Consider the following 72,089-nt stretch of genomic DNA (forward strand, 5'->3'; position numbering starts at 1 on the left):
CATATCTCAATATGCGTCTGACTGCATCCAAATGTGGTTTTCTAGGTACTTGCATAAACTGACTCACAAGACCAATAGCGTAGCTCAAGTCTGGCCTTGTAATGGTCATGTAGATCAAACTCCCCACTATCCTCCTGAACATAGTAGGGTCTTCTATCTCATCCCCAACATCAGCACTTAGCTTTACATTCTGCTCCAACGGGACTGAAAGTGGTTTGCATGCAGTCATACCATACTTAGACAACATATCCAAGCCATACTGTCTTTGGGACAGCCATATACCATCATCACATCCGATCACCTCAATGCCAAGGAAGTACCTTAGCGACCTGGAGTCCTCACTGAAGGAATGCTAAGCTCATCATCCAAGCTCTCTGAGCCACTGGAGTCTCCATCAAGAACTGCATCAATGCCTTCTGACACTTTATTCTTTCCTTTGTCTTTACCTGTAGTGCTACTAGATGCACCCGAAGATGTAGAGCTACTCCTTAGTCTCCCAGACCAAGGACTACCAGATGATGTCTCTGGTCCGCTAAGAGTTCGTGATTCTTGCTTTTCAGCCTGCACATGAGTGTCATGATCATCATCATCATCCAATGCATCACCACTAGATGCATACCAACTGCTCATTTCATCAAAGATGACATCCCTGCTCACTCTGAACTTACATGTGACAGGGTTGTAACAGCGATACCCTTTCTGCTCTAAAGAGTATCCAATAAAGACACACTTTTCAGCCTTTGGATCCAGTTTCTTCCGCAACTCATCTAGCACATAAACATACGCAATATAGCCAAATACTTTCAAGTGTGAAACATCAGGCTTCTTACATGTAAAACATTCTTCGGGGGTCATACCATGAACTACCGCTGTGGGAGTTCTGTTCATAATATAAGCAGCAGTATGAACAGCCTCAGACCAAAAATGCTTAGGCATATTCTTTTCAGCCATCAAGGCACGTGCAACTTCTGCAATATGCATGTTTTTCCTTTCTGCAACCCCATTTTGCTGTGGGGTATACCTGCATGTGAATTGTCTCTTTATCCCATTAGACCTCAAAAAATCACTGAACTCATTGGAGAGGTACTCTCCCCCTCCATCTGACCTCAAGCACTTTACTTTCAAGTCTATTTCTCTTTCAACTGTAGCCTTGAAAGTTCTAAAGTGCTCAAAAGCTTCACTCTTTTCCTTCATAAAATATACCCACAGCTTTCTAGAACAATCATCAATGAATGTGACAAAGTATGAACTGCCTCCAAGAGATACATTTTGTGTAGGCCCCCAAATGTCTGTATGCACAACATCAAGAATATTTCTGCTTACATCTCTGTCATGTGAAAAGGGTTGTCTTGCCTGCTTACCAAATTGACATGCTTCACATACCTTCTGAAATTCTGCAACTTTAAATGTAGGCAAACCTGTAACCAACCCTTTGGACTGCATTAATTTCAGCCTTTGTATATTTGCATGTCCAATGCATTTGTGCCAAATTTCAATGTCTGCAACAACACCTTTTCCTTTGGCATACATAGCAGCATTCATAGTAGGAATTCCAGCATCTAGAGTGAACATACGTCCAACTCTACTTCCCTTTGCTACCAACCTGCACTTGTCATTGAAGTCTTCCACAAAGCAGCCCTTTGCATTAAATCTGACTTGCAGCCCTTGCTCTACCATTTGATCGACTGACACCAAGTTCTTTGTATTAGATGGCACATGTAATACATCTGAAAAACTCTTTGTCTTACCATCATGCAAGGACAAGGGAACTTTTCCAATGTTTGAAATTGGGTGGCATGAGTCATCACCCATCTACACATAACCTGCATTCTGCAAATCCTGCATCTCTCCAAACCATTCTGCATGGCTGGTCATATGATTGGATGCACTTGAATCAACATACCAAACATCTTCATGTGTTCCCTTTCCTGTAACAGCATTCAGCATATGCTGCATAACGAACAAACGTTCATTTTTGTCTTCATTCTGTCGTGAAGACGATGCATAGTTTCCTTGCTGCAACTTACCACTGCGGATATCATCTCTCTTAGCATAACATTGGGCTGCAATATGACCTGTTTTGCCACAGTAGTGGCACACAATACCAGAGTTGTTAGAATCTCTATTCTGCCATCCACCTCTTCCTCTAAAGCTCCCCCTGCCTCTAAAGTTACCACGACCTCCTGAAACCTCCATATCGCCAAATTGCTGATTCAATCTGTTTTGCTGGTTGTCACTACCATGTCCTATACCACGGCCTCTTGAAGAGAACCTGCCACGTCCCCTTCCAGAACTGGAGTAGAAAGCTTGGACCTGTTCACCACTTCTTTCAGATGTCTCACTCTGCATGTTGATCTCTTCAGTGATCATAAGGGAGACCAATTCATCGAAATCTGGAAATGGCTTTCTGACATATACGGAAGTTACAAAAGACTTTCAAGCCTTTTCATTGTTAAGTCCACCCAAGCTAGACGACACCAAATCATCATCATCGGGCATTGCATCAATCGCTGCCAATGCATCTGCAATGCTTCTTACCTTCAGTGCATACTCATTGATAGACATCTTCCCTTTCTTTAATGTATTCAACTCTTGCTTGAGTTGAATCTTTCATGCCTTTGTATTTACAGAAAACATACTTTCAAGTATGGTCCAAGCTGTATATGAATTCTCTGCATTTCTAATGTGTCCCAGCATATTATTGTCAATTACTGCAGACAACCAATACATGACATTTTTATCCTTTGCATTCCATTCTTTCCGTGCCTTTGTCTCTTCTGCAGTTGGAGGATCACTCATCTCCGGTTCCTTTTCTTCACCTGAAACGAACTCGTAGAGGCCTTTTCCAATAAGGAAGTTCGTGACATGGAACTTCCATGAAGGGTAGTTGTTCTTGTCGAGCTTCTCAATGATGGGGCTTCCACTGTTCTCTGCCATTATCAAAAAATTAATACCAAACAGCAAACAAATCTTCTGCAACCCTTGACCTATAGTGCACAGCAATACACCAGACAGCCTTTTTCACTGTCTGCTCAACAATACATGCAATCTGCAACCAGTTTGCAGATAAACCTTGTGTTTACTCACTGTAAACACCTTTGAACTTACAGATCTGAAATATGTAACCTGCACACCCACGTTCGGTCAATACAGTCGAAGTCACAGCGTACCCTGAAACTGCTGTCTGCAACCTTGCGACTCTAAAACGGGCCCTGAAACGACCTCAGATGCCCAAAATAACTGCAGGATACCCCTAAAGGGCTGATCTACAGAATACACAGCGCTCTTCGCGCACATCAAATCTCACTGCAATCTGAGATTTTTGCTCTGCCCTGCTTCCGGTGCCTCCACAGGCACTATCCAAGAGAAAGAGTTGAAGGATGGGAGAGCTTCTTACCCGTGGCTTGCTTGCTCGAACCTTGCTTCTTCTCCTTTGCTTCAACCTTCAAAATCAGCCTCTCTTAATGGCGCGGCTCTGATACCATGTCAAGAATCGCGTGGTGGAGGGGGTTGCTCAAGATGCTGCGCCGAACACACACAGAATGCACAAGGAGAAGCTCACTCAAGAGACAAGAAGAGAGATGGAGGCCAAAACGTTTTCTTGCTAATTTGTTCTTCTTCTTCCACACACTTTTCAATGTACATAAAGTATAGATAAGATACAACATAAAAGGAAAGTGGCCTACTAAGTCAAACAATGCATAACCGACTACACTAGTCGACTGGCGCTATAACTATGCCAGCTGTAAATAGGTGTAACAACCTGAATATAATAAGTAATGAGTCAGTGGCCATCTGAGATTCATAATGACCACCAACGTGCTAAGTGTAGACATGTGGACCCATCTAACCAGGCGGTCCATCATCTATGTCCACATGTGTTGAGCTTGCTATCTCAACATCTTCCTCCTCTTCTAGCATTTGCTTGCACTCTTCTTCTAATCGCTTCAATTCCTCCTCCACCCTTTGCAACTCTCTATTTTCTTTGGAGATGGATCAAGTTCTTTTTATGGGGATTTTGAGAGTGTGATATTTTCTTTCCACTTGACTTGACAATTTTTTAGCCTTGCTGCTCATGGATTGTCCTCTTGCTCTCTTACTATTGAGATGGTTGGTCATTCTCCTTTTTATTAGTAACTCTCTCCATGTTGTACTATTGTTCCTTGTAGACTTTGTCTCCCTCTTGTTCTTGGATTGGTGATGGCTCACCTCCAGCAGCATATTATACACATCCCTCCTTAGGCGTTTCTCAGTCCTGCTATTGGTTAATAAACCCAGGTCCTTCTTCACCATCGTAGGGCTCAACTCCACCTCTACTTGATGAGCTTCTTCTCGTATTCTTATTGTCACCATGCCACGGTTTCTTTCGGAATCAAAGCTCCTCGGAAATTCTGTGCACTTGTTGAAATTGATAGCATGTCCGACCTTCTCTAGATACTTCTGTAGACTGCACTAGTCCAAGAGTGGTTTTACAGTTGGCTCCTCTATGATGGTGTCTTTTAGGTTTAGGGTAAGCTTGAATGTAACTAGTTGAAACCCCTCATTTCCACCATTAAGCCATACTTTTCTTGCTCTTCCACTGTGAATGGGAGCTTGCCACCTTAATCTTGCCCCGGATGTAGAGTCTGGCCAAGAAAGAGAGAGTAGCAAATGACTATGCTTTGGGCCATGCTCAAATGCAATGTGTGCTTTTTGCAAGGGTGATTTTCTCTTCCAGTAGGGATTCCGTCATCATTGACTCTTTGTTCTTGGTATTTCTGTCGCTTTCTCCATAATGGTTCTTTGTGGGGTTGATGGTCTTGTGGTGACTTGGACATTGAACGCTTTCGTGTAGAGACTTGTGTCATCCTGCATTCACTTGGCAACTCGTGAGAGTACATGCAAGTCCTATGCTTCAACCATAATGAACAACTGCGACTCAAAGAGACATCACTTATCTGAATCTCGTGGCATTGACTTCAATGCATATCACCTGCGCTTGATTATCATTGCTTGTGTGTGTGCTGACTTTGTTTTTCTTTTTTGGTATTATCTATACACAGTTACAAAACACATTATTTATTTATATACACATTTATAAATCCATGTCACTTCATGAGGATAAAAACCAAATGTAGAACTCATGATTGTATTAGAGTGTGGCACACGCATCTAGTACTCATGGCAGCCTACTCAATAACAACAGATATTTTGCAACATCAAGTAGCATGGTACACATGTAGCTCCTCCTCAATGAGAATTTTATCAATCAGAGAGTTCTCTTAGCTAGCTTTGGCTAAGTCCATACCGGAAACGGTAGTTTAGTACTCAAAAGGAAGTTGGTGCCACATAGGTTGAGTCTCCTTGAGACTCCCATTTGGCCAATCGCTCCTCTGAGGCTGGCATAATATGGGATCCAAGTTTGGCCATTGTACGTGGTTTTCAAACCCACATTTTTCGAATTGATTTGACTCTCTGATTGTCGCTTTAGCTACCCTATATCAAAGAGATTTGGTTGGCAAAGCACTTCGTTGAATGTCATAGTCAAGCGTAGTTTGTTGGCTTCCTTGTCATGATGAGTTGCATTCATTCATATAGGAGCTTATCATAGTGCTTGTTAAGATATTCTTGCTCTTCCCAGGATAGCGAATATGGCAAATATTCCTCAAGCTGCTCCCTAGGAAATTTTCCATGTCCGCAAGGATGTAAGCACGTGCGAATAATTTGAGTTTAGCCTCCAACTTGGTCAAGCACTCTATGATACTTCTATGTTCTATGAAGGCTTTCTCGGTTTCTATGCAAGGTTCTGGGAGTTTCCCCAGGCTTTAGCATAGCTGGGGGCTCAAGCCTAGATGAGCAAGATTGGTCAATGCTAGGATTTCTTATGTCCTCGGGATTTTCATGTTTCTCTTGAGGCCTTGCTGCTATTGTGTCACAGTTCTCCTCGGATTGACTGGTACAATATTGTCAACTTGTTGTGACCATGTTATATCCACTCTTGATTGGTCAATGTAAGTTCTACTATCGGTGGATTGAGCATTGCAAGCAACCGTTGATGGTAATGGTTGCTTTGACTTATCAAAACACACGGATGTGTTTGAGGTTTCACTGCTATTAGGAGAGATGGAAATGGGTTCATTTGTGGATGGACTCGATGCTTTATTCCTCATCTCTTCGGCACTCTTGGTCTTAATCTTCTTGGCATCTACTGCCACTTGCAACTGCCGTTGTTTTTTTTGTTTTCTCCTCTTTTTCTTTGGAAATTGAGGTGTATCCCTTGAAAATTCGTTACCCTGAACTAGGTCAACTATTGATGTGCTTGGTTGGGCCTCAGCATTCTCTTTCTCTATTGTGTCCTCATGGAACATAGTTGGGCTTGTTGAATAGCCTCGCTAGGTTATGAGGGTACAATTACCTCTCTTTTTGGAATCGTCTAATAGCCACCACGAGCAAATCTTCCAGCCAATGCCAAGTCCACGTAGGGGTCCCAAATCTCCTATACCCTCTTTCCCTAAATGGACACAGGAAGCACAATAGCAGTCGTCAAGTGCAACTGCTCAATCCGAATCTCTATCTGCATCTGAACTTCCAAATGTCCAAGATGTAGGACATGGCATCACCCTTAGCTCTCAGCCTAAGGATATGCTTGTCCAATCCACCGTGACTAGCTCAACTGATGCTCCATATGCACAAGTGAATGTGCAAAGGGAAACAAAAGACATGACCACTTTTGATCTACTTAAGGACGTGACATCATAGTCTACCAATAGTGGCCAGTCCACTAAACTAGCCGCTACTACTTCCAATTAGGAATCACAGTAGTCACAACCTTTGGCCGTGATGATGCCCCTTGTGGAATGTGCCCTTAGCAATTCACTTGTGGAAGAGGTGTCGCAGCCAACATCCTTGACACCTCTAGCACTTTCGAAGCGCCTAAATACTAGGCTTGAGGAGAAATCTCTCAAATATTTGGCTAAGGAGAAGTCGCATCTGACCAATGAGCCAAAGATGAAGTGCCTAATGAAGCTTGATCACAAGCTGACAGCCATCACACATGTGTACATCCATGTGGACATTGGAAGGCCAACACGAGAGCACACAAACCTCATAGATGAAACCCTAACTTCGGACGAGCAACAACATGTTTGCTTCTGCTATGTAGCTGTTGCTAAGGAAGTCAAAAAGGACATCCCAAAAGCCACAAGTAGAAAATTGTGCTTGATACCCTCACTCTATACTACTCAATGTGTGACAAAAAGGAAAAGCTTGAAGCAATCAAACAAAAAGGGAAAGGACAAGGTGACTTTGTGCAAAAATGGTACTCCAACCAAAGTTTGGTAGCCAAAATTGGCCACTGACTATTAACACTCGCTGAGCAAAGGAAAGCCCTATTGACATTGCCCCAACCTCATTATGAGTGTTGGCAGTGGTCCATGAGATCCAACTTTCTATCACTATCTAAAAACATCCCTTGTATGATTAACTGCTTCTAGAAGAAGATCTACATGTGGCTAGTAGGCTAGGAGTAGGGAGCATGGTACTTGATGTTAGCGCATATGTCTTCTGCATCACTCAAGACCCTACAATCCTAAATCTCTATGCTTCCCATCAATACAACCCTGACTTCTTCGACTGGTTTCATCCAAGCCTACATGACATAAACCCTAAACCATCTATTGGTTCTACACTAGAGTCACCTGAACCTCTTGAGCAAGAGAAAAACTGCTCTAAACACAACACCCGCTCTGATAAGAAGCAATGGAGGCATGTTCCAATGGGTATGGACAAGATTCTAGAGCAAACACCTAACCTAGAGCAACTATCAATGCAATCGGATGAGGGACTAAACGGAGGGGAATTAGTTGAAGAGCTAGTACAACACATAGAGGTGGTTTAGCAGGGGGATTTGGCACCCAAATCCATTGGTTACTTGTGTAATACCCTTGAGCATGTAGCAACGTTTTGGATATCCATCGCGACATTGTGCTCGCTCTCCATCGATACCTTCGTCTATAAGGCTTGGGCTTCTTTTGTAGTCTTCTACGATATTTGTAAGTCCAAAACCTATCCTTGGCATTGTCTCCTAACCTTCTTGTTTCAAGCATGGCCTCACTCACTGGTTCTCTCTGTTCAACATGCACTTGTATCAACTCTTTGAACAAGTCCTTATTCTCGTTACTAGGCTTGCTTGATATGTTAGAATGTTCTTTATCTTTCCCTCGAGGTTTGATGAGGCCACCCTTACTAAAGATTATGATTATCCTCACACCCGGTAGTGTCAAGTGTATCCTCTGTGTTACATAATCAGCCTCACACTTTATCGCCCTTTTGAAGGGTCTTTCTAGGAGGGTTTCCTTTCCACAGTTGGTACTATTTAGAAGAACATGGAATAGGATCGGCAAGCTTTCCATTTCAATAGTTACAAGGATTTTTCACTTCCCTATAAGTGTTTGTGGGTGTCCCTCGTAAGGACTAAGAGTTGCATTAGTCAATGTGAGCTCTGGTTGGCCTAGTAGGGTCCATGCTTTATAGGTCAAGATATTAAAATTAGCTCCTTTATCGATGAGAGCATTGATATTATGCTCTGTTTTTGCTGTGTGTTTGACCCTAAGATAGGCAAGCAGTAGTATGTCTTCATATTTTGGGTCTTGGCTTATTAATTCAAGCATTTTGATACATGCCCTTGAGTCCCCACAACCAGATGTGGATTCTCTACTAATGTATTGGGTTATCTGTGTAGTGCTATTCAAGGTGTATCTATCATCAAGACTATCATGTTTAGTCATCCTTGTAGTTGTAGCTTGATGTTGTTCCGTTTTGCTTTGATTAGATGCAGTCCGAATGTAACATATACATGCTTTTGTGGTGTGGCCTTTTTTCCCTTGTTGGCTAGATTGGCCCATTGAGGTTCTAAGGTCTCTGTTTGTCTTTGTTTGGGTATGGGCTTTTGGTTATTGTTTTGCAAGTGAGAATCTATGCTTCTATAAAGCCATTACTACAGTGGGATCTAATTTGGAGGACCTATCACGGTGCGTGTTTTCACTCTAGCCTACTTGGGGGAGGTCCGGAGGGGGAAAGCCCCGTCTGTGGGGGTCTGGCGGGGCAGTCCCCCCAACCTATAGGGCCGTTATGCTAAATACCATGTGTGATTTAAAGGATTGTTTGTAGCCAAATTTTGAACTACTTGCTCTAGATTTCAGCTCAGTGATAGATCTATGATGTACTTTTGACTCTATATGGTCTTTGGGTCGGTTTTAGGACTTAGATGTGTTAAATCTGTATTCTATTCACCTATCCGATTTTGATAGTTTGTGTCTCATTCTCAGAGGTTTGATTCTCAGGAGTTCGATTATTAGAATCAGACGTTTGATTTTGGGTTGGTCCTATTGATCGATTGAATGGGGAGTGGTCTGATTATTGGTTTGGTCCTGTTCCGATTTTTGTGCGCTTTTATGCATCCAATTTGATAGGTTTTTAATTTTGGAGTGTCCGATTCTAGGCTGGTCCGATTTTCGTGTGTTCAATTTTTGTACGTTTGATTCTAGGATTTTGATTCTGGGAATTGGATGTTCGATTATGGGGTGACCGATTTTCAAAATTGGATAGGTTATGTCCAATCGGATAGAATGGGTTGGTCCAAGTCTGAAATCAGACCGTCCGATTCTGGGAATTGGACTTTGGTGACACTGTTCGATTCCTGTAGATGATTTTCCAACGATGACAAAAATCAACTTCAAAATGATTTTGGTTATGAGGGGTTACACAAACTTCCCAAATGTAAGAATAGACCCTACTAAAGGATTTTATATACCTAGAATAGCAAATAAACTCCAAAATAAAAATCGGCAAACAAATCAAAACCCTCTTGCCCTGTTATGAAAATAGAAACCCTAATGTGTGTTTTCCTTTTTTTTTCTTTGTTTTTTTCTATCCTAATACATCCAAATCACAAAGCAAATACCTAGACTACTCCAACCTACCTTTCCAAATCCAAAAAACCAAAAGCTTACTTAGTAAGGAGATCGAATACCTCTTCAAAATCCCTTGCTTCCTACCTATCTAGCTCAAGCACTGGTTCGGGGATAATCCTACTTCAATACTCGATTCGAAGCATGCAAGCACTTCAAGGCTTGAATCTATTGGTCCTGGCAATGGAACCAAAATTTAGAGGCAAGCTCAAGCTCAACCGCCAAGACCCACGGAGGACTGCTTATTCCTTCAAGTTTTTAAGCCAAGTACTAATGGCTACCTTTCACATAGCCGATGCGCTATAGCAGACGTGCTATCTCTCTCTACGAGTGTAGTGAGCTTACCTCCATGCCTGATTGAGTTGCCTCTTCTCTCGAGCACTTCAGTTGCTCCACGATCCAAGCGCAAACTTCAAGTAAGCTCGATCCTCAAGCTCCACGCTCCAAGCTCCATTTCTGTCGCAAGCAAGACAAGAGAAGAGAAGAAGAGAGGAGAAGATGGAGAGCTTCTCCACCATAGTCCCTCACCCTCGCACACTCACTCCTGAACACTCTCACACTCCCTCTCTCAAGCACAAGCTCAAGCAAGCAAGAAGAATAATAAGAAGAATAAGAAGAAGAGGAGAGCTACTTTTGGACACACACAAGAATGAGCTTCTCATTCACTTTTCAACTTTATATACAAAACCCTAAATCCCTTTTGGGTGGTCATCTCCTTATCCCCTTTTTTGCATGGCCCAGGTCCTTTTTCCCATTGTCCTCCTATCTTCCTAGCTTCCTTCCTATCACCCATCTACCATTACAATTTGCAAGGCTGGCGCTCTTAAAATAAATCATGGTGCGCCTTGTGCTCTTTTACAAAAGTATTGACTTATGCTTTTTCTTGTGCGCCTTTCTCCTTGATTTAGGAATTTTTTGCACTTCTTGTGTTTCCATATTTCTCTTGGTGCACCTTCATCTTCCGTTTCACTTTTGTCTTGGCCTTGTCTTTTGCTTTAGATTTTTTGGATTTCCCACCTTGTTCATCTGAGGGTTAGCATAGTGTCTTATCAGATTGGCAAACCAAAGCACAATCAAACCGTTGGGCATTCTCACGTACATAAAGACAACCCTCGCAAGAAGAGATTATTAGTTGACATATTTGGTAGTCAAACCACATTCCTATAGAACCTCATATCCTCTATTGGATGGGAAGGCCTTGGCTTTTTGAAGCAAGAGCAAGGATGGATTAGTTTAAAGGAACCCTAACCCTAGGCAGAGGACCCAACAAAGCGATGTTGAAGTTGTATGGATCACAAAAGGGCAATGGATCCACCTCCATTGAAGTCATAACTAACTCTTCCAATGAAGTAACAGATGGTACATCATGAGACAAAGAGGCCATTAAACAAATCTTTCCCAAGAAAATAGAGGCATAGTCCCTAACAGTGGGCACTGTAAGCCAACTAACGAAGGAAGAAAAGTCTTTGTCCATGGGAGAATACCTCCTACCTAAGCCCAAATTGACTTCTGAAATCACCTCTAACAGCAAGATAGAAGCATGGATGTATTGTTCTCCCTGTTACATGGCAGTCACAAAGATAGAGCTAGAGACAAAGACAAGAGGAGAGACAGAGACAGAGACAGATACAGGAGTAGAGACTGAGATAGAGACAAGAGCAAAAGCAAAAGCAGAATATATAACAGAGAGATTATTCTTCTTTTATAGAGCCCCCACAAAGGCAGAAGTAGATTTTGAAGAGGATGAAAGTGATAATGCAGAAGAAGATTTTAAAAGTGAGCTAGAAGAGTCTATCCTACTCTCATAGAAGGCAAAGATGAGGAAGAAGTTCCTGAAGTTCCACAAGACTTAGAAGTAAAGGATCTATTTTTACTCTTTGGACCGATTAATAAATCACATCATGAGTAAATCCTTTATAAGAAATGGATTAAAAATAATAGGATTTCCTTTACTAGTGGCTCTTATCACTCAAAGTTACACTTCCTCATAGAAGATGATGACCATGCACCTTGCCAACAACCCCCAATTTGACAGTTTAAACGGAACGCAGAAGGTTCCTGTTATGTGATGCTCTTGGATGCATTCTCAGAAGACAAATCCTCGAGCCAAGAAGTAACTCATCCCCAACCCAAACCCAAGACCTCAATGATACCCTTTCATCCTTCCAAAGAGTGAGCTAAGACTCCATAAAAGAGGACATCAATTCTAGTGAATTATCAGAAGAGGGGACCACTTCCTTGAAGGAGTCGGCCAAAAGCAGTACTTGGGACATTCATCCGCAAAGTAGAAGGTGAAAAGTAATTGACGTTCGTGGATGCAAAAGGAATTGAACGTCACTTGAAGGTGGGTCCAAATCTTCCAAACGAAGAGCTACTGGTCATGTGAGACCTATTAAAGGAGAACTTAGATGTGTCTGCATGGTGGTATAAAGATTTAAAGGGGATTGATCTCACAGTATGTCAACATCACATTAACTTGGAGTCTAATGCCAATTCTGTGAGGCAGAGACATACACGCATGAATCCAAATTATTTAGCCCTAGCGAAGGCTGAATTACTAAAGCTCCTTTAAGCTGAGTTTATCTATCTAGTGGCAAACAGTGAATGGGTTTCACCCATTGCGGTAGTACCTAAGAAGAACGAAAAGTTGCAAATATGTGTGGACTTTCGAAAGGTGAATTCCAAGATGAAGAAGGTTCATTTTCCTAATATCCCTTTCACACACCAACTGTTGGACACAGTGGTAGGCCATGAGCTCTATTCCCTCTTGGACGGATTCAACGGATACAATCAAGTTCAAATTGCAAAAGAAGATCAATCCAAATTAACCTTCACAACAAAATGGGGAACCTATGCTTACAGAGTGATGCCGTTTGAGCTCTATAATGCTCTTGCTACTTTCCAAATGAGTAATAATGGCTTTCTTCTAGAACCATCTACATGATTTCATTGAGGTGTACCTCGATGACTTTTGTTTTTATAGCTTAATCCGTGAGCATTGGGGACACCTAGAGTAGTGCTTGATAGATGTCAAGAGTATGGGATGATGAACAAGGTAGTGATGGAGCTTGAGTGTCTAGCAATGGTACTTCTTGATGAACAAGGCCGATGTGAAGGGAAGAATGATGAGATGTCTCCTTTTATTTCAGGAGTTTGATTTTGAAGTAGTTACCAAACCCGGTCGCTCTCATGTCCTGGCTGATCATCTATTGCAAATCCCTCAAAGTGATGATGAAAAAGAGCAAGATGGTCTAGACCTTCTTGATGCTTCCTTGTTTCTGGTCAAAATAGTTACCCCATGGTACACAACATAGCCAACCTCCTGGCAACCCAACAATATCCCCTTAGTATCTTGAGTCATGAGGAGAAGAAGCTTCTGTTAGAATCAGCCCCCTATACCATGTTAGGTGGTGCTCTGTACAAGAAAAGCAAGGATGAAGTCTTGTGAAGATATGTTGCAAGAGAAGAGACTGGTATAGTATTGAAAGCATGCCATGATAAGCCATGTGGTGGACACTTCACTAGAGAAGCGACTCCCGAAAGGCCTTACTTGCAAGATATTGGTGGCCAATCCTCCACAGGGATGCCTATGATTACTACAAACGATGTGATACTTTTCAATGAATGGGAAAGCCTACCAAATCTAGTTCCATGCCCCTACAACCTATTTTTTCCCTAAAGCCGTTTGAGATGTAGGGAATTGATTTCATGGGCCCCATTGATCTGGCAACTAGAGAAAATAGAATAAATACATCTTGGTTTGTATAGACTACATAACCAAGTGGTGTGAAGCTAAAGCTCTAAAGCGAGACGATGGTAATAGCGTGGCCTTATTATTGTACAAGAATATCATCACCCATTTTGGCAGTCCCCTCGAGCTCATCAGTGAGACAGAGGTACTCACTTCCTTAACAAGATCATGGAAGAGTTGACAGAACTGTACAAGATCAGTCATCTCGTAAGTCCACACCATATTATCCCATAGCCAATGGCCAAGTTGAAGTTACCAATTGTATCCTCTGCTCAATTATGACAAGAACGATAGCTGCACATCGTCATGATTGGGATGATCAACTTACATGGACCCTCTGGGCATACAAAACATCCCATAAGGCAGCTAACCCCTTTCCAGCTGGTGTATGGAATAGAAGCAGTTTTTTCTATTGAACTCGAGCTACCCTCTCTATGTGTGACAATCAAAAAGATGCTTAGGAGATGACGAGTCCATGCAATTCCATCTCTTGCAATTGGAGTGTCTCGATGAGACTCGCAGGATGGCCCTACAGTGCATGAAAGCCATGCAAGCTCACAGAAATGCCTATCATGACAGCGTCATCGAGCAGAAGGAGTTCACGGGAGGCAACTTAGTCCTAGCTTATGATTTCTGATTTAGCAAGTTTCCATGCAAGCTTCAACAATGTTGGATGGGCACTTATAAGGTACTTGCCATCAATCCTAATGGCTCCAGTCCAAGTCCAGACAATCGATGCTTCAAATGATCCCTTCCTGATTAGTGGTTATTATCTCAAGAAGTATTACCCTCCCTCGGGATCATGACAATCATCATCGATAGCTTCCTCATTTCCTGTGTGACAGTTGATACGCCTTTATCTAATGCTCATGATAATCCTCTTGTTGATCTTGATGATGTGGTTCCATTCTGATAGCCCCTCGTAGCCACCTTCCCCTTCCCCTTGGCTTTCTTTCCATCTAATGTAGCAGAGGTGGCAAGGATGGTTGTGATACATGGCATTCCTTCCATTCTACTATTCAAAAACAATCTAAAAGAAAAAAAATAAAATAAAAATATATCAATCTTGGGAGAAAATGACTTCGGTCCTTGTCATGCTGACCTATTCTTCGAGAAATGGTGGAAACACCCTCGGAAATAGGGCAAAAGAAAAGAAAAGAAACGAAAAAAACAACTATTATTGGAGAAAAGAAAGCGATTTCTTGTCATAACTGGCCTCGTTCCAAGAAAAGGTGGCACACACCCTTGGACGAGAAGCTGGCTATGGAAAAGGTGGTAACACCCCGCAGTCCAAGATCGCTAAATCTCTACTCGACCTCTTACAGAAGAATTTTCGAGCCACCTTCCTTGTTGCACTGAATCTTGTAACCTCATCAACACTTCTAATTCCTACAACAAACTAAGTTTCCAATATGCAATCCAAGCACCGAAAATGTTGGCTACCTCCTTGGATATGCCTCTTGAAAAGGTGAGAATGATCGAAGCTTGCACGCGAGAGCAATGGTGGGAGAGCAAGAGCAAGAAAGAGAGAGATAAGAAATGGGAACTTCAACAACCACAATGTGTGGCAAGCCTTCCTTTATTCAAACTGTCACTAAAAGAATAAAGAATAAGTGACTCTGATGGGCGCCCGCCACCTGCAGTGTGCAGTGGCGGGTACTGTTAGTGTAGTAATACACGGGCGGCTAGGCGGAGGCGCCTTTACCCCCAACGACCTTCCACTTAAAGGTGAATTTTCCCTAATGAGAGAGAGAAAAAAGAAAAGACAGTACAATAGGATGAGGAAAAAGACATCATCTCATCCAATGCCCATCAATCTCTTGAGGAAGGCAAAGCACTCAGTAGTGAGGCTTTTCATGAGCAAGTCTGCAAGATTCTGCTCAGTCAAAATCTTGACAAGGTCAACAGACTTGTCTTCAATGACCTCGTGAATGAAGTGATACCTCAACTCAATATGTTTTGTCTTTGCATGGAAGACCGGATTCTTGGCCAATTGAATGGCACTCATAAAATTCGAATGCAATGTAGGCATAGCATCTGTCATACCAAGGCCTGCAATCAAATGGCCTAACCAGATAGCCTCCTTGCACTCGACCTCTATAGTAGAAAAGGCCATACACTTCTGTGCCCTGGACATCCAAGAGATAGCCCCTCTAGCATAAGTGAACACATAGCCAGAAGTAGACTTCCTACTATCTGCATGTCCTGCATAATTAGAGTCAGTGTATCCCATGACTCGTGTATCTTGACTGCCATAACAAAGGCACATATCTACTATGCCTTTGAGGTACTTCATGATACCCTTCATGGCATCCCAATGTTTCTTGCCAAGTGTATCCATATAACGTGCCACAACCCCAACTACAAAAGCAATATCTAGACGGGTGGCTATCATGGCATACATAAGATTGCCCACGGCTAATGCATAGGGAATCTTGGCCATCTCGACCCTCTGTTCATTTGTTTGCGGAAAATCGGTCTGTGAAACCTTCAAATGAGAAAGTAATGGACAGCCAATAGGCTTAACATCCTACATGCAGAAGCACTCAAGGACTTTATGTACGTACTCCCTCTGTGTGACAGATAGAGGAGTCCCTGAGATCTATTACGTGTGATGTGCATACCAAGTATATAAGAGACATGTCCCAGATTTTTCATCTCAAAGCTCTTCTTGAGCTAAGCCTTAAGAGCATCAAGCTCCTCATGAGTTGTCCTTGCTAAAAGCATGTCATCCACATAGAGTGCCAAAATCAGTAAAGAACCATCATGGGCTTTCTTCGTGTACAAGCACGGATCCATAGCATTGCGGCTGTAGCCCTGTGACTGCATGAATGCATCAAACTTGTGGTACCATTTCCTAGGTGCCTACTTTAAGCCATATAGACTCTTCTTTAGCTTGCACACTAGATGTTCCCTACCAGGGTCTGTAATGCCCTTAGGCTGCTCCATGTAAATCTCATCATGCAAGTCCCCATGTAGGAAAGCCATCTTGACATCCATCTGGTACAAGTCCAAGTCAAGCTATGCAACCAATGCCAAGACTAAGAGTAGGGTAGTCATCTTAACCACACGAGAAAAGACTTCATCAAAGTCAACACCATGCTCCTGCTTAAAACCCTTAGCAACAGTGTCCAGGGGTACTTTTCAGCTTGTACACCCACTTGCATAGCAAAGCCTTCTTACCTTGAGGCAAGGAAACCAAATTCCAAGTCTGATTCTTATGCAATGAGCAAAGCTCAGATTGCATAGCCCTCTCCCAAGAGTGACAATCACCTCGGCGCATAGCCTCATCATAAGTGAGAGACTCTCCTGCATCTATAAATAGTACATAATACATAGAGGGCACAAAACGGTTAGGAGGTCATCTATCTCTAGTAGAACGCCTCAATCGAGGCTCTACTACCTGACAGGCATCATGTCTAACATCAGCATGTCTAGCATCTAGGCCATGAGCATCAGGTGATGCTACACGCTATCTAGCTGGCCGTGGAGTGAGCTGAACAGGAGCAAGTGGCTCCTCTTGAAAGATAACTCTGCGTACCTCAACCACTTTCTTAGGCTGCAAATGCATTTTGTCCTCATGAAAGATGACATCATGGCTATGGATCATTTTCCACGCCTGTAGATCCCGTAGATGGTAACCCTTCTCTCCTGTGTCTCCATAGCCAATGAAAATGCATTTGTTACTCTTAGGATCCACCTTATTGCGTTTGTCCTTGGGCACATGGTAGAATGCCTCATAGCCAAAGACATGCAAATGATCATAAGAGGGGGGCTTGTTTACCCATACCTCCTCTGCAACATGAAAGTCAATGCCACTACTAGGTGACATGTTAATGAGATGCACTGTAGTATTAACTACCTCAGCCCAAAAGTGTTGCGATAAGCCATCCTGGCTAAGCATGCTACAGACCCTTTCCTGAATGGTCCTATTCATGCGTTCAGCCATACCATTCTGGGGTGGGGTGTAACGGGCGGTTAGCTGATGCTTAATACCCCGCTCATCACAAAACTGCTCAAAAGCACGTGATATATACTCACCCCCATTATCTGACCTTAGGCATTTGAGCCTTTTTCCAGATTTGTTCTTTGCCAATGCAAGCCAACGCTGAAATGTGTCTAAGACATCAGATTTTCTCTTTATGGGATAAGCCCAAACCTTACCTAAGTAATCATCTAGTTTGCCCCACCAAGTGACTGACAGGGCATGGGCCCACATACATCTAAGTGCACAAGAGCCAAGGGTCCACCCATGCATTTCTTACCAGACTTTTTATGCGTATTTCTAGTCTGCCTACCATACAAACAATGATCAAAAGAATCAAAATGTGAAGAGTCAAAAGGTAGAAGATACTGCAAAGTACGTAGCATTTTCATTCCTTTAAGAGGCATATGCCCCAAATGAGCATGCCAAAGGGATACATGGGGAATAGAACCCACAGACAAAACATGATCCAATGTAGCTCCTGATACAAGTAAGGGATAGAGACTGCCAAACTTGGCACATCGTACAAGTACAAGCTTGCCACGAGTAATCTTCCATGCAGAGTCTCCAAAAGACACAAAATACCTTGCATCATCAAGTTGTCTAGCTAACATGAGGTTGTGAGTCAATGCAGGTACATGGTGTACATCATGCAAAACAAAAGATCTACCAGAAGGAAACTGCAACCTAACATCTCCAATGCCCACAATATCAAGAGACCTGTCATCACCAAGGCGCACAGAACCAGATGTAGTACAATAGGTATGAAACCAATCTCTACAGGGTGTCACATGAAATGACGCACCTGAATCCAAGAGCTAGCACTGCGCATACATAGAGTGTATCTCAGAAGTCTGTAAGACATTGCATGCAGAAGCTACAAGTATGTAATCATCATCTGAATCAGTGGCCTATATGACATTAACCTCTTTTATCTTTACATTGGATTTTGCAGGTACAATACTGTGCTCAGAAGACTTTTCTTGCACTTTTTCTTTTCCCTTTTCCTTGTGCTTATCATCGTGCATTTTATGGCACTGTGGCCTAATATGTCCTGCTTTCCCACAATAATGACAGGTAAGATCAGACTTCCATCCACGGGACTTACTGCGACCACACGACTTGGACCTGGACTTCTGAGAGTCCCTACCCTTATGATCATTATCATGCCTACCATGTCTGCCACCTCTAACGGTCAATGCATGTGAAGAGCGAGAAGCATCATTATTTCTCATATTGATTTCCTCAGCCAATAAAGCACTCTCAACATCTTTGATTTTCAGCCCATCAAGCTTGTTCATGCATATGGCAGTACAGAATACATCCCATGATTCAAGAAGGGTGCCAAGCAAAAATAACGAGTGCAAGTTATCATTGAACAACAGATTCTTCATGATAGCATGACACTAATTGAAATGAGATGATAGGGATGACCCCTCCTTCATGCGAAGGTCCATTAACTGCTTCAGCCAATACATATGTGATGCAGGACTCTGCTGTGCATAGAGCTCTTGAATATTCTCCCATAAATCCCATGCACACTGATTCTCATCTTCAACAACATTATGATGGACCTCTTTTGAGAGTGGCAAAATAATGGTACACTTGCATAGCTCATCAACTTCCATCCAAACATCATCATCCATATCCTCACGTTTGACACCTTTGAAATGCAAGGGTTTAATCTGCAACTTCTGCACCAAAACTTTCCATATTTGGGACTTTCAATACCCATAGTTGGTACCATCCAACTTGGCAATGTTAAAGAGAGATGTGTCTTTCATATGACCAGCCATAGTGTTCCAAATCAATGCAAAAAGGAAAAATTACAGGTTATTGTAATTAGCAGAAAATGCACTAAAACCACTACTAAAACTGACTGAAACAGTGGATTTTACCAAGAGAAACACTTGTCCACCAAATATGACCAAGATAACATCAAATAGTAAGCATTATCCTCAGAGAAGTGCTTAAAATCTGCAGATTTTAGCTTGTTGTAATAAATGACAGATTTCAGTAAATGAGAGCTAACTGTGCCAGAAGTGGATCCCAAGTCAATTATATACTGCCAAGACCACAACCAGCATCATGCGGGCATAACATAGGCATATGGCAGTCGATAAAGTATGAATCCAACACCCGAACATGTCATGAAATATCTGCCAGTGAGTAGGCACACCCCCAGTCAACGGAGCAAAGTGTGTCTGCCACTACCAAGACTTGACACAAGTAGGTGTCAGCTCACAAGGAAAGGGACCCAAGTCAAAGAGTCAGCTCATAAGCATCGGAAGGAACCAAGACATATGAACTATGCATCATCCCAAAGGGTAATAAATCCCAAATAGTCTCAAAAGCTCAAATAGCATAGACCGCTTACTCAATGTCTATCAAGCATCCAAAGATGCTCCCAGTGGCACAAAGGGCGTAAATATCAAGCAACAAAGCTCGAACAAAGCATGTACAAGCACTAGTGACAAGTGTCCAAGATCAAGCATCAATGAGATATCCCGGACATGGAGGCGGTGTGACATCCATATGTAGCATCCACAAACATCAAATATATCCCAAAATAAACTTTGATAAGCCAATTAATCTCCAAAATATGCTCCAGACAATCGAGTGTCAAGCCCAAGTAAAGCCCCAACAGCATCCAAGCTCAAACAATGTAATTAACATAGGTAGGTGACATGAGCATAAGTGCATGTCCAAAGTGGTCAAGCATAGACCGATAAGTGCCAAGATACATCCAAGATAAATATCCAAATGCTATGGAAACTTGAGCTCAAGCTCAACCAATGATTAAGAAGCAATGTCAAACCCTTTTCCAATCCCCAATGGTCAATACATCAATGTACATCTCCAAGACATGACACGAATATCATAGGCATAAGCATACATGAGTAGAATAGCATACATCAATGTACATCTCCAAGACATGACACGAATACCATAGGCATAAGCATACATGAATAGAATAACTTCAACCCAACTATTTACAGCAGACATTCACTGCTCCAGACTGAGTATTTCAGGCCTCAAATCAATACCAAAATGATGGCAATCCATTAACATAGCATCTCCATACATGTAGACATCATTCGGGTATCAATATGCATCAAGTGATCAATCCCGGTAAGCATAGACTTCAAGAGATAAGTGATGTCATGTTTTGGCTAGATCTAGGACTATTCAAAATAGTCAATGGCTGAGCTAAATCAGCTCCAAATGTGTCTCACGTAAGAGGTATAACATCCACAAGTGATCCGGTATCAATAGACATTAGTAGAAGCATCACATAAGCCAAAGACATACAAATACATGCTATCTTAGACCTGAAATCTGTTGCAAAATATATTGTCATCAAAATTTGGAAAATTTGACATCACCATCGTGTATGGAGCATGCCAAAACCCCAACTTAGACTCTTACCTTGCCTAGATCAGGTTCCGAATGCCTGAGATATGACAAAAAGAGTGATTTTTGAGCCATTTTTGCAAACAGGCACAAATAAAACGTGAGTATGTTGCTGTACTTGAGGGGCCAAATCAGGGTGGGTAGGGGATAAGCAAGAGCCCAATGAAGGCTTACAATAGGCCTACACAAGTCTAGGACAAGTCCAAGCAAGAGGCGAAGAGAACAAGCTTCAATGATGGAAGCTATGGGGCTGCCTCTTCATGAAACCCTACTATTCATGTCAAAGAATGACTGAGAACTGAGTGAGAAGCAAGCTCTCGTACCTCATGTAGATGCAGGGGAAGGCCGGGAAGCACTCACGAAGGACCTACTCTGATACCAGTTGAAAGGTGAGAAGGATCGAAGCTTGCACGCGAGAGCTATGGCGGAAGAGCAAGAGCAAGAAAGAGAGAGACAAGAAATGGAAACTCCAACAACCACAATGCGTGGCCGGGCCTTCCTTTATTCAAACTGTCACTAAAAGAATAAAGAATAAGTGATTGTGACGGCGGGCGCTCTCCACCTGTAGTATGCAGTGGCGGGTACTGTTAGTGTAGTAATACATGGGCGGCTAGGCGAAGGCACCTTTACCCCCAACATCTCTTCATCAACCAATCCACGTTGACACTATCAACCAGACAAAGCTGATCCTCATCAACAAACCTAGAGCATTGTGCACTTTTATCCTAACCAGATGGGGATGTGAGTATGGACTACCCTCTGTATTCATCGATTGAGTGTGAGAGAGAGGGTGGGGTGAGTGACCCCAGTCCTTGCCCTTTATATCCAATTGAGAGGTGAGATGTGTGAATGGAGCGTTACACACACGGGATGGGCCTCCCAATGCACAAAACACCAAATTGTTCATGCGCACGGCACTAAAAGGCTCCATGGCCTTCCTTTTTGCACTGTATGCCAACACATGGTGGGATGCATAGTTGCACCATCAATTGCGCACAAGGCATACACCCTCTATACAAGTAATAGTGAGGATTACATCAATGGGTTTCAACAATCACTGCCCTCCTGTATCTATCAACAAAGAGTGAGACAGAGGGGGGAGCTGAGTGTGGTTGATGTTTCCTCATACAATTATTGAGAGGTGTAGATTGAGGGACCTTACGACACTTGGCTTTAGGTATGTTCTTGTTTCCCTATGCACATATGGGATGGGTTCCTGCCATCACCATAGGACATGTCACCCTGTTTGGTACACTACACTACAAGGCTTCTTGGCCTTTCTACTGGCACCTATGCCAAACGAGGTTGGACACACTAATGCACCATCAATTGTGCATACTGGGATACTCCCTCTGAACCATCTCCCTTGTTGATTTCTAAATCGAGTGTGAGATTGGATTTCCATCATTATTCAAATTGAGCGATGTCTGTTGTGGGGGGTGAGTGACAGTTCTTTAATTCAATTTGAGTGACCATGAGCTGAGTGCAATATCCTTCACCATCGCCAATTTTCCACGATTCCCTCAGCCATCTTGCCTTCCTAGGTACTCCTGTGTGGTCCCTGCCATGCCGAACGTGTGCTATGAAAACACTTTGGTACCTCTTGCAGCCAATTGTGACACATCATGTGACATTGACAACCACCTTCAATTCTCGGCAACACGGGCCAAGTTTTTATAACCCTACACCTTTTATTTTTCAGTGATAGTCATGTTTTAAGTGTGGGGATGTCTGCGGTTGGTGGTCTAATGTGTGGTCTTAGGTCCTTGTTGCTCAATTCACCCTTCCCACTAAGGTCTTATGTGTGTGAATGTGTCCCTGTGCGTCTATGTTGCATACCCTTTTGCATCTATCATGATTTGCTCATGCATGTCCACCATGTCTTGATTTTACTATGATGGGGTCCCTTCCCCACCCACCCGTCCTTCTTTACCCCCTTCCTATAGTCGTTTCATTTTTGGTTCTCGTTATTCCTTATTTTGAGGTTCTTCCATGTGAACACATCCTCTATTTACCGGAATGTTCATCCAACTTGATAGCCCTTCTCATCCCTTTGATTTGGCCACTTTTCCTTTTTACAGCCCCTTATTTCGAGCCATAGATCTTGAGTTATTAATTGTTGAAGAATTTTCTATCCATTTCACGTGTTTCCATACAAATGCACCATTTTCACATCACAATTGCAATCAAATGCACCAGCCCTTCCCTACACTTTCCCTTGGACATTTTCCTTTTTATTGCCTATTATTCTAGTTTACGGTTTGTCCATTATAAAATTTTCTGTAAATTCGGGTCTTTTATGTGTGTTTTTTACTATTTCTCCATGAGAATCTTCCTTAATTACCTCCGAATTGAATGCATAGCCTTGTTTGACTTGGTCTCCTACCTTCTTTCCCTTTTTCGCCCCTCTTGTTCCGACCTACTAATTTTATTTTATTAATTTTATGTGAGTTTTTATAATCTTTTTTCTTCTTTTTCCATATGAACGCCTCCTAGTGCCCTGGGAACGGCATTTTGACTAGAAGAACCCGTTTCCCTCCCTTCCCTTGACATTTTTTCTTTTTGTTTCCCTCCGTTCTGATGCACGGATTTCTCTATATTAATTTTTGACTCCATTGTTATTTTTATTTTACCGTTTTTCCCATGCGAACGCGCCTTCCCATCCTTGGAATCACGTTCAAACTTTCCCATCCTGTCCGCCCTATTTCCACTGGCATTTTCCGTGTTCACTTTCTCGCATTTCGACTATCTAATCTTTTCATATTAATTTTTCTTCCTCATTTCAGATACGTTTTTCTGGTTTTTTCCACATGAATGGGTTCTATCTCTATTGAAATGGCATTTCAATGTGATCGACCTGTTCACATGTCGTTCTTGATATTTTTTCTTTTTGTTGCAATTCATTTCGATGGACGGATTTTTTGCAATTAATTTTTGCCTATTTTTGCGTCCCGAAGTCGCGTGGGTTTGCGTGCGAACGCCCTCGCGTCTATCTTTCGACATGCATGTCGTGTTTGTTCCATCGTCCGCCATGCATTCGCTCCCTGTTCCCGACATTGCAAAAAAATTTAGCATGGGCGAGGGGGCCATTTCTCTTCTCTTCTTATTTTGATTTTTTTATTTTGATTTTTTTAATTCTCTATTTTTTAAAAATCATTTCCCCCCTAACCACCCTCCCACGTCCCCTCACCCCCCTCTCCTTCCTCTCTCTCTCTCTCTCTCTCTCTCAGACCCCCTCTCTCTCTCTCTCCCCTCCTCCTTCCCCACCTATTGCTCTCCCAGTTCTTCTTCCTCCTCTCTCCTCCTCCCCAACCTCCTCTTCCTCCCTTCTCCCCACTATCCTCCTTCTTCTCCTCCCTTTTCTCCACCCTCCCCCTCTCCTCTCCCTCACTGCCCCACCATCGCCACTCGATGCCTGCGCCCTTGCCGTTGGACCACCCTGTGCCACGTAGGGGCCGCCCCGTTGGCCCTCACGGGCCCGCCTGCTAAATCCCCACCATTGCTGCTCATGCCAGGTTGACCCGCCCCGCTGCTGAATCCCCGTCGTCACCGCCCTTCAACCCTATTACCCCCCACCACCCCCATTGCCTTTGCGCACCCCCCCCAACCCGTTCACCCCTTCCCCCCGCCACCCCTTCACACCCCCCCCCCCCCCCCCCCCCAACACCCACACACACACACACAGAAACCTCCCCTTCCACCCCCCCCTAAGCCCCCTATCCCACCACCTTAACCCCCCCTTCCCTCCACTCCCTCCTAAGCCCCTCTTCCCCTACCCACCCACGAACCCCATAAACCCCCCCCCCCCCCCCCCCCCCCAACCCTTAAACCCCCTTTCCCTCCCGCAAGTCCCCATTTCTCCTTCTGCTTCCACACCTGCCCGGGCCTCCTTGCTGGCCCTTGATCACACGCTTTGTGTATTCGTTTTTTGTGTTGGTTCACATATTGGAGTGCTGGAATTTTCTGTGTGTGGGTTGGTGTTGTTCACGTGCTGTGCGTGTGTGTGGTCGCGTACGTGTGCTATTTAAGTCCCCATTCACACGTGAGGACGCACATCTTGTTTCATCCGTGCCGCGGAGTTGCTGTTCGCGCCCAACTGTCTGCTGACGAGTACCTTGTTGTCTCAACTTTGATTATTTTATTCTCATAAATTCGAAAACCTGTAAAATTCATTTAAAAAATGGTAAAATGTGTAAAAATTAATTAAAAATTCATTAAAATTCTAAAAATCAAAATAAACATTAGAAAAAAACTGTGATATTAAAAAAAATTCTTTCATGTTTCTAAATATTCTAAATATATAGAAAATTAAAAAATTAATTTAAAAACAAAAAATAATTGTGAGAAATTCTCAAAAAATAGCTTAAAAATCTCAAAATTGTTTTGAAAAATTGATATAGTTTCTAACAGCATCTGATAAGGCTATTTAAAAAATCAAAAAACGTAAAAAAATCTTCTTAAACATAAAATCTCATAAAAATTCCATAAAATCCCTAAAAGTTTACTAATAATTAGCTATAACTCCCACGAAATTTCCATAATTTCCAAAAAAAATTCCTCTTTCATTATGGTTAGTTGAGATAAGCCAAAAACCTTCAAAACACATTGTTAACTGATTATTTTCATAAGAAATTAAGTCCTAAATAAGTGCACTTATCATAAAACTCTTTTAACAATTCGAAAAATAGTTGGAAAATTACTAGAAATTATGAAAAATCAAGTGGCTCTTTCTATTTCATCTTAACCACACTTTTGTTGATTCAAACAAATGAACAATTTCCAACTTTCATAAAAATAGGCCGACATTAACCACATTATTTAACAAATTAAAAATTTAATTATACAAATTTCAAATCTTCCAGACAATAATAAATCAACAAAACAGACAACCAAACCCAATTTAAGCCTATCATAAATCCGTCGTTGAAAATCTAATTACCACATTAAACATGTTAAAAATTTCTATATGATGTTTCTTTTTTACCTCGTGTGCTCAACTTTCCAGTCAATTGGTTTCATTGTGATTGCATCAGTCAGTGTTTGCATCACATCATTGGGGATGAGTGCGTCAAAGTGTTAGCTACATACACACCCCTGCAAGGTATTTCTTTTTCTATTTCTTTTATTTTTGGTTCCCTCAAAACCATGATTAATTACTTAAATGAACTTTAATCCACACGCATTTTCACGCACATCCGCCCTAAACACAAAAATTTCTAAATTAAAAATCAACCCGTCGTTCACTTAGCATGCGCTTTGTGCACTACAAGCACATCTAAGTTTATTTAAAAAATGAACCTGTTGTCACAAGTGCATGCACTAAATAAAAAGTGCTAAACAGACACTTAATTTTTAATCAATAAATTTTGCATTTAGAGACCACAATTGAGGTTTGAAGTTTGAATTATGATAAAAAGCATCATTTTACACTTAATAATTTTTAATTAAAGGATAAGAAAGAACCGTCGTTTTCTCTTAAAGGTTTATAACCTAATAAAATATCACCCATTATTAATAACATTATTAAAATGAACCCTTCATTATATTTAATTCCCCTACACTACATGTTCCCTTTTTAATAAACGCGAATCATGGGGATGGGTCCTTATAGAGTCTTGTTTAGAGTCTGCTTTCGTTAAAGGTGGATAATATGGACATGTCAGGGATACAACATGTCTTGTTATTTTTCATTTCTGCATGCTACGGGGGATCTAGGGTGTCTAATTCTATTCCATTGCATGAAGCTTTCAGCCACACGTGTGTAGAGGTCATGCCGAATTTTTTCTAGGATGTAGATTACATGAGGTGGTTAGTTAGTCATTGAGTTTGTGTCAATTCCTTCAAATTGATGTCTCATTCCTATCATGTTGTTTTGTAGGCATTCGTTGTGATTGTCGATGTGTGGTGTGTGTGTAATCCATCTGAATGGCACCTTGTACTTCTCCTCCACTTCAGTGTATATACCATTGGTGTCTCATGACTATTCTTTATTATTGGATTCAGATCTTATCAGCAAAGCGAGCTTAGCCAAGTTCGTAGCACTCTCATTGCCACTTATCTCGAAGGATATTGATACTTGTGATCAATTTCTAGCCTCTTATAATAAGAGGTCTGGCCCTATAAGAGGAACAATTATCCAACTGATGCCTAAAAGCTTGGGCAAGGCTTTGCTATCTTTACCCTATTGAGGTGACTCTTTCCCTATTGCTAGACAATTATTCTCGAACGAGGATATCCTTAAGTTGTTGCAGAAGCAAACACAAGATGTGTTGGATCCCAAGAAGATTCTTACTACTTTTGGCATCAATGTCTCCATGATCTCTAATCCTGTGTGGTAGTAGCTATGTCAATTTCTTCAGGACAGGTTTATGCTTGCCAAGACACCCTCTAATTACCTTTCAAAGGAGTTGTTTACAACTTCCCAAATGGTGTTGAAAGGCATAACTATTGATGGAGTTTCTACCTTTTGTCAAAGATGGTCAACACTTTTTCAAAGCCACAAGAGGTAATATAACTAATGTTACCTTTGGTTCCTACCTTTTTGTCTTCTTGCCATATGCCACCCCTTTGAAGAAAGTTCCTACCTTGATAGTTGATCCACCAGAAGCTTCTTCTTCTATTGAACACACTGATGTTATCATTGAGGATCTTGATCCTATCCCTCATGTGGTAGCTCAGAGGAAATGCCTTAAACGAGTGGTTGAATCAGCTCCAATTCCTCCAGTCTCCATTCATGTTCAATCTAGTAGTCAACTACCAGCTTTCCTCACAATGTCGAATCTTTTAAGGACACATCGTGAGATGGTACTCTTGAGATTTCCATTCCTTCTGTACAACGATTGGTAGCTGGAGATGCAATTCCCTTTCTATTTTAAGACATCCAGTGTTCTATTGAGCTCTCAATGAGACTACCTGTATCCAGCAGCTCTATTCCTCTTGCTATGACTAAGTTCAATAGACCAAAGAAGAGCTGACAAAAGAAAATGAGGAGCTAGCTTCTGCTCATGAATGCTTTTCTGATCTTTTTACTCAAATGTAGTGGCAGACTAAGAACATTGATGCTCAAAAAATGGAAATTTCTAGTTTACACCACTGAGTTGTGGCTGACACTAAAACCCCAAGTGGTTAATGTGATTGAGGAGAGGGATAGATTGATGAAGGAATCTCAAGAGCTTCAAGCTTTGATAGCTACCTAGACATAGAAGCTTAAATTAGCAAATACCACCCTAGAATAGAACAGCATCCAAATTCAGCAACGTAATGATCAGTTGGTTCAATCACGTTCTTCTTCACAAAGCCCTATTGTACATCCAGTTCCTTCTTTGTCCCTTGCTGCAGACTTGGCAGTTCTTCAACGACAAGCCACATTATGCCCTTTGGTCCAGGCTAAAGTGGAAAGGCTTCAGTCCAGAATGGACTTATTATGGTATTCATTTGAGGAGTTCCATGACTATGTTCCTCCAGATCATGCATTTTTTGTGCACTATCAGCTACAAAAGTTGGCCTTCTATATTAAGCTCTCAATGATGGACCTACCTCTTCCAGAGGATGGATGGAGTGGAGCCTGGTCTTTTGATTTATTGATTGAAGTAGTCCAAATGGTCTTTGAAGACTTTGTGACTTCGGATATAATGATGATGCCTTATATGTATTTGAGAGGTGATCTGTTGATTCCAGACGATGAAGATTTAGCTTGGTATGTTGGGGATGTGTCTTACAAGTTGTCTTGTACGTCAAACATTTGGAGTTGCTAATAGATGAAATGCTCTAGTGTTATTCTTCTAAAGTGGCTACTTGCCCTGACACTTCGTGGCATATAATGATTGATTCTGTAGTTCTGAACCAAAGATAGAACAAAGCCTCTAATCATGTGCAGAACATTAACCAACTGAGGGTGAATATTTTAGCCTATCTTTCCAAACAACATCCATTTGATTCATCTTTCTTTTATTCTTACCATCAACGATTTTTTTTAGGTCCATCTGTTCCTAGCTTATCTTATTATCAACAATAGATGGCCCATAGATATGATGCTTATTTTCCCTTTATAAATCCAACTCAACAATCATTTTACCTCTCCTTTTTCAACCTCAAGGTGCCCCTCAAATTCCAATCTTTACTTATTATTCATTCATTGAAGATCGAGTATTTTTCCCTTCTCTGTCTTGTCCTTCTCCATCCATACATGTTCTTCCACTTTTCCTCCTTATCAATTAACACCTTTCTTAACCGATTCATCTAAATTCTCAACTAATCCTTCTTTAGCTCATTCCTCATTTTATGATTTTGCCTACCCATCTCTTCATCCTCTCTTACCCGTTCCTCTTCCATCTCTCCTACCACTTCTATTTCTCAACCCTCTCAGCTGGTTAGTGGATATGGAGGGTTTGATTAGAAGATTCCAAGAAGAAGAGGATGGAGCCTAGCTGATTCTCTTACTGGACCGCACATTAATTGGCCATTAATTCTAGGGGAGTGGATGACTGCCAGTCAAGCATATCGAAATTATCTCCATTTTGCTCAATAATATTCACAATCTACAGATCCTTCAGTGAGATTGACAGTTCACTTTGCTTGGTACCTAGCATATATGCATAGGCATTCACACAATGATCTAAATTCCAAAGTTATGCATGAATGTCAATGTGAATATTGATTCCCAACAACTGGACGTACTGTATTTTCATGCCCTTTGTTTTCCTAGCAGATACCTTGTTTTGCTAGAAAGGATGTCCTGCCTTCAAATTTTTTAGAATCCTCCAAAAACTTTTGTAGATGAATCCTTATCCATGGATCATTTTTGCAATCATCAAGCCTTTAAGAGGGATCATATTCATTGATACCTCTGGATGTATCTTTTATGATTCATAATGATTTATCTCTCTTTTGGAGGTGCCATTCAGATGGTTGTTTTGTGTTTGTGTTGTGTTAATTTATATGTGATGAGCACCTGGTAGTTGAATATTGGATTTTTTTGAGAGCTATATTTTTGGAGATTTGAAGTGATGGTGATGGTGATGGTGGATGGAATGCTTAAGAAGCAAAGATGCATAACCTCTTATATCCTTTACGACTTTGTCATGTTTGTTGTTGTTTATAAGAGATGTTAACGAATAAATGGTTTTCATTTCGTTGTATTCTTTATTAGAAATAGGTTATAAAGTCGAGCAGACCTAAGGGAATGCATCATACCCATCGGGGTGTGGATAGACCTAATAAGTTTCTTCACAATACACTCTTCTTTAGTGGTGGATAGGACCCAAGGAGCATGAGATAGTTGCAAGTAAGTAGCAATACTCAATTATGGCCAAAGCGCCTCCATTTGGCTCGCCTCCTTCAAATCCATTCATGCTCCTACAGTGTCTCTCTTTCTAGTGATGTGATCCCATAATAAGCTACCCACATTCTTGAAAATATGCATGGGATCAAACAAATGGTTAATCTGTAAGTTAGTCTAATATGGCATCTCATAGAAAACTGAAAACCATCACATTCCACTTGGATGTGACTCCTAGGGGACCATTTTTCAACTCGTACCAGCTTTGGGCATTCATTCGTGATGAAGGTTATGTAAGAAAACCTTCCCTTAGTTCATGACCATCCGCCAAGAAAGTGGTTGTCCTTGATGTACCATCTTCTTCATGGCCCTTGACCTTTGAGAGTCTAACTATGACCCACACAATGGGCATGCACGATAACATGAGGTAACTAGACTTGTCACAATACCCCTATCCCCAGTTAACACAAACTTGAATATGCCATGTTAGATATCACTAATGAGAATGGAAACCCACTTACCTGAGCACTCCTGGAATCCCAAAAAGTCATGCATGGTCCACATAAGAATGGCTTGTATATTAGCAAACCGTCAACCATCATGCTTGCTCATGTCTTCCACAATGATCCCCTCCTTCCACAAAATCTTGAGCTCATTAGCTAATGGATGGAGGTAGACATCCATGTTCTTGACTTTGTAGTACATAGGGACAAGCAAGCTAAGGATCAGGTGTCCTTTCTTTGTAGAAAGCCACAGCATATGTTGTAGTTAATAAGGAGTACATACCACACACTATAAGAAGTTGAGCGAAGACCAAATGGATTCATGTCATCCATAGCAAGACCAAGCCAAATATTCCTTGGCTCTCATGCAAAGCATGGAAAGGTGGAGTCAATGTGGCTCCATGCACATGAATCTATTGACATTCGTTGGACTTCATCTTTGGATCTATTTTGTGTATACCACATTGTCAAGCTCACCATACCCAATTTATAAAACATGTGATGTATATGCAGTATAAGTAAAAAGTTTCCGAGAACCTTTTGAGGGATAGTTTGTCCTTGCAAGTCTTGTTGATACCTATAAACCACCACACTTCTAACATGTCTCCATAGTCCAATAGTCTTGTCGAAACAACACACAATTGTTGACACATGCATGGATGCTATTGTAGTCTATGTCAAAGTATCATCACATGAGACTCAGGCATCGTGTTTCGAGGTGGTAATATGATACTTTAGCAACTTGAAAACAAATTAAAATTAGCCTTGAAGAGCAAAAGAAGTATTTTTTATAATAGAGTCAAAAAAATCAATTGAGCATAGAATAAACCTGAATAACTCGGTCACACTTGCATCGCTCTACCTATACTTTGCATGCACACTTAGGAGCACAAGTAGCATCTTCATGCGTGATAGGCACCCATCATATAATGGTATTAACACTTCCTCTCTTAGTGGATCAAATGACTTGGCATCCATAGGAATTAATGCATCGATCATTGATTCCGTCTCAGACTCTAAGATTGGAGGAAGGTTCGAAAGGCCCACAATCTCCTCTGGTATCGAGGGTGTAGCCTACAGTGTGCCTTGCAATCAATGTATTATCTCGGGCACTCCATCCATCAGACACCCATGAACTCTTCTAATGGGCCACAATAGGTGCATTCCTTGGGAAGAAGCATCACCTCTCTATGCAAATTTCAAAGGCATGTTTGATATTTTTGTATATGATATTTGATTACTTTGTGAATATAAAGCATGATTAATACACACTTTTCTTATTGTTCACTCAAAGTCTGAGATCACCTAGTCTAATGATCTCCAATTGAAACTCACCGAAGATTTGTATGTGTTCTATGGATAAGCAATGCTTTTGTCTAATTGCCACCTTGCATTGAGTGCAAGGATATGGGACACACTCATTAAGATACACTTCACAATCTTAGACATTCATACCATCATCATTCTCCATTTGGTCTATGTTACAACAACTTTCTCTTTCCCTTTTTTTTATTTGCCTCCCTTCATCCTTTTTTGTTTCTCTCTCCCCCTCTCTTTCTCACATTATCTCTTTCTCTCCCCTATCTTAGACATTCATACCATCATCATTCTCCATTTGGTCTATGTTACAACAACTTTCTCTTTCCCTTTTTTTTATTTGCCTCCCTTCATCCTTCTTTGTTTCTCTCTCCCCCTCTGTTCCTCACATTTGATCTATGTTACAACAACTTTCTCTTTCCCTTTTTTTTATTTGCCTCCCTTCATCATTCTTTGTTTCTCTTTTCCCCTCTCTTTCTCATATTATCTTTTTCTCTCCCCTATCTTCTCTCCACACTTTCACTTCTTTCCCTTCTTCTCTCTATTTCTTTCTTTCTTTTCCTCTCCACTCTCACTCAATGCATCTCATTACAATCAAAATCAAAGATTGAAAATAAAGAACTTATAAAACAAGGACGCGTCTTCTCTCTTTTCCTTTCCCTCCTTTCTTCTTTCTATTTCTTTCTCTCTTTTCCTCTCCACTCTCACTCAATGCACCTCGTTACAATCAAAATCAAAGATACAAAATAAAGAATTTATAAAATAAGGACATTAAAAGATCCTCTCTCCCCATGGCCTCTCTTTGTGTCTCTCTTCCCTCTCCCCCTTTATTTTTCTATCATTCCATTCTCTCTAACTCTCTCATTGTTCCCATATTTCTCTCTCCCTCTCTCTTGCTCTCTATTTGTTGTTCTCTCTATCTCTCTTTTTCTCCCTCTTTTCATCCCTTTTTCTCCCCCCCTCTCTCTCTTTTCTTTTCACTCTCCTTCCTCTCTTTACCTCACCCTTTTTCTCTACCTCTTCCTTCACTCTTTGTCTCTCTTTTTCTCCCCCTCTCTTTCTTCCTCTCTTTCTCTTTCTTTGTTGCCTCTTTCTTTGTTTCTCACCCCTCGTTGTTTCTCTTACTCGTTCTCTTCTCTCCCTCCCTTCATATCTCATTTCTCTCTTCCTCTCTTTGTTACCCTTTCTCTCTCTTTCTGTCTTTCTCTCCCTTCCTTCATATGTCGTTTCTCTCTTCCTCTCTTTCTTTATTACCTTTCCTCCTTTTCTCTCTCTCGTTTTCTCTTCCTCTTTATTCCTTCTTCTCCCTATCTTCTTTCTTCTCTTTGTCTCTCTCTTTTAAAGAAGAAAACAAAGAAACTTTAAAAAAAGATGAAAATACAAAACAAAGAAAGAAGTGGCAATGTACCTACCTCAAAGCCTCAAGGATGACTTCTTTTCTGCCTCCTCTTCACGATGTCCCTTCTTTCTCCCTTGTGACATTCCTTCTTTCTCCCTTATGTGCTCTTATCCTTCTTCTTCTTGTACAGTGGCCGTGGTGATGGTGGTAGTGACGAGCTCTTCTTCTCTCTCTTTCCCTCTCTCTCTCCCTCTCGCTCTCAAGGCGATGATCTCTCTTGCTCTCTCTCAAAAATGTTTGTGGAAAATGCTATGCTTGAATTTTAGGCCCTTTTTTTCTTAGAACAACATCGCTATTTGCTTTGCAATTAGCATCGCTTAATGTCACTTAGTGTTGCTATTAGCATTGCTTATTACCATTGCCTAACATCATAAATAGTGTCACTAAAATAAATAAGCAATGCTAACAATAATGCAAATAGAGATGCCACTATTTTACGTCACAAATCACCGCTATTGTCCATTCTGTAATAAAGGAGGCAGGAGAGAGAGAAGGAAAGGAGAGAGAGAGTGTAGAACAAAGAAAAAGATTGCAGAAAGAGAGTAACGAAGAGAGAGAAAGACTAGAAAAAGAGAGAGAAAGAAGCCATGAGAGCTTGGAGAGAGAGGTGAAGATGAAAGGAGACTTGTATTATAATCTGATAATCAAAAATCAAGTCCCTAACACCTTATATACTAGCCAAATGTAGCTAGCATTTCCCAATAATCCCCCTCTCTTACATTCCATCCCTATCCGAAGGTTTTTGCCCTCAAAAATAATTTGGGCACTTATGGTAACTGGGTAGGAGCAGATCAGAGTACTACTATGCTACATTATTACAGGGGTTTACAAATGAATGAAGAGGTATTATTATGTATGTCGGGTCATTGGGGTATGTACGTTACATGGGTCTTATTGGGGAATTATACAAATGAATTTTGACTCAAGTATCTTTTCTAAATGTGAGTTGTAGACAGTGGACAGTAAGCTGTTTACTACATGACCCTGCTGTAGTAAATCTGTTATAACTTTCTGTAGGAGACTCCGATCGGGGTGGGCCATATATCAAAACGGAGCTCTCAAGGAGTACTTTCAGTCCATGTATGGTGTCCGTTGCTGTCCATAGTGCAGGGTAAAATCTGCTTTGAAACAGAGAACTGTCTGCAATCATTTTGAGAGAAAACAGGGCCATAGGTAGCTAGATTTCAGCCAAATCTCCTTCTAATAGGTATGGGAACTCTTCCAAAACTGAAGCTGGCCTCCAAGAAGCTTCCTCAAGTGGTAAACCTTGCCACTTAATCAAGTATTCCATGATGGAGCAAGAGTGAAGCTTTTTTTCCCTTTGTCCTATAATTTTCTTGGGTATGTATTGAATTATGCCTTCTTTATCTATCGGTGGTAACTCCTCAACATAATCCACTGATGATCCAATGAAGGGCTTCAATTGGCTCACATGGAAGACATTATGAATTTTCATGGATGGTGGTAGTGCTAACTGATATGCCAAGTCTCCCACTCTTTTGATAATCTGATATGGCCCATAGAACCTGTGTGCCAACTTATTGTTGGACCCATTCTTAAGGGTGGCATATCTGGACTTGGGAACCTTCAAAAGCACCAAATCCCCTTCTTGGAATTCAACATCCCTTCTTTTGTCATCAACATAAAGCTTCATTTGATCCTGAGCTTTCTTCAAGTTGACTTTGCACTGCTGAAGTAAGGCCTGCATTTTATCCAATTCCTCCTTACTTTGTGGGTTTATGTTATCATTGAAGATAACCATGTGGAGGGGCACCTTATAGCCATACAATGCCTCAAATGGTGAAACTCCAATGCTAGAGTGTATAGAGTTGTTATAGGCAAACTCAGCCAAATGCAACCATGAGTCCCAAGTGTTCTGCACATCATAACAGAAATGCCTCAAGTAAGTTTCTAGTCACTTGTTAACCCTCTCTGTTTGGCCATCAGTCTGTGGTGGATGGTAAGTAGTGGAAGGGGCTAACTGAGTGCCCATAGAGCTGAAACTCCCTGCCAAAAATTGCTCATGAATTTAGCATCCCGGTCATGCACAATGACCTGTGGTAAGCCATGTAATTTGAAAACATGTTCCATAAATTGGCTAGCTACTTGAGAAGCATTATATTGAATCTTTGTAGGAATGAAATGGGCTGCCTTGGTGAGTCTGTCCACAACTACATAGTTGCTGTTCCACCCCTTCTTGGTCATTGGTAGGCCGGTTATGAAGTCCATAGTGATATGTGTCCATTTGCCTTCGGGCATAGACAATGGCTGTAGTAAACCAACTGGTTTTAAGGTGCTGTCTTTGTTTTGCTGACATGGCACGCAGCTCAAAACAAAAACTTTTACATCCTTCCATAGGCCCTTCCAATGAAATCTTTTAGCAATTTTGTCATAAGTTTTAAAAATGCCCAAGTGACGAGCTTTAGGTGAAGAATGCATTCTTGCATGATCTTTTGCTTGAATGGGGAAGTGTATGGGATGGCAATCCTGCCGTGAAACCATAAGAGACCGTTCTTGAGATGATATGGAGAGTTTTCTTCTACATGCCCTTCCTGTAATTTCTGGAAAATGTGGCTGAAATCAGCATCTAACAAATAGGCCTCCTGAAGCTCTTCTATCCAATCACTATGAAGTTCCATAATGGCTGAAACTTTACAAGCCCACATTCTTGATAATGAATCAGCAACTACATTGTCTTTTCCCCTTGTATGTGTAATGTCAAAGTCATAGTTCTGCAATGTAGCTACCCATCTACGTTGTTTGGGGGTAAGATTAGACTAAGAGAGGAAGTATTTGAGGACCCTATGGTCGCTCTTGACCCTAAACCTGCTGCTATACAAGTAGTGGTGCCATTTCTTAATGGCATGAAGGATGGCCAGCATTTCTTGGTCATATACATTCATGGTCATCTCATTTTCAGCAAGTTTGCGGCTCTCAAATGCTATAACCCCATGCTCTTGTAACAATGCATCCCCTATGCCTCTGACACTGGCATCACACTGAATAGTGAATTCTTTCAAAAAATCTTGGCAAACCAAGATAGGTGCCGAGGTAAGCAATTATTTGAGCTGGTTAAGCTATAGCATCCCAGAAAAAGGCCTCTTTCTTAAGCAGCTACAATAGTGGCATAATGCCTAATGAATCTGCAATAGAATGATAAGAGACCAAGAAATCCTCTAAGTGAAGTGGTATTTGCAGGTGTGGGCCAATCTTTTATACACTGCATCATCCTTAATTCCATCTTCACTAACGATGTGCCCCAAGTATTTCACCTCCGTCTGCATGAAAGAACATTTTGTTTCCTTGGCAAAGAGCCTATGTTGCCTCAATACATCAAACACCTGCCTCATGTGCCAAAGGTGATCCTTCACTGATATACTATAGATGAGGATGTCATCAAAGAAGACCAACACAAATCTAAAAAGGAAGGGCTGAAGTATTTTGTTCATTAAGCTTTGAAAGGTGGCTGGTGCATTAGTTAACCCAAAAGGCATGACCAAGAAATGATAAAGCCCTCGATCAGTCCGAAATGATGTTTTGACCTTATCCCCCGCCCTCATGCAGATTTGGTGATAGCTTGACCTCAAATCTATCTTCGTAAAGTACTTAGCCCCCTTGAGCTCATCCAGCAAGTTATCTATGCATGGAATAGGGTACCTGTTCTTCACGGTGATCTTATTAAGATCCCTGTAGTCTATGCACATCCTGAAAGATCCATCCGTCTTTTTGACCAATAACACAGGGGAAGCATACGGTGAAGAACTGAGCTCAATGAATCCCATGTCCATTGACTTGTTTGGAAACTTCTTCCCTTTCGCACCTAGATAATCTGTAAGGTGGCTTGTTCACAGGCTTTGACTGAGGCTCCAAATCTATGGGATGATCAATCGCCCTATTATGGGGTAGTTCTATAGCTACTTGGAAGAGGTCCTTGTACTCTTCTAAAAGAGTTTTCAATGCTGAATTCTTTACTGTTTTAGTGGACTGATCTAAATTTTCTTTATTTAATTGCAATACAAAGATTTGGGACCGTTTCTTGAACTCTTTCTTTAGTTGTTTGCTAGTAATGAGCTGAAATTCACTATCATTTTGAATTCCCTGCAAGTGAATGAGCTGTCCCGCACTAACAAACTCCATATACAGCAAGGAAAATTCCATGGTTATAGTGCCCAAAGTTTTCAGCCAATCACAACCCAAGACAACATCTATAGGCCCCATTTCTAATGTAATTAAGTCCAATTACTCTCCAAAACTTTCAGCAAGCTGAATATGAACAACAGGGCATACTTGTGTGCTAATTTCTTCATCCCCATTGGCAACTTGCACCTTCAGTGGGGCTGCTGTAAATCAGTGGGAAAACACTTCAGCCTATCCATGACTCCTCTGTTAATGAAACTATGAGTGCTACCACTATCCACGAGTATAAACACATCCTTCCCATGAATTTGGCCCTTAATACGCAATGTATTAGGGCTTCTGGATCCTGTCCAAGCATCCATTTATATGGTATAAGCAATGGCAGCATGCGTTTCAGCATGTGGTTCGATCTTTCTACCCATACCCCATGATAAATGGCCACCAGGGTCAAAAGGAAAAGAGTCAGCACGGTCAAAGAACTCTTCTTAAGCAAACTCTTCATCAGCATCATATGTTTCAGCAGTCATCATAAAAGCATGTTTATCCTCAGGGTCCTCCTCTGAGTCCTCAAATACCAACATGCTGTGAACCCGTGCCTTAGCATTTCTAAAAGCACATTTTGAGGCATGATCAGATGTATACTTCTCGCCACACTTGAAACAAAACCCCTTTTCCTTCCTTTCTTTATACAAATCCATGGGAATGGACCTTGGACTACCAAAGGTTGAAGCATTTTTATTTATGTTGTCCCCTTGTCTATTATCCATTCTTGGGCTATTTGATGTCCTTAAATTGCCTTGTGGTCTTGAGACATTAAAAGTGGGGTATGTGGGGATTTTTGGAGTGCTGAATGACATGTTACCACCACCATAACTGGCCCCAAACTGCCCTGGCCTTACATCACCTCTTTGATGTCCCAAATATGACTACATGTGTCCTCTTTGCTGCCCAAACACTGGCTGAGATGCCCCTCTTTGCTGTCCATATTGAAATGAAGCATCCTGGCGATACTTGCGAGAGTACCTTTCAGCCAATTCAATAGCTTTGAACAAATCTGATGGATTTTGAGCTGAAACATCAGCTGAGAGTTGGGAATCCAACCCATACACATACTTGTGTAGCTTGGCATCATCACTAATTGACTCAACATACATGGTAAGGTTGAGGAACTGATTTGTGTATTCTCTAATAGCAAGACCACGTTGTTGAAGGCCATACCATTGGCGGGCAAGCTTTTCTTTCTCCACTGGTGATACAAATACTTGCACCATGAGTGCCTTGAATGCTTCCCATGAGTTCACTTGCTGATTTTCTCTTTTAATGTACCTCCACCATGTATGTGCAAATCCTTCCAAGTGGATTGTTGCAAAATGGATCTTTTGGTCATCATTACGGGGTAGGATGTCAAAATAATCCTGAAGCTCAGAGAGCCACTCTTCAAGTTCAGCTGGGGATGACGATTGACCATTGAATTTTGAGAAGACAATCTTTTCTCTTAGCTCTCTTTCATGATTAGGTGGCTGTCTCACATATCCAAACTGAGGCTGATCCATGTGGCTACCCAAAAATGAACCATTGTTAGAGAAATTTCTACCAAAAGATGGCTGAGCTCGCATAGATGGCATGGGCCCTTGTGATGATTGAAAATTTCCCCTCATTGCATTGTTCATGGGCTCCTCCTGTCTATGTGAAGGCTCTCCCTGTTCAAAAGTGCTATTAGGGATGCCCATTCTCCCCAAAATGCCTTGAGAGCTCATATTTGTTGCATTCACTGGTGGGGCCGTCACTCATTCAGCATATATACCCAATCTATCCTCATGTTCCTTCCCTTTCATTTGGAATTCCATCCACTTAGTAAGCTGGGCAGCAAGGGTGTCCATAGTGGTCTTGATTTGACCAATGCCTTCTATCAATTCTCTATGCCTCTCAATATGCCTTGTCTCATGAGAACTAAGGGTATTAGTGAGTGCACTGAGGCTATCCATGCCATGAGAATAATCTTCATCTTCCACCTCAGGGTTAGTTTCAGCCCTTGGCACGCGTGCATCCCTTATTTGTTGTTCAAGGTCATCATTTGCCTTAGTTTTTCCCTCATTCCCTGCCATGGTTAGGTGCAGTCCCGTTAGACCACCTGTCACTGTTTTGCCCGTAACTTGAGCTAGGAAGCTCCGATTAACCTACTTTTTTGTTCAAACCGGAGCCAAGGATGCCCTCTTCGAACTGATTTTAAGCATGCATGTGCTCCTAGATTTTATACAGAAAATTCTGTAATAGGAAAAGTACTGCTGTACTGTGCAGTCCAGCAACCTGTCTACACCTGTAGGAGACCTATTTTGACCTATAAGTATCTTGTGGAGTCCAAATAGAGTTCCAAAACTGATTCAAGCCCTTAGTAGGACCTATGGGCACTCTGGAAGACCTGCACCTTAGTTCCTGGGAGTAGGTTTACCCTTGTAAATGCAAATAAACTGCTTACAGCACCTTGTGAGGGTTAAGAAAGGGGTTACAATGGATTATCTTGTCAATGCATGACTGAAGGGTCATTCCACGTGGCATAATGCATTGCCTAGTCATCCAATTTTACTATTTGTAGCCTTATTCCAGAATTGAGCATGTCATAAGCATCTCTTAGCAAAATTTTCCCATGCATAGGCATCTCTCATACATCCCAAGCATTGCATTCACTGCCATTGACTACATATGTATTCCCATGTCTGCAAATACATCCTCAATAAAATTTCCATACATTTGCAGCCAGTAATACATCCATACATCAGTGCCAAGTCAATATCTTAGTTCTTCAAGTGAGTACCTCCACTTGGAAGAAACTTTGGGCTTCGGATCACCGGGAGGTGGGCAAAGTTCCCCCCGGGCCGGGTTGTGCACCCCTTCAGGGTCTTTGATGGCAAGGGGGGGTCACCCCTCTTTTGTCTTGCCACCTCGCCTGACATCGGGCTTTTTCCTCACCCGAAGTATACATGGAAGACATTTATTATTTAAGAAATCAGCATGCTATGCAGGGTGGCTTGGAAGTAATTCTTTTCATGAGGTGCATGGAATTGAATTGGGAATAAGGAGAGGGCTTACCGAGTAGTGACTCACTGCTAACTCGCCTCATTTACAATGGATTTCAGGGATTAATATTTGCTCAAGCAATCATCACAAGTCAAGAGGTTAGGTGAGGTAATCAGTAAATAGTAATAAGTATTTCCAGCATGTAATGGATCATCCTAAATGCAAGGAAGCCTAAGAGAGATCTTAAATTAAATTAGCCGCATGTAAGCATTGAAATTTGGAAGAAAATGCATGATTGACTACTTGAATCTCTTCCAACAATAGGCTTCTTAGGCTCAGCAAGAGGATGAAATTAGAAGAGAGCTCAAGAGTCAATTACCTCTTAAATTGGTGAAGCCGGCTAAGAATCAGTGGGCCAATGTCCCCATGATCGGTCTCCAATGCTCCCATTAGCTCCATGATGACAACTTCAGCCAAGAATTGAGTCTTCACGCTTGATTCTTCAATGGGGAAATGAAAGGTTGAACTCCAGTAGTTCTCAGCATGCCTTGAAGATCATAGAAGAAGAATGCCCCAAAATCTCACCCCATAATGCCTTCCCATGCTCCATAGCTCTTCCCATTGAGTAAGCAAGCTCCATTAACGGTAAAGAGTCCAATCTTGAAGCCTCGGGACCCAATCTTGAAGGGAACTTGAAGAAAATGAAGGTCATGGTGTATGGCTATGGCTGCCCCAAATGTCCAGCTTGCAATCTTGCTTCCATCTTCAAGTACAGGCCTCTTGATGCTTGCTCCTCCAAGGATTCTTGTAGGCACAAGTTCCTGGGACCAAGGAAGGCAAAAGCCCTCAAGAATCAGTGTGAATGCTGAAGAAGAATCCATGGCTGTCCATGGCCTGCACCTATTAGGGTTTCAGAGGCTGAAGGATGTTCAAGAGGATGAAAAGGTGGCTTCAATCTTGCAGCAAGAATCAACTGCCAGATGTTGAGGAAGAAGACCAAGATGAAGGAGGGACCTGGTATGCTGCTGATTTTGCTCAGGATGCTACCCGAAATTTGCACCGCAAATTACGGGCTGTGCACAAGAAGGAAGGAGGCAGCTTAGTCACTCAAATAGGTATTTGAAATGAAGCATAGGGCCCCCTTGGAAGCTGTGGTAGAAGGCATTTGATCATTGGGGATGGGAGGAAGAAGATATCTATTGTTGTTTCTCCTCCATGGAAGCTTGGCAGGAGCTTGTGAATGAAGAAAGAGAAGACTGCATATGGAAAGTAACCAAGACTAACTCTTCCCTACTTCTTGTGACCACTGTTCCTAAAAATTTACCTTCAAATTTGGCCCAGAATGACCCATGACCTACTAAATGTGGTGTTCCAACCTCCAATCTTAGTCCAAGGACTTTATTAATGCTCCTGACTGTTGTGCTGTTGGTCCTTGACATGTGGCTCTTTAGTGCTCCTCCATTTTTGTGCCTGTCACTGTGTACCTGAAGCTTCTTGGATTTTAAAACCGAAAATGATGGTAACTGAGCATATAAAGTAACTAAATGGATCAGAACTAGAGCTCTGATACCACTTGTAATGAAGGAGGCAGAAGAGAGAGAAGGAAAGGAGAGAGAGAGAGTGCAGAAGAAAGAGAAAGACTACAGGAAGAGAGAGAAAGAGAGTGACAAGGAGAGAGAAAAACTAGAAAAAGAGAGAGAAATACAGAAAGAGAGAAAGAAGCCATGAGAGCTTGGAGAGAGAGGTGAAGATGAAAGGAGACTTGTATTATAATCTGATAATCAAAAATCAAGTCCCTAACACCTTATATACTAGCCAGTGTAGCTAGTATTTCCCGATTATTAAATTCCTCTCTCTTACACATTCCCTTATAGTGTCTCTCTCTCTTAGCATATTGAGGTGCATGCATGCTAGGTGCTTACTCCTCACCTAGCATGTGGGAGATAGAGAGAGGGGGGATTGCTAGGCTTCTTGGCATACCTCATAATGGGGAGAGAGAGAGAGAGAGAGAGAGAGAGAGAGAGAGAGAGAGAGAGAGAGAGAGGCAGTCCCCCTTTTGTTAATGCAACACATGAGAGAGCGATAGAGAGGACTCCTAAATTTTATATATTCTATATTTTATGAGTTTGGAATGTATCCTACTTATGCCACATAGGGTAGGTAGTAGACTTGATAGATCTTTCAAGTATAAGGTAGATAGAAAACACATAACAAAGAAATTGCATAGCCTCGACCATTGCAATACGCAACATACTTGATTGTCATGATATATACACCTCTCTTATATTCATGTGATTTCTACCATATCTTGCTTAATGTAGATGTATTTGCTCCAATGGATAAAAAATGCATTTATAAAAAAATGAATTTCCTTTCCTTGCATTTATTATTATTTCTCTCTTTCTCTTCATTTGAGCAATGTGTATAGGGAACAACAAATGTAGAAGTATTGTAAATGTTAAGATGTTAAGTTTTGTTTCCTAGAGCTTACATACGCATGCATACATATGCACATTCTCTCTCTCTCTCTCTCTCTCTCTCTCTCTCTATGGTAGGTAAGAATGAATTAGCAATTACCTTTTAAATAGGGTAAAACCTAGATGTAGCATTGCCACCTAGAGAAAAGTATAAAATATATTAAATGGATTATGCATCCAAATATGCGAATATATACACAAACAAACATGTATATGTGTACATGTATACATATATATATATGTATGCATATGTTTTATACTTTTTAATCCATGCTATAGCTTTTACATAGATTACATGACATAAAACTCTAAAACACACACACACACACACACACACACACACACACACACATACTCTCTCTCTCTCTCTCTCTCTCTCTCTCTCTCTCTCTCTCTCTCTCTCTCATATGAGAAGAAGTTAAAAGGGACTTGAGGGGAATAGAACACACAACACACCCCAAGGTGTGGCTACCAAGGAGTCCAACTACAAATAAAATATAACTAGCATTCCACGTACACTTCACACCACGCACGGACTACCAGGCCACTTTGTGATAGCTTCATGCAAAGCAGCAAGCAAAGTTGGCATAGAAAATTTGCTTGGCAATCCATTTCTCTTCTTTTCTCTCTCTGTTTCTATTTTTTCTTCTCTCTCTCTCTCTCTCTTTCCCCCAATTCTCGATGTCTACAAATTTTTTCTCTTTGCCTTTTATTTTAGTTTATTTTCTTTGATCTCCTTGTTCTCTCTCTCTCTCTCTCTCTCTCTCTCTCTCTCTTGTATGAAGTGTAAAACTAAAAATAATTTATAACATTTGTAATATAAAATGCTAGATATATATACAATCACTTTTATGCATCAAACTTATAAAATTTTCTATGTACACAAAGTTGGTACTAATTGAACCTCATAAAGTTTGAAGTTTAAGTCAAATCTCTCTCTCTCTCTCTCTCTCTCTCTCTCTCTCTCTCTCTCTCTCTCTCTCTCTCCTCACCTCTCTCTCTTCTCATCTATCCCTCCTAATTTTCTCTCTCTCTAAAATTTTTCTCACTTTTCTCTCTCTCTCTCTCCATTGATTTTTTCTTTCATTTCCCTTTCCTTATTTTTCTCTCTCTCTCTCTCATGTCTTTTCTCTCGCTCTCTCTCTTTTATTCCTTTCTCTCTCTATTTCATTTCTTCTCACTTCTCTTTCACCTCCTCTCTCTCCTCATTTTTTTCTCCCTCTTTCTTTTCTCCTTTTTCTCTCTCCTATTTTCCCTTATGCTCTCTCTCCTCTTTTTTCTATCTTTCTTTCTCCTCTTTCCCCTTTCTCCCCTCCATTTTTTTTTTGTTTTTACTCTCCTTTTTTTCTCTCTCTCTCTCTCTATCTCTCTCTCTCTCAACTTTTTTTCATTTTCTTCTCCTCTCACCGCCTCTCTCTTGTTCTTTCTTCTTTCTCTCAATCTTTGTTCTCCCCATCTCTCTCCTCCTTTCCCTTCCTCTCTCATTTTTTCTCCCTCTCTCTTCTCTCTTTTTTCTCTCTCCTCCTTTTATTTTCTTCTTGTCTCTCTCTCCCCTCTTTTTTTCTTTTCTTCTTCTTTTCTCCAAATTATTATTATTATTATCTCTCTATCTCTCTCTCCTTTTGCCTCCTCTCATATTTTTTCCTTCTCCTCTCTCTTCTCTCTTTTTTCTCTCTCCTCTTTTTTCCCCTCTCTCCTCTTTTTTCTTTTGTTCTTCTTCTTCTTTCTCTCTGTCACTCTCTCTCTCTCCCCTCTTCTCTCCCTTCTCTCCTTGCTTCTTTAATTTTCTATCTCGTTTTGTTTCTTCTCTCCTATTTTATAATCGATTTTCCCTCTCCTCTTTTCCTTCTCTCTCCCTCTCCTCTTTTCCTTCTCTCTCCCTCTCCTCTTTGTTGCTTTTCTTTCTCTCTGCTTCACTTGTTTATTCTTTCTCTCTTTGCTTATCTCTCCCCTTTTTTGTTCTCTCTCTTCTTCTCTCCCCCTCTCTCTTTGTCTTTTTTATTTTCTTCTCTCTCTCTCTCTCTCCTATTTTTATTTTCTCTCTCTTCATTTTATTTCTTCTCTCTCTCTCTCTTCCTCTCTCTCACCCTCTTCTTTTTTTTTCTTCTCTCTTTGTATCTCTCTCTTGCTTTTTTGTTCTCTCTCCCCCTCTTTCTCTCTCCTCATTTCTCTCGGTCACTCTCACTCTCCCCCTCCGCTTTTTTCTTTTATTCTCTCTTTGTATCTTTCTCTCAATTTTTTGTTCTCTCTCTCTCCCCCCCTCATTTTTTCCCTCTCTATTTCTCTCTCTCTCTCAAGTTATCAAGAGGAGAGGGCTCAAAGGTGAGAGAAGAAGAAGAGCAAAATAGAGAGAAAAGAGGAGAGAGAAAGAGTGACGAGGAAAGAGAAATACTAGATGATAAAAAAGAAGAGAGAGAGAAGCCATGAAAGCTGAGTGCAAGCAGGTAAGATGAGAGAGAGTAATGGTATATTGAAAAAAGATGCCAAAAAATACATATCTCATACCTTTTATACCTATGTCAATATAACAATTTATTATTATTAACTATCTCTTGCCACTAACACATGTATTCTCAGCTTACAATCAATCCCTGCTATCAAAGATTTTTTCCCATAAAAACAAATTTACAATGGCAAAGAGAGATGGATGAAATAGAGTACTACTATGATTTTAGCTATACAAAAGATGAGATAGAAATCAAATAATGAAGAGTTAATTATTGAAATGAAGACATAACGGAAAGCCTCTACCATATACATAATTTGGATGCCTTCAAAAGGAATTGGAGCCTTCAAATCTTCAAGAAATAGCACTTGTAAAGAAAGGCAGCTTGTTGTAAAAAACAAGGCATGTTGAAGAAAACTGCCATAACTTCTAATAGAAGTATCCAAATAGGGTGTGCCACATATCAAAACATAGCTACTGAAGAGTACTTTGACCCTATGTATGTGGTTGAATTCTAAAAATTTGGCAGAGTAAAATCTATTCTAAAATAGAATGTTGTCCTAATCATATTTAAAGTGCAACTAGCTCCCATGTGAGTGTCTCAACCAGCAATGCATTCCGTAAATAGGAAAACTCATCCAAAATAGAATGTGGCCTACAAGAAGCTTCCTCAACTGGTAAACCCTTCCACTTGATCAAATACTCAATGATGGAGCGAGACCAAAGCTTCTATTCTTACTGGCCTATTGTCTCCATAGGAATGTACTAAATAAGTCCTTCTTCATCCATTATAGGAGGCAACTCATAAACTATTTCCACCTAGGTACCATAAAAGGGTTTGAGCTAACTAACATGAAATACATTATGAATCTTGGTGGAAGAGGAAATTTTCAATCAATATGCCAAGTCTCCAATATGTTTTAAGATCTTGTAGGGCCCATAAAACATGTGACCCATCCTTTAGAGTAGAGTATCAAGACTTGGATCCTTTCAAGAGAACTAATGCTCCCTCTTGGAACACCAAAGATCACTTCTTCTCATCATCAGCATACGCCTTCATTTGATCTTAAGCTTTTCTAAGATTTATCTTACATTGGTGAAGAAGGGCCTACATTTTTTTCAATTCTTCCTTTCCATGAGGGTTTATCTTCTCACTAAATATAATAGTGGGCAAGGGTACCTTGTAGCCATACATAGCCTCAAAAGGTGAAACTTCAATGCTAACATGAATGAAATTATTATAGGAAAGCTTAGCCAATGTAGCCATGAATCCCAAGCATGATATACATGATGACAAAAATGGTGAAGGTAAGTATCCAACCACTTATTAACCCTTTATGTCAAACCATTGGTCTGTGCGACAGATGATAGGCTATAAAAGAAGCTAATTTAGTACCCACAGAGCTAAAAACCACATGCCAAAAGTTACTCATGAACTTGGTATCCCTATGATGCACAATCACATGTAGTAATCCATGTAATCTAAAGACCTACTCCATGAACTAACTAGCCACTTGTGAAGTAGTAAACTGAGTCTTGGTAAGAATGAAGAGCTACCTTAGTGAGTCTACTCACTACTATGTAAATGCTATTCCAATCATTTAGGTTAATAGATAGACCAGTAATGAAATCTGTGGTAATGTGTCCATTTTCCTTCTAGAATAGGCAATGGGCTGCAACAAACCACCTAGCTTATGAGTACTATCCTTGTTCTTCTGACAAGGCATATACTTCATGACATAGTCCTTAACATATTTTCACAATCCTTTCCTATGAAAGCTCTTGTTGATTTTATCATAGGTCTTAAACACTTCAAAGTGTCTAGCTATGGGCAAAGAATGTAACTTCTCAATAATTTTCAAGCTGAAATAAGAAGTAGAGTGAATAACAATCTTGCCATTAATCCAAATGAGGCCATTTTTAAGCTAATAATGTGAGTTCTCCTCCATAATACCTTGCTATAATTTTTTAAGTACATGGGTGCATTCATCATCCCTATAAATGGATAGGCTACCCATCAATGGAAAACTCCATGTAAAACTGCAAGAAATCCATAGTAATCTTCCCTAGAGTCATCAACCAATCACAACCAAGCATAATATCTATGGGTCCCATTTCCAAAGCAATTAGGTTCACTTGTATCTCATAATTTTCAACTAACTATATGGGAACATGTGGGTATATTTAGGTGCTCATTTCCTCTTCACCATTAGATGTAAATACTTTTTCCTAAAAAGATGTGAATAATGTCAAAATACAGCATTCCATGCAAATATGCGATTCATAGACTTTTTCCTTCTATGAACTATAAAATTTACAATGACCATTTCTTTTCCTTGCCTAAACTATAAAGATTAACAATTTAGGGCTAACTCGTATAATCCATACGTTGATTTACATCAAGAACTATGCCTATAAACCCTTCGTCTAATGCATTGAATTCAAGCTTTAATATGACAATTTCATCCTCAAATACAACTTCGATAAAAGAAGTCCATGCATGAGTGAATGCCATGAGTCCATTAATGAACTAACATCGCATGCAATTTACAAGATCATAAATCCCTTTCATGCAATGCAACTACTTGGACAACATCTAATGGACGTCAATGATTATCTCATACGAATCACAACTAGGAAATTATTACCTAAATGCATTATGCGCTATTCTTTTTCCCGAGGCAATCAAGGTTGCATTTAGACAAATCCATATTTTTAACCTATGCAATATGCGTTAAGGATTGCAACTTGGAAGTGCAAGAAATTACGACATGCACTAACTTCGTAAACGAATGAATAGATGCATTTAAATTTTCCTAAAAACCATCATGCTTAACGCATCCCCTCTTATGCGAGAATACAAATGGAACTTGGGCATGAGGACTCGCAGCATTGTCCACGCGTGAACTCAGGTTGGAGGCTCCAGCGTGTGCGCCTCGCGTCTTTAGCTTTGGAGCCATCGATGACGTAGATACTTGACTCCGCAAACTTGTCCTTGCCTTTATCCGATCTCCGAGCTCCCTCCAAGCTTGGGCAAATCAGCCCCGAAAACTGCCTACTCCCCCTCGCGCAGAAATTGCCTTTACAAGACGTGGTTTTCAAAAAAACCCGGGGAAGCATGTGGGAGCAAGGCTTATGGAAGCCTTTAGTGGAAGCTTCCAAAAAAAAAAATCTAAGCTTCTGAACAGTCTGACAGAAGTCGTGAAAAAAAACGTGATGATGGAGAGGATGACGACGAAGGGATGAGGAGGGTAATGATTATGACGATGACGATGATGATGGTGGAGGTGGCGTGGCAGCAGCAGCTTGGCAGACAGCACGACGGAGATGGCGGGCAACATGGCAGCTTCACGACCTGCTCTCTCTCCTCTCCCCTCTCCATGCTTGAGAGGGGGGGTCTTATAGCTGGAAGGGGGAGGGATAGCCATACACATGGCTAATTGCATGCTTCCTCCTTCCCCCATGGTCTCCCACTCCACACCACTCCTCTCACACTTCCTCTCACCTCCCACCATGCAACAGCTGAAGGGGAGGGGTTAATAGAAAAAAATTTGCACTACATTATCCATTATCCTTTTGCCTTTCCCGTGAAGGGTGTTCTCGTGTGGGCTTGCGTGGTTTTAGGCACGGGCTCTTGTGCGCAATGCGGGCTAGATTTTGATGATGCACGCGGAGTAAGTACTTAGCCAAGGTCTTTTTGTTGCGGGGAGGTCACTTGAAATTGCTCATTGCACGGTGTGTCCGAGGTCTAAAATTATTAATATTTCGTGCGGAAATATTACTTCCTCTCCCCCTTAGAGGAATCAAGATGTCCTCATCTCGAGAAGAACTGGGGGTATTGTTGGTTGAGGGTACTTTCTTCCATCCAAGTGGCATCCTCTTTGGGGTAATCTTTCCACTAGATGAGGTATTCTCTCAAGGTTCTGGAACTCAAATGCCTCTCCCTAACATCTAAGATCCTGCCAGGCTGTATAGCTGAAGGACTCCTTGGCTAGGCATTGCAACTTGTTGATCATCAAGCATGTGACTAGGGTTAGGCACATACTTTTTCAATAGATTGATATGGAATACATTATGGACTTTTAGGTTCTCAGGGAGTTGCAGTCTATAGGCACTAGGCCCTAGACACTTGAGAATCTTGTAAGGTCCACAATACCTTGGACTTAGCTTTTTGCATTCCCCCAAGGATAGGGAACTCTTCTTGGGACGTACGCGAATGAAGACCATGTTACCTTCAAGGAAGGATCTGTCTTGACGTTTTAGGTCTGCATAAGCCTTTTGTCTATCCTTGGCGGCTTGGATGTCCTGTCTTATTGATTTTATTTGGTCATCCATGTCTTGCAGCATCTTCTTTGAAGCTTCAACCCTCAAGGTTGGATCCGAAAAGTTTAAAGGACTACGACAGTCGTGCCCATACAACGCTTGAAAAGGACTCATCTGAATGCTTTGTTGGTAGGAAGCATTGTAAGCAAACTTAACCAGTGGCAAATATTGAATCCACTTTTTAGGTTCATGACAACAGTGTGCCCTTAGTATATCCTCAATGACTTGGTTGACTCGCTCCATTTGACCATTGGTTTGGGGATGGTAAGCTGTACTGAAACATAGTTGAGTCCCAATGGCCTCAAATATAGCCCTCCAGAAATGTGATGTGAAGAGAGAATCACGATCACCAATTATTCTTCTCGGTAGCCCATGTAATTTGAAAATTTCCTTGATGAACAACCTTGTGATGTTTGAGGCTTTATAGTTTGTCTTAACCGAAATAAGATGTGCAACCTTGGTGAGCATATCAACCACAACCATAATGGAGTTGTATCCTCCCTGAACTTGGGGCAGGCCAACAACAAAGTCCATACTAATGAACTCCCATTTCATTTGGGGAATGTCAAGTGGTTGCAAATTCCTTGGCATTTTGACATGTTCGGCCTTAATGCGTTGACAAGACAAACATTCAGTGACATATTTGAGAACGTCACCTTTAAGCCTTTCCCAATAATAGCTCTTTCTGACTGCATTGAGGGTCTTGGCATTACCAAGATGTCCTGAAAAAGGGGAGTCATGGGCTTCCCAAAGTATCTTCTGCTTGAGTGATTGGCTTGCCGGTATACATAATCTCGTTCTATAGTAGACAAGTCCACTATTGATAGAGAATTCTTGATACTTTGTTTGTAGCTTTGAGTCTTGATCCTTGATAGGAATCTCCCTTAGCAACCTCTGATAAGTTGGATCATGGCATGCCTCTTCTATAGCTAGCTCAAGAATTGGGTTGTTTGGCATGGATACCTTTGTGGCTAGAGATCTAGCTGTTGATGGATCTTGCAAAATCAGAGAATTCAAAAATGTCTTGTGACTGAGTGCATCGGCAACTACATTCTCCTTTCTAGGCCGGTATTTGATTTCAAAATCATATTCCTCCAGCACTTCAATCCATCGACGTTGCCTCATATTGAGCTCATTCTGGGTAAAAATCCATTTGAGACTTTTATGATCTGTCATTAGGGTAAACTTATAACCTAGCAAGTAGTGTCTCCAAATCTTGAGAGCATGGATAATAGCTAACAGCTCCAAATCGTGGGTAACATAATTCCTCTCATGGCTCTTCAGTTTCCTTGAAGAGTATGCTACAGGATGACCTTCTTGCATAAGCACACATCCTAAGGCAAGCGTGCTAGCATCAGTAATCACTTCAAACTCCTTGCTACGATCTGGAAGTTTTAGGATAGGTGCTGATACCAAGCTTTGCTTTAGTTTGTCAAAGCTGGATTGTTCAGCAGGTGACCATACAATTGATGCTTGCTTCTTCAGTAGATCGGTCAGCGGCGCTGCAATCAAAGCATAGTTTTTGATAAAGACTCTGTACCATCCTGTCAATCCAAGAAAACAATGTATTTCTTTTACAGTTGTTGGTGTTGGCCACTCCAGAACGTCTCTGACCTTGGCCGGATCCACTGAAATCCCTTCCGCTGATACAATGAATCTCAGATATTCAATCTGTTATTTGAAGAACACACACTTCTTCTTCTTGGCATAAAGCTTGTGTGCCCTCATTGTTTCAAGAACAATGCGAAGCTGGGGTTCATGATCTTCTTCCTGTTTGGAGTAGACTAGGGTATTGTCAAAGAAGACAAGTACGAAGTCATCAAGATAGGGGCCAAAGATATCCTACATTAACCTATTGAAGGTAGCAGGTGCATTTGTTAGCCCGAATGACATGACCATGAACTCAAAGTGCCCATACCTTGTGTTGAATGCCATCTTTGGGATATCCTATTCCTTGATCCTTATCTGATAATATCCAGACTTGAGATCACTCTTGGAGAAGATCTTCGCACCTTGAAGACGGTCAAGAAGTTCATGTATTCTTGGAATGGGGTATTTGTTCTTAATGGTTGATTGATTCAACCCTCTATAGTCAATGCATAGTCGAAGCCTTCCATCTTTCTTCTTCTGGAACAGCACTGGAGCTCCCCATGGTGAACTGCTAGGGTGGATGTAGCCTTGGCCTAACAGTTGCTTGAGTTGCTCCTTCAGCTCAATCGCTTCCGGGATGGACATTCTATATGGTCTCTTTGCGATTGTGCAGCTCCTGGCGCTAGCTTGATTTCGTGATCGACTTCTCTTTGAGGAGGAAGTTCTGTCATCTCTTCAGGAAATACGTATGCGTACTCCTTTAGCCATGAAGGTTCTTCCCTAGACTCCTGATTCTGGTCTAGCTTATTTAGCTTAATCAAATAGATAGGTAGCCCCTTTCTAAATCCTTTTATTATCCGAGATGCTTTGGCTAGTTGAATTTTTTGGCTTCCCAGCCTCTCCTTGAGTTGTGATCGATTCCCCTTCAGAATTTCGAAAGGAAACTTGTCCCTTTCCACAGTGAATGTGGGCATCATTAGGTTTAAGCCAATCCATTCCGAGCAAACACTCGTGGATACCTAGGTTCATAACCCTGAATCTGACCGAAGTCAACTTTCCACCCAGTAGGAATCTCACCTTAGTAGTTTGCCTGGTACAAGTGACCTCACAACCATTTGCTAATTCCACAAGTAAGGTAGGTGCATCTATTGTGGCTATTCCTAATCTTTTTGCACAAACTAGTGAAATGAAGGAATGCGTACTGCCACAATCAATCAAGGTTTTGAAGCTTTTACCTTGATAATCCGATGGTGTCTGAATCACCAAGAACTGGCGATTCGGGCCTTTCTTGTGAAGAGTGGCATGGATCATTGCCCTCTCAATGTCTGCTTCCATGGATGGGTCTTCTTCATCACATAGCTCCTTGTTGGCAACACTAGAGGTTCTCTCTCCGGCCATGATGGCGGCTTCTTGGCCACGGACAGTTCCTTGGGATGGTCCTTGACATTGTCCTCCGTTAAGCTTGGGACACTGCCTTTTAAAATGACCGGGCTCGTTGCAATGGAAGCAACGGAGATTGTGGCCATTAGCTCGGGTGGGAACAAAATTATTGACAGTGTTGGTCCTAGCTTTCTTCCTTTGTCTTGGATTTTGGCCCTGCGCTCTCTTCGCCTAGGACCTATACACTCCTTTGTTCTGATCCTTGTAAGACCAAGTCTTGTTACTTCTTGGCCTGGTCTGCAGCTCCTGTATTTTGGGCGTAGCTTGAATGAGTGCATCCTAAAGTTCTGTTGGGCGCATTGATTCGAGGCGGGTGTTTATGGGTGGGTTTAATCCGGCACAAAACTTTGACACCTATTGTGTCATGTCCATTTGTGGCGCGTACTTTAAAAGAGAGACAAACTTTGAATAGTATGCATCAAGGGATAGGCCAAGCTACTTCAGTTCATAGAACTCATTCATCTTCTGCGTGCAGTAGGCAGGTAGTAGATATCTCTCTCGCACAGCACTTTTAAGCTTCTCCCAAGTAATTGACCCTTCCGAGATCCCTCGGTCTCTACACCATTGCTTCCACCAAAGTCTTGCTTCGCCGGTAAGCTTCAGCTTGGCGAGCATTGCTTGGTTAGTCGGTGCAGTACTTGCTTCTTTGAAATAATCCTCCATGGATTCGATCTAGATCTTGGCATCAGTTTGGATGGTCCTTCCCTTACCATTAAATTCTGGTGGCTTGATTTGCTTGAGAAGAAACTTCTTCTCTTGGATTATAGCCGTACTTGTGGTGTAGGGGTCGGACTAGGAATCTGCACTTGCGGTTGTGCCTAGGCAATAAGATTCTTTACGTTAGTTACTCACTTTAAACAATTCTCACATTACATTAACATGCCCAATTCAACTTTTAGCCAAGTGACCTAATCACTTAACTCCTTTTCCAACACTTACAGCCACAAACAGTCATTAATAAAAATTCTATTTCATTCATATGGGCATAGCCCTTTCGAGTACAATTATTTTTGGGAAGATGGAACAAGCTGATTGGCATATCAATTCGAAGAGAATAAGATTGTGTTAATTTCAGCTACGGGAAGTGAGTAATAATATAGATTGGGGTCATGGATTTTCAGAAATCGATAGGTCATTGGAAGATTATTTTATCATTTTCTTTGATACCCATTCTTCTCATAACGTTCCAACACCTTGATTCTGTCGGCGGGGATTACTCAAGTTACTTCCTCATACACATACGTGTTTTGCTTGACCTTTCGACCGCCGGCATGTAGGGTTGCATTTGCGTGAGCCTCAACAAAGATGAATAGCTTCACGATCTTTAAGTCCTCCATCCACTTGATTCTCTTCAAGTTGGTCCGAAGGTACACAAGTTGGTGGCCAGCTATGTAATAAATTCTTGAATCACCCATCCATCTCCATTCCATGTACACGGGTGAAGGATTGTAGATGCGGTCTAGGATATTCATCATATCTAGCCTCCGTCGATAATCCGAAGCTCACATCGCAGTGATAAACATAACCTGGAACACCAAGAATTTGTTCCATGCTTCGTGACTCTACAGGCCAGCAGCCATAAGTAAGTAAGGAAATGTTCTTAACAGCAACATTTGCTCTACTTCACCTCATTAAGTTTCCTTAAAAATATTAGATCCTTCGTTGGTTCGCTCTGATACCAACTGTAACGTGTCCACCTGTCCACTAGTAGGACACGTCTTAGCAGCCCATCAGGAAGAGAGTCCAGAAAGCGCCGCTCGGCACTCCCACAGAATGTCACGGGGTTTGCGATCTAGGTCTTCCTGAGTCTGCCATAAAGTGGAAGCATTCCGGCCGTTCCCACTTAGGATCGACCTAAATCAGGGTTTTCCTAATGGTCAAGTTCTTCGGAGGTAACTAGCGTCAAGCCCCAAACAAACTACTTTATGCAGAAATGTCAAGGTCGAAGGGGATTCATACTGCACTTGGTTCAAGGAGAATGGGAAACGAGAGGGATGCAAAACTTGGCCTCTCTACCCATAAGGCATAGTCCCATTTCGTTCCCCTAAAACAGTATAAATCGGGTCTCTAGCTTTCTAAATTCTAGGTCATCGTTACCTTGCTACCAATTCCTTTGAGAAAAGTTCCCGGCCAACTGGGACCACCCTTCCGTAGGACGGACCCATGGTCACATCCATCGCACTTTCCTCAGGGTTGCTTTAGTTGTCTAATTACCTATCACATTTAGTTCGATAAGTAAAAACAGCTTCCTTAATTAGCCAATTAACCATATGTTCCTTCACGTAACTTAAGCAGTAACATAGAAAAACAATGTCAAGCAAGTTCCTTTTCAACAATTGATCTTATTTATCAGTCTTTGGAATACATCATATAAGCCAACCCGTAGGCTATTCCATAATCCGCCCAAAGGCAATTCCATAATCTGCTCGAAGGCAATACCATAATCTGCCCAAAGGCAATACCAGCAATCCTCAGGGATTGCTATTCCAAATTTTTGCCCGTAGACTAGTATGCAGGCCTCGAGATCCGATCTCGAGTCACGTCAACCTCTTGTGCAGAACCTGGAGGCAAGGGATTTACGGCCTGAGCCCCCTGGCACCCAAGCGTCCTCCTGCTCCAAGTAGCACCCATAGAGAGATCTCTCGCGGTGAGTTCAGTCCACGTACTCGATGCGGCTAACAACTCCCTTGGATAGGGTCAGGCAGACAGTTGGGGGTAACTGATGCTACCTCTCCCTCCAGGCCTTCAACCTGAAGCATTAGTTATTTTACAGCATTAGATTCCTTGAGCAAAGAAGTACAAACAGTGCTCCTAACTATACAAACACAATCAATCCATGGTCCTTTTTTTGGCCAACTGCTAAGGTGTGAACCCTTCTCTCCGAATGCATCTAGCATTCGATCTGGGATCAATTGCGACTTGGCAAGATCCCAAGGGTTTTGTAAGCTATGTTGCTAGTTTATCCTCTTTCCCTGGGTTAGGGTTTATACCCTGTTAACCCAAAATGTTTCCACCTTACGTTTCCTTAAATTAAGGACAATAAATACTGGGCAACCTCATTATCCTAACTTGATTGGTCAATTGAGTACTAGGCAATTCATAATTACCCTAACTTGGCAAATTAGGCTCAAGGAAGGGTGATGTAGCAGGATGACTACTCATCCTCTTGCAAATTAGACTTGTATGTAGATCTCGCCAACCTTGTTCAAAGGAGTGGCAATACTATTTTGTGAATTAACACAAAATCATGCGACGTTGCAACTTGTTGCATGAGACAAGTGTTGCATCTAACTTGCGGAATTATTTCACCCGTCAGACAGTATTCCTGGGTCAAGAATACTTTGGTCAAGATGTAAGGTTTGGGAGTCTTCTTGACCCAATCCAACCCTAACCCTACTAGGCCGACAATGTTTGGCCCTAGGGTTTCTAAATTCAAATAGAAGTCTAGTATTTGGCCAATTGATCCTTAGGGTAAGAACCCTAGATCGTTCTTGCATGGGCGTTTAGCTAACCCTAACATTCCGTGAATGTGGGTAGGACCTTTGAGGTCGGAAATATTAAGTCGGTTTCTCGAGTGCGATATTAGGCAGAATTTTATCGTGTCTTTGCTTTTCCTAGCGCATTGAGGTGATCATCATTTGAGTTACACCGTTACAAGCGATATACCTATTTGATCTAATTGTCTTGCGACAAGAGGTGATCTCTTCTCAGAGATGCAAATACTTTTTCCTAAAAATATGTGAATAATTTCAAAAGACAACATTCCATGCAAATATGCAATTCATAGACTTTTTCCTTCTATGCAACTATAAGATTTACAATGACCATTTCTTTTCCTTGCCTAAACTATAAAGATTGACAATTTAGGGCTAACTTGTATAATCCATACGTTGATTTACATCAAGAACTATGCCTATAAACCCTTCGTCTAATGCATTCAATTCAAGCTTTAATATGACAATTTCATCCTCAAATACAACTTCGATAAAAGAAGTCCATGCATGAGCGAATGCCATGAGTCCATTAATGAACTAACATCGCATGCAATTTACAAGATCATAAATCCCTTTCATGCAATGCAACTACTTGGACAACATCTAATGGACGTCAACGATTATCTCATACGAATCACAACTAGGAAATTATTACCTAAATGCATTATGTGCTGTTTTTTTTTGCGACGCAATCAAGGTTGCATTTAGACAAATCCATCTTTTTAACCTATGCAATATGCATTCAAGATTGCAACTTGGAAGTGCAAGCAACTATGACATGCACTAACTTTGTAAACGAATGAATAGATGAATTTAAATTTTCCTAAAAACCATCATGCTTAGCGCATCCCCTCTTATGCAAGAATACAATTGGAACCTGGGCATGAGGACTTGCAGTGTTGTCCACGTGTGAACTCGGGTTGGAGGCTCCCACGTGTGCGCCTTGCGTCTTTAGCTTTGGAGCCATCGATGACATAGATACCTGACTCCGCAAACTTGTCCTTGCCTTTATCCGATCTCCGATCTCCCTCCAGGCTTGGGCAAATCAGCCCCGAAAACTGCCTACTCCCCCTTGCGCAGAAATTGCCTTTACAAGACGTGGTTTTTATAAAAACCCAGGGAAGCATGTGGCTTATGGAAGCCTTTAGTGGAAGCTTCCAAAAAAAAAAAACTTCTAAGCTTCTGAATAGTCTGACAGAAGTTGTGAAAAAAAACATGATGATGGAGAGGATGAAGAGGATGATGACGAAGGGGATGAGGAGGGTAATGGTTATGATGATGAGGATGATGATGGTCGAGGTGGCGTGGCAGCAGTGGCTTAGCAGACAGCACGGCGGCGATGGCGGGCAACACGATAGCTTCACGACCTGCTCTCTCTCCTCTCCCCTCTCCATGCTTGAGAGGGGGGGTCTTATAGGTGGAAGGGGGAGGGATAGCCATACACATGGCTAATTGCATGCTTCCTCCTCCCCCCGTGCTCTCCCACTCCACACCAGTCCTCTCACACTCCCTCTCCCCCTGCCATGCAATGGCTGAAGGGGAGGGGTTAATAGTAAAAAGATTTGCACTAAATCATCCATTATCCTTTTTCCTTTCCCGTGAAAAGTGTTCCCGCGTGGGCTTGCGGGGTTTTAGGCACAGACTCTTGTGCGAAATGCAGGCTAGATTTTGATGATGCACGCGGAGTAAGTACTTAGCCAAGGTCTTTTTGTCGCGGGGAGGTCACTTGAAATTGCTCACTGCGAGGTGTGTGCGGGGTCTAAAATTATTAATATTTCGTGCGAAAATATTACAATACTTATGAGCATACCTCTCTGCTACAATAGAATGGAAGAGTGTGGCAGGATTTTGGGCCATACCATTTGCTGATAAATTAGGTTCCAGACCATAGATATAGTTTTGTAACTTTGAATCATTTCTCACACTCTCTATATACATGGTAAGATTCAAAAACTAATTTATATACTCTCTAGCTAATAGGCTTCTTTGGTCCAATTGATACCATCCTCTTACCAAATTTTCTTTCTCAATGGGAGATACAAACACCCGTTTTGAATTCCTCCCAACTATCAACCTGCTAATTTTCCCTCTTTATGTATCTCCACCATGTATAAGCAAAGCCCTCAAGGTGAAGAGTAGCAAAGTTATTCTTTTGGTCATCTCACCTAGGGAAAATATCAAAGTAGGACTCTAACTTGGAAGTCCATTCCTCTAAATTAGCCGATGATGATGAATGACCACTATCTTCGATTAACACAATCTTATCATAAAGTTCCCTCTCAACAAAGCCTTGTCATCCATTGGTTACTTGGGGCTACATGTCTGTGTAACTACCATTGGGGTTTGAAAAATTAGAAGCACTCCAATGATAGTTGGTCTAAAATCTACCTGAAGGAATAAGTGGCTAGTTTCTAGTGGTTTGAGGAGGATTTGATCCATGAATACTCAAAATAGGCTCATCCTCTCTAAAATAAGTCTCTTAAATCTCATAACTGTTATGCAGTATCCCTTTCTTTCCAATAATACCTAGTTGAGAATTATTTTTTAATTACTCAAAGGACTATTTATCTCTACTCTCTTTATATTTGCCATTTGTGCTGTCACAAGCATAGAGATTTGCGTGCTAAGTTTGCCTAAAGAATCCCTAGTAGAAGAAGCAAAATTCTCCAAGGAATCCTTGATAGATTGGGCCATGTGATTTATGACTTCCTTGGTTAACATATTCCATTGAACCAACTATTCAACCACCTGATCCAATTTAGAAATCAATTCCATGTGTTTGATGGAATGACTAGTCTCATGGTTACAAAGAGTGGCATTAAGAGTACCATATGCACCATATTCTTGTGAATCTTCATCATCATGACATGCCTCATAGGTATTGCCTTTTGTGCTTCTCTAATTTTTTTGCTAAACATCATCATTAGGCATGTTCTTTCCCTTGCTTCTAACCATTTTTGCTCACTAGTATAATGCAATCCTAATAGACCCCTTGATACAAGTATGGCTATAACTTTTGACCCCAATATCATAATTGGCAAGAAGTTTTTGATGAAAATAAAAGGCCACAAATAGCTCTATAGGATGATCTATAATACTCAAGTTCAGAATAAAATCGAATATTCTGAGAACATTATTTTATAACTATCCAGAATAGTACTGCACCTTGTAAAAAGACTGTTTCAGTATAACCACCTCCCCTAAAACCAAGATAAGAACTTCCAACCCTATGGTACCTTATGTATGACCTGTAGGAGCTGAATACAACCTACAATATCTTATAGAGGTCCTGGAAATTCTCTAAATTACTTTGTAACACCTATAACCAAGTAAAAAGCCTTCCAAGAGTGGTCCCAATTCACTATTTGAGTGCAGTACTTTGTATAAGATCTGTAACCAACCTAGAATGACCTATAGCCCTATAGTTAACTAAAAATTAATCCAAATGAAGGCCCAAACACTCATTTTCACTTAATATACCCGTCCTCTACTCTAAGGAGTATAATGGTTGAAATTACTCCTGTAGTAAACCTATAATAACTTATATAATCCTTGTAATTGATCAATGGAGTCCCAAATAATGTTATCTAGCTAAAGTCTTTAGATCTTCAACGACTCCACTCATGGTACTTGTAGTGAGGGATATAATGGCATGACAAGCTCCTTACATGGGCTCCAAATCACCGAGAGGTTGGCAAAGTTTCCCCCGGGTTGGTTAGTTGCACCCCTTTGGGATCTTTAATAGTGGGGAAGGATCACCTCTCTATCGTCCTACTATCTACCCCAACATCACACATTTTCCCTTGCTAGGAATATCAACATGGCAGAAGCATTCTAATTAATCAATCAAGGATAAAACACATAATTAAAAAAAATTAAGCCCGTGATGATATGTATGATTGATCAATGAAAATTTGAAATGAAGAAATAAGTGTTGGTTGAGGGTCTTGCCAATGTAATTTAGTGACTCACGGATTGCTAGTACTTACCCTTTACAATATTTCAAACTTGGGCAATGAAAATCATACAACCAAATAAGGCTTATGCATCAAGACAATGTAAATGACACCTGTGATAAAATAGGACTGAAATGAATGTTGAAATTCAATGTAAAGGGCTCTAATCAATGACAACAACACTTATATCTGATCTACTGGTCAATTTAGAGAATTAGTTGATCAATAATCTCCCATCAATAAGTGGAAAAGCTTAAAAACAAGTGAATATGAAGAGATTTTAGAGATCAATCAAGTAAAATATCTTGACCAAACTTGAAGAAGATGATTGGTGCAAGCTTCAATCCAATAGTTGAAGTAAATTCTATAATTCATCATGAAGAAGATGATTGGTGCAAGCTTCAGTCCAATAGTTGATGTAAATATAATGTTTGATAAGTTCAAAAGGCTAATCCCTACTAAATATAATGTCAAGAACTAGTCCGATGTGGGTAGGTAAGTTGGAGAGAAGTGATTAATGACAACGTGCAGTTGAAGGAAGTGAGCACAGAATTCAACACAAATCACAATGCAATTTTTAGGCTAAACTTGAGTGCTCCTATTGGTCAATGCTTCAAGCTAGTTATTGAAATGATCAACAAGGGATGAAGAATCATTGCCCCATATTTCAAGGAGAAGATACGATGAAAATTGATCAATAGAAGCAAATCTTTGCTATCCACCATGGGACTTAGCATCAGCCAAAAGCTTGAAAGAGAGAGGAAAGAGAAAGCTTGTCTTGAGAAGTAACTAGAATTCTAATCATGATTAACTCCATACACCTTGTCTCTAACCATTTTATCTCAAAAATAGCTTGTTATAGATGCACGACCTACCATTTCATCTAAGATGCCTCCAACTTTGCCTTCAAGTACTCCAATTAGCTCTGATTAGCTATCCTTGGTCTCCTTGGTCACTACACTAGTCCATTTTTTAAAATTAACATCATGTCCTTGAGTAACGGAAGTAATATAACTAAGAAGAAAATCTAAGAAAGGATTGTACCAAATGGCAAATACCAATGCTATGATCCCACTTGTCAAGGAGAGGACTGAAAGGTGAGAGAAAGAAGAGTAGAAAAGAGAAAAGAGGAGAGAGAAAGAGTGATGAGTAGACATAAATTCTAGAATGATAGAGAAAAAAAGATAAAGGCTATGAAAGCTGAGTGTAAGCAAGTGAGATAAGAGACAATGTTTGTATATTAAAAAATATGTCCAAAATTACACATCTCACACATTTTATACCTATGTCAATGTGACAAGGTATTATTGATTGATAACTCTCTCTCACTAACACATGCATTCCCAACTTCTTACACACGTTTTTTTTTGGCTCTCTTTTCTCTCTCTATTTTTCTCATACATGTCTTCCCCCTCTCTCCCCTATTTTCTATCTCTCTCGAATTATACTCTCTCTCTCTGATCTCGATGTCAAGTCAAAAACTATGTCAAAAAATGTTTAACTTTATAAAAGTCTTTTCCCCCCCTCTCTCCCTCTTTTTCTCTTTCTTCTTCTTCTTCTTCTTCTTCTTCTTCTTCTTGTTCTCTCTGTCTCTATCTCTATCTTTGTCTCTCTCTGCTCTTTTCTTCTCTCCACGATTTTCTTCTCTCTCTCTCTCTCTCTCTCTTCCCCCCTCTCTTCTCTCTATTTTTCTTCTCTCTCCCTCTCCTCTTTTTTCATTTTCTTCTTCTTCTTCTCTCTCTCTCTCTCTACAAATTTTTCTTTTCTCTCGCTTCTAAATTTTGCATTTCCTCTCTTTGTAATTCTCTCTTTTCTTCTTCTTGTTCTTGTTCTTCTCTTTCTCTCTCTCTCATTTCTTCTTCCTGCTTTTCCTCTCTCTCTCTCTCTCTCTCTCTATCCCCTTTTCTTCTCTTGCCTCTCTCCTCTCTTTTTCTTCTCTCCCACTCCTTGTTTTCCCTTCTCTCTCTCTCTCTCTCTCTCTCTCAAATTTTATATTTTCTCTATCTATAACCATCTCTCTCTCTCTCTTCATATTCTCTCTTCTTCTTCTCTCCCTCCCTTCCCCCTCTCTCTCTCTTAAATTTCATCTTTTCTCTCTCTATAATTCTCTCTCTCTATTTATATTCTCTCTTGTTCTTCTTGTTCTTCTTGTTCTTCTTGTTTTTCTTGTTCTTGTTCTTGTTCTTCTTCTCTCTCCCTTCCCCCTCTCTCTCTTAAAGTATGTGAAAAGCTATGTCAAAAAAATTAAGTATAAAATAACTTTTTAAATTATTTAATTAAAAGAGAAAAAATTTATGTTTTAAGAAATATTTAACTAAAAATAAAAAAAGAGAAAAATAGGAGGAAAGTTTAAATTAAATTTTATCTTTTCTCTTCCCGTCTCTTCTTTTCCTCTCTCTTGCTCTCTCTCTCTCTCTCTCTCTCCCCCTCTTCTTTTTCTTTTCTCCTTTCTCTATAACTCTCTCTTTGTTTTTTGTTATGTTTCCCCCCTCTATCTCTTTCTCTCTCCTCATTCTTCTTTTTGTCTCTCTCACTCTCCCATTTTTTATTTTCTTCTCTCTTTGTATCTTTCACTCTATTTGTTTTCTCTCTTTCTCTCCTCATTTTTCTATTCTTGTCTCTTTTTCTCTCTAAAGTTTTTTAACTCTCTTTTCTATCTTATTTTTTCTTTTCTCTCTATTTTTCTATTTCCTCTATTTACCTTTGTCTCCCCTATTTTCTCTCTATCTCTCTCTTAAGTCTCAAAAAATGTTTAATTTAAAGAAGAAAATTCTCTTTCCTATTTCCCCTCTCTCTTTTCCTCTTTCTTCTTATTTTTCTTCATCTTCTTTTCTTCTCTCTCTCTCTCTCTCTCTCTCTCTCTCTCTCTCTCTCTCTCTCCTTTCTTCTTCCCTCTCTCTAGTCTCTTTTCATTATGTCTCTCTCTTCTCATTTTTCCTTTTTTTATTCTTTCTTTTTAGCTATTTTGAATTTTATATTTTCTCTCTCTAATTGTATGTGTGTGTTCCCCCTACTCTCTCTCATTCTTCTACTTCTTCTCTGTCTCCCTTCCCCCCTCTCTCAAAGTATGTGAAAAACTATATTAAAAATTTAAAATTAAAAAAACTTTTAGAAATGTTTAAATAAAAGGAGAAGAAAATTTTAAAAAGACCTTTAAGAATATTTTATTAAAGGAAGATGAAAAAGAGAAAAACTAAGTGAAAAAGTTTAATCTAACACATAGAGAGAGAGAGAGAGAGAGAGAGAGAGAGAGAGAGAGAGAGAGAGAGAGAGAGAGAGAGAGAGAGAGAGAGAGAGAGAGAGAGAGAGCACATGTGTGTGAGAGGGGGGACTAATTAAAAAGGGGAGGAGAAAGAGAGAGAGAGATATTGCACATGAGAGAGGGGGGTTTTAATTTTAAAAAAGAGGTTTGGGGAGGGGTATAGGTTCGAGAAGCCCTCTCGAGGTTAATCTATAATGAAAATAGCATAGTAGTATAGATGAATTGGTTATTGAGCTTGAACAAACATCAACAATACTTCATAATTAAAACACACATGAGAGAGGGGGTTTTAATTTAAAAGCAGAGGTTTGGGAAGGGGTATAGGTTTGAGAAGCCCTCTGGAGGTTTAGGGCTTCCCCACCTATAATGAAAATAGCATAGTAGTATAGATGAATTGGTTATTGAGCTTGAACAAACATCAACAATACTTAATAATTAAAACAGACGACATGAGGATTATTTTACATAGATTATTAGATGAGGGAATACACATACACACATGTGCATCCGCATGTGCGCACATGCGTGTGCTGTGCTTGAGTTACCCTATCGATGCTTCCCACTTTCCCTTTTGCTTGCATTTGTCCCTACCGCTGTTGTTCTTCTTTGTGTGATAGGTGTGGAGGCCATCAAAAGACTCCCATTCACCCTCTGTCCCCTTGCAAGAGCACACACACATTCTTACTTGTTTGTGCCACTTTCCTTTCCACCAAAAGCCATTGAGGATGCAATGTCCATGTAGGTGCTTCAACACATGGGCTTACCCCATCCTTTTCAATTGCCATGCAGAGCAAGGAGATGATCAGACCTCTCCATGTTGATGATGTCCCCTTAGCTTGCAATTAGACTGCAATAACGTGTCTTAGCTATGTGGCCTGGCACCACAACGAGCATCCACCGCTAGATTGCATGCTTAACATAAGGCTATTGTGCATCACTAATAGAGCCATGTCTCCCTCTTGCTTCTAATTTTCAACATTATTTCTCTCTCTTTGAGGCTAAGAATTCTCTCTCCTCTCTCCTCTCTCCTCAAGACCTTATTCATCCAAGATCTTAACTCCTTGCCTTGCAGACCAAATGGTCTTGCCACTACTCATTGGGCATTACTTTGTGAATTTTGCAGTATCCTTGGTGGTCTTTCTCATAGAAAGCAAACATGAATTTGGATTACTTTCACAAAAAGCATGTAAGTTTCAAGGATGAGTCTACCAAATTATGTCAAGGCTCAAAACTCGAAAAGGTTTGCCAATTAGTTTAGCATAAGACTAAGGAGGGGCAAGCTATAAGAGCTGGATTTTAGGACCCGATTTGGCCCCTTTTTGAAGTGCTGGAGCTCGTTTTTGGAGCCGAAAAGTGCTGGAGAGGTGTTAAAGAGCTAATTTTCATGAAAAATCAAATGGTGGTGGATGGCTAAGCTAGAGTTTTCCTAGATGCATTTCGACATTAGGAATCCAACGCAAGTCTCGATTAGTTGATCGAAGGTCACTTGACCCCCCACTTAATCCCCGCAAAGGTTTGGTGTTATAAAGCAACTACTGGATCCAAGAACTGTAAAGTGCGCAATGGGGCCTAAGTTTATAGAATTCAACGTCATGAAGCCAACCATCCAATCCGATCACGAATCGGAGTCCATTTGCACCCCCAAACATGCCGAAAACTCTTTCACGACAGTATAAAAGTGGTTTTTTTGTGGATATTTTATAAATAAAATGAAATGAAACTCTAAATGAAGAAAATATGCAAAAAACATGTCGAGATGCACGAAGGGGTGCTTTTTGATTGATGCCCCATTTTTTGGGGATTTTTGTGTCTTTTGGATGCTCAATCATGTAGAGAGAGAGAGAGAGAGAGAGAGAGAGAGAGAGAGAGAGAGAGAGAGAGAGAGAGAGAGAGAGAGAGAGAGAGAGAGAGAGAGAGATCCCTGATCTATGCATAGAGTGCAAGATTTTGATGGTAACCATGTGTAATATGGTGAAAGGAATGAAAATCTGATTTTTAGTCTTTCTCTCTCCTCCTTCCTCTCTTCTCTTGTGGGCTATTCATATGCATTAATGAAAGAGAGAAGGGGGTGGGGGTGATGACGATTTTAAGGGAAACAATGTTGATGGAGTGGTAGAGGACGTAGATCGGGGCTGGAGAGTGCATTAGTTGCAAGAGAGAAGCGTTAGCGACCTCTCATTCTTGGGATATACGCCTTGAACATGTGGGTTTCTATGAGTAAGTGTTCATTTTCTTTGTTTGGTAAAAGATAATAATGGGAATGATTGATGATGACTGATCTTGGTTGCATATGTTGAATTATCTCTAAAATAAAAGAAAAAACCAAAAATTTTGATGACATAATAATTTTTCCCCAAAACATGTAAAACCCACAAAGTGCAATTTTTGAAAAATCCATAGAAATTTGGGATTTTAGTGAGTGTTTTGAGTTTCCATGGAATAAAAATGAATAGAAAAATGGGGCTGAGTGCTTTTGATCAGTGAGAGCTCACAATTCTTATTTTTCATAATTTTTGAAGAAATAAATAAAAATAAATAGAGAAAAATGAGAAAATTTAGGTTTTTTTTCGATAGATAAATAAGGAAAAATATGATCCATGTTTGTGGATGTGTGGCAAGGTTGAGGCATGAGGATTAAGCCTCAAATCATCCTTGTTTGTATGTTTTAGTACTTTTTTTTTTTGCTTTCCATATGAAAAATGACATAAAATAAACCTTAAACCTATGTAACATTACAAAACCCTGAACGGTTAGGGGGAGAGAGCATTTGCAAGTGTGTTTAGTTGCTGGAAATACATCAAAATTTGATTCATTTTGTTTATGCATAGCATATAGGCCAATAATAATTTAAGTTTAAGGAGACTAGTAACACAAGGAAACTCGGTGCTAGTCTCTAGCAACACATCAACAACGAGTAGATCGATGAGCGGTTCCTTGGGGTAAGTTTAGTGAGAAAATATCAACTCTTGGATCGTTCAATATAAAAAAGAGTGGAGCTTGTATGCTTGTTCTTTATGTTGGAGCAGTGCATCAAGGGGCCAATCCCCGAGATGTAGGAGAGTTGTAGTGGGGCCGCAATGTTTTAGCCGAGATGTTGCCTCCTATGTATGTGATATGTGGTATAGTATACCAAAATGTGTGGGATCTCCCTTTGAGGAGTAGGGGAAGGCAAACGTTAGACTGTGTCCTATTACAAACGTAAGATTGATATTGGAGTTTAGTGTAGCGTGTCCCTTAAACGCTCCTAGCTGCAAGACCGTGTGGGGTGTCTTGTGTATCTTAGAGGTCCGGCTAGTGCTAGAGAGCCAGTCGGTTTTTGGTACCGACAAGCTATATCATGTAAGCTTAAATAGCACTAGGCTACCATGCATGCATATGTCCAAGCAGGGGAGAAGCAAGAGAAAGACATGAAAATTTCTTATGGCCTAGAATAACATTGCTTATGTCCTAGATAGAAAGAGGAGAAGCAAGAGGAAGACATGAAAATTTCTTATGGCCTTGAATAACATTGCTTATGTCCTAGATAGAAATCTATATCATTATCACCTATGTCTTTAAATAAAATCACTCTTGTGCTCAATGAAACATGTGCTAGAGACCATGGAGAGCCATGTGATGGATGATGATGTGTTGGGGAATCAATATGATTCTAGATAGTTCCATAGTCATTGCTTAGTATTGTATGTCATAGCCTTGGAGCATTGAGGCAATGTGTTGGATTGGCTATTGCACACAAAGTGCTAATTTTGCAATTGTGTTAGATGATTCACATACTAAGTTGCTAGAAAAAATTCAACTATTCTAGTTCATTTAAGAGCTTGAACATGAACTCTACTATGTGCTGGATAGGAGCACATGATATGGAGCATAAAGAAACAATTTTGGGCTAAGGTCTAACAAGATGATGCAATGTGATGGATACCTCAAGTGATGTGCTAGAGTGGACGTGGATTAACTCTTCATGTGTTAATTCATTGAGTGTAGCAATAGAATTGCCATGCCTAATAGCAAGTATAACCCATGTGCATTACAACAAGTACACAGTTTTGTGTGTGCGTGCACAAATCAGATGGAATACAATAGGCAATGAATCCTAGCAATTAGGTGAGCAAATAAAAAATCACAAAGGGGTATGATAGGCAATTAATCCTAACAATTTGGCAAGCAAAGATTTTAACAGAATGCAAGTGAAAGAGATTCTTTAAAAGCATCTCAGTTTTATTATCATCTTCTTCCTTTAGCAGTTTCAAAAGATATTTTGGAGAAGGAGAAATTTAAAAAGGCAAAGAAATAATGCTTGGAATCGTTTATAAAGGATCATTCTTTGGATACTAAGTTCGTGCAAAGACGACCCTAGAAAGTATTGGTATCAGTCGAGCTGCTTATATACAACTTTTTCAGGTTTTACAATCAAATACCACGAGGGGTTCACTTATAGTAAAGAAGACATGTCACCTGCGTGCAAGGACTTCTAAAAAAACCCTTATTTATGAAGCTTGTAAGACTAATATATCCCCCTACTTAAGCTTATAAGATATATACATGTATGACTTTTTATGTATCCCCTTTCTTAAATGTAAGTCTTCATAGAACATATACTAACTTTCTTTTTAAAAGTTGGAATTATCCTAAGCAATTAAAAGTATGAAAAAGGTCATATCACAAAGTGATTTATGTAATGGCACTTGGATACCATCGAAGTATGTGTCGCTATGTTTTCGAATACCCGTGCCCACTTACCACATGAGGAGAGAGAGTAGGGTAATTTTCCCCTTTATACTTAAAGTGACTACACCAAGCGGACACCAAGCTCTCTTTGGAAGAAGGGGAGTTGAATCTCTCTACCAAAACCATGGGAAAGTGCCAACTCCCCCCCTCCCACACTATGATTAATTCAATAACCCTACTATGTGAGGGTTTAGGGTTTTAACCTTACTTGTCAAGGTCTCTTGTATGCCATGAAGAAACCAATCTATGGAGAGAGGTGATCAAATGCATCTCCCCCTTCCTTTTTTCCCTCTATCCCCTCCTTAAATTTAAGTTCAATATAGGAAATTAAGAGGGGTCTACCTCTAATGTATACACTTAAGTGTCCCCTTCCAAAAACCCCTCTCCCTCACACTCATATGATACCATACGACATCTATAGTGAATCCCCCGGGTCAAATACAAAGCAAGGATAAGTACACAATTGCATAGTTCCAAGGTCATTTGTGGTTAGAGCTATCAAACAGAGAATGAATAACGAAGTGATGGAGATTCTAGGTGAGCCTTGCCATATCAAGGCTAGCTTCAAGGGTAAGAAAAAGGAAGTTATATTCAATGAATTTAACAATATTTTCCTTAACTTGCCTACCCTAGAATGTTAAATGATCAGATTCTATGACTTGTCAGTGGAAGAGGCACAAGCTCTCTTCTATACTTCTTCCATAAGTTTCGCAAGCTCAATGGATTTGAAAAGAGTGGTGGGATTTTGCATCATAACATCAAGTGATAAAGAAGGTTCTAATCCATATAAATACTTATGGAGTTTAGCTTCATCACTCATACTCTCTACATACATGGTGAGGTTGAGGAATTGGTTGGTATAATCTCGTACACTTAGGTCTCTTTACTCTAATCCATACCATCTTCGTGCCAATTTCTCTTTTTCAAGAGGAGAGACAAATACTTCAACCATAAGTGACTTGAATGCATCCCAACTCTCTACTAGTATGTTCTGTTTCTTAATATATTTGCACCACGTGTGTGCAAACCCTTCCAAGTGTAATGAGGCAAAATGGATCTTCATATCATCAGTTATAGGGAATATATCAAAATATGATTGATTAATGTAAATATGGCAGTCATTCTTTTACATTCAGTTATTTCTAGGGTATATAGTCATATGAGAAGGAAGAGGAATAATTTGGAAATCTATTCCTCTAGATCAGATGGTGAAAACGACTACCTATTGTACTTTGCCAAAATGATTTTGTCTTTCAAATCCATGTCATGAAAACATTGCTATCCCAAAAAAAGATGCTCATGATTAGTGGGCATTGAACCCACAAAATGAGATGGTATTCTTCCAAAAGGTAGCTGAGAATTAGTGTGGAACCTTCCCGATGGTAGAGGACCTCTACAGAGTTGAGGAATTAGCCCATAAGCTTGGGGATTAGCACATCCATATTACCCAAATAGTCATCATATCTTTGTGAAGTATCTCCTACTTCATATTGACTCTTGGGAATGCCTCTTCATCTAATGATTCCTTGACTTTAATCATTTTGATTAGGTGGCTAAAGTGAAACTGACCGATCACTGTTGATCATCCTTTTTTCCTAACATCCTTGGTTCCCATTTGCCTTTCATCCATTGGGAGAATTAAGCCATTATTTGGATATTGGATTCTACTAATTTGTCAATCAAAGCCTTTGTTTGGGTAGTGGAATCCACCAAGTTCTCAATAAAAGACTTCATTTGATTACTAGACAATATCATTTGTTCAACTCTAGATAGTAGCTCCTCATGTGTTTGAGCATACCTATTTTCATATTCACACATTGTATTATTAAGTGCAATAATTTCTTGTTGCATTTGAGGCTCTTTAGGGCTCTCTTTAGGTGTATTTTCTAGTATGGTATCTCTGATTTGCTGAGTATATTAATCTTGGACCTTACTCTTCCCTTTATGACCTACCATAGTAACGCCGTCCTACAGTATCCCCTGTCAAAAAATTGGCTATAAATTGGGCTAGAAAACTCAGATTCCAATTTTTTTTTGAAAATGGAGCCAACAATACCTTCTTCAAGATGAGCTATAGCATATTATAACAAGTTTAGGATAGAAAATTCTGCAACTCAATCTCTGAGGCTAAACTATCTAGGCATGTATCTTGTTTTAACCTGTAAGTACCCTATTTCCACCTATGAAAACAAAATGATAGTACCTAAGGGCTTCCAAACCCTATGGGGAGCTAAAGAGGACATGTGGGTAACTTTTAGTACCTGCATTTATACTCAAATGATGAAAATGGTACATGTAGTGACTTGTATATGTCTTGCAGCATCTTATAAAAACCTGTTTCACCTTGTTTTGATCTTCAAGGTACTTGAGTATTTGAGAGTGCTTAATATTCAATTATCTACTCGTGGTATCTATGTGAGAGATAAAATAGTAGGACAGGCTCCCTACACAGGCTTGAAATCATCAGGAGGTGGGCAAAGTTTCCCCTAGGTCGATTGGTTGCACCCCTTTTGGATCTTGAATAGTGGGGATGGTCACCTCTCTATTGTCCCACTATCTTCCTTGGCATCCACATTTTTCCTTGATGGAATATCAACATGGTAGTGATATGCTACTCTAATCAATCAACATGATATACATTACTGAAATTTCCATTCAGATCTTTTTATGTAATGCAATAGGATTAAAATTGGCAAAATGAATAGGGAGAGGGCCTTACCACATCGTGACTCACTATACTAAATTACCCTTTACAATGGTTTATGATATATTTTTCCATGAATCAAACAATCATCATTATTTCAATGGATTAGAGTAAGCAATTTAATTAACTAGCTAGGCTTTAACCAATGTGATTGAATTTAATGTTGAAAACTCAAGCAAGAGCTTCTAATTCACTATTTGAATCAAGTAAGTAATGCACTCCATGAATGGATTGATTTAACCAATGATGGATTGAAATTTGATGGAAAATTTTCAATTCTTAAATCTCTCAATCAAATGGATGAAGCTCAGCAATTGGATAAATGAGAGATTAAGAATTGAAGAGAAATACCTCTTGTTAGCTTGATGAAGACTTGAATGATCCCCAAATGCTTGATGAAGCCTAAAATAATCTTCAATCCTTGTTCATTTGCTTCTTAGAAGCAATCTTGGAACTTCAAAAGCTTAAGATTGAAGCATTGAATCCATTTTCCCCAAATCTTGACTCCATAGAAGCTCTTGACATTGAATCTTTGACCAATCTTGCTCAATCCTTGCAAATTTTTCAAGAATCTTTACTAAAATTAATTCTAGGCCTGAAATGATGGAGTGTTCAAAAAATTAAAGAGAAATTGAGGCTTGAGCCGAAGCTTTCATGGTTTTACATAGATTGCACTATTAGGGTTTCAAGAGAATAAAAGGATGAAGAATATGCAACTATATTGACCAATGTGACCTCTTGAAATAAGTATTAAGTAGCAGAGATTGATTAGAATGAAGCATCAAGAGGAAGTAAATCATTCTTATCATGAATCAAGCTAGGAAATTTAGTGCATTTTGTGCCAATTGGTGGCTACCCACATGGCATCTAATGCATCAGAAAATGGTAATGAAAATGCTCTATGAAGTGTGAAGAATCATCATG

Source organism: Lygodium microphyllum, chromosome 3 (genome assembly GCF_053477565.2).
Source record: "Lygodium microphyllum isolate KBCC chromosome 3, Lygodium_microphyllum_v1.1.10, whole genome shotgun sequence".
Taxonomy (NCBI): Eukaryota; Viridiplantae; Streptophyta; class Polypodiopsida; order Schizaeales; family Lygodiaceae; genus Lygodium; species Lygodium microphyllum.